Source organism: Haliotis rufescens, unplaced genomic scaffold (genome assembly GCF_023055435.1).
Source record: "Haliotis rufescens isolate VD_foot unplaced genomic scaffold, xgHalRufe1.0.p SCAF_7, whole genome shotgun sequence".
Taxonomy (NCBI): Eukaryota; Metazoa; Mollusca; class Gastropoda; order Lepetellida; family Haliotidae; genus Haliotis; species Haliotis rufescens.
The window spans coordinates 28,633,692-28,688,179 of record NW_025964361.1 but is presented as its reverse complement, the minus strand read 5'-3'; the positions used below and the strand labels follow the sequence as shown (position 1 = coordinate 28,688,179).

Genomic DNA, 54,488 nt, shown 5'->3' with positions numbered 1-54,488 from the left:
TGGTCCCCCACAACCTATGTTGGTCTCCTCATGGGAGTTCCGGGTTAGAACTGGTCCTCCGCAAACTATGCTGGTCGCAAGAGGCAACTTAATCAATGATGGCATCATCGTACTCCGATGGTGTAAATCGTTGCTTATTATAACAATCAATGGATTGTCTGGTCCAGATTTGACTAATTACAGGCCACCGTCTCCTGCTGTGATATTGCTGATAAACCTAAGCTGCATAAACACCATTCATATGGTATTTAAAGATGAATGTATGTTGTTTCTTAATGTTCTCTGTTGTTGTCCATCATGATGTGAAGGTGATAATAAAATCCAGTGCTTTTGCTCCAGGAATGACCATCTATAACCATGGTAACTACATCGTCCGTCTTGGTAACGTGGTCAGGTGGCTCGGAGAACAAGCAGAGGAATTGGGGGTGGAGATCTACCCAGGATATGCTGCCAGTGAGGTCAGGATACTAGCTTTCAGGGCCAGATTTACTACCCGAGTACCCAAAACTCTATTACCCGACCCATTGTAGCTGCAAGAGTTGGGTACAAAATGTTCAATTGGAAATTGTTTAACCAGAGCCCTGGCACAAAGTATTTAGTCACACATAAAGAAAGATCCAGTCAGGCATACACTGAAGTTGATGGAAAGTTATCTTTCTTCAAACATATAAAAGTCAGAAGGGATGGGTACATAGTCTGAAGGAAATGTACTCATCAGTGACTTGCAGTGTAACCATGGAGTTCTAGATAATCTTTGTCATTAAACTCTATGTCATGAGACTAACCACGGGTATGGGTAGTCCTGTGAGTACCCGGGTCCTACTCAGTACCCTCCCGACCTGAGTACCCAAGTTACGTCCCAGCCCGTCCAAGTCAGTAAACGGAAGGATAACCATGGTTTTCTTAATGCTATGAAGTTACCTCCCTTTAAATGAAGTTGACTGAGATAAAAATTTAACTACATTTAGAATATTTGTGAAGCCTTACTTTCTGGTAGGAAGTGAAGCTTGTTAGAAGGATGTGGTTGTCAGTAACTTTACTGTTGCTTTCATCATACCATGTACTTGCATGCAGGTGCTGTTTCACGAAGATGGCAGTGTGAAGGGTATCGCCACAAATGATGTCGGCATCTACAAGGACGGATCACCCAAAGTAAGGTGGATGGGCCATGCTTGTCTTTTTTGATGGTTTTAATCATCATGTGCTGATTATGATGTTGCCTGGCTTTACAATGATCATTGTCATTTAAAGGTTGTCATTGAGTGTTACCTAATGGCTTCCAAATCTCTGGTATCATGTGACTTTTTAATGTGAACATGGAATTGCATCACTCTGTACACAAAACTTTAATGTTGTAAAATTCAGATCGTACTGAGCATGGTAGCACATCTGAAACTAATTGTTAGTGTGAAGATCCAGGGTAGAATAGGTCTTCAGCAACCCATGCTTGCCGTAAAAGGTAACTATGCTAGTCGTAAGAGGCGACTTATGGAATCCGGGTTGTCTTGACTTGGTTGATGCATGTCATCGTATCCCGATTGCGTGGATCGATGCTCATGATGTCAATCACTGGATTGTTTTGTCCAGACTCGATTATTTACAGACCGCTGTCATATAGCTGGAATATTGCAGAGTGAGGCGTTAAGCAACAAACAAGCAAATGTTAGCATTTCCTGCCACACTATGAGTACGTCATTGTTGAACTTGCATGCAACCCATCCCCTCTTCTGCCTAGGAAACATTTGAACGAGGTATGGAGCTGCATGCGAAGGTGACCATGTTCGGGGAAGGTTGTCACGGACATCTTGCCAAGCAGCTGTACAAGCATTTTGATCTGCGGAAAGACTGTCAGCCTCAGACGTATGGTATCGGCCTAAAGGAATTGTGGGAAGTAGAGCCAGAGAAACATCGTCCTGGTCGGGTGGAACACACTGTGGGATGGCCATTCGTGAGTGATGTGGGCCGAGGGTCCAGGGATTAAATAACTTGAAGTCTTTACCAGTCTGTTCCAAAATCTTTTACGTCTACTAGCCTAAATTTGGCTGTAAGCATCATTTTCCATAGATTTGATTTCAAAGTTATTATTAGAATAAGCTTACTGGTCTATTCATAATTTTCAGATTCAGGGTTTGGACTAGTGGCTAAAGTTGCAGACTGCTTAATATAGCTTAACGCAGGACTAGACATGCTAAAGTGGTCAAGATGCTTTCAAGTTTTATTGTACTTTGCCTGTAGCAGCTTGTGTTTATCTACATTTATTCAATAAGCTAATGTGCCTTTGTTCAGGACAGACACACCTACGGAGGGACGTTCCTGTACCATCTGGGGGAGGGAGCACCGCAGGTTGTCGTGGGCATGGTGGTAAGTTTCTGCTGATGCATAGTTTATAACAAATATTACATACAACCTGTACAGGTGACCGCCTCCATGGTCTAGTGGTAGAGCGTCTACCGGAGAGCGGAAGGTCCAGGGTTCCGATCCCCGGCTGCATCATACCAAAAGACGCTAAAAGATGTTACTTGTTAGTGCCCTGTCTGGCGCTCAGCATTAAGGGGCTAAAAAAAGGGCTGGTCGGCTCGGAGTCAGTATTCTGTGTCTGAGTAGGGTATTCGTGTTACACTGCAGCATGGTATCTCAGTGGGCTAGCACTAAAGCAGCTACAATCACAATACAACACACACACACACACACCTGACCTGTATAGATAGAAAGATTGTCGACATTTCCCAGTCCTGTGTGCACTTACTCCTTCACCTATTGCAGTTTAATTTAACCAATCGATAAGCCAAGGTTGTGTTCCAGAGAGGCAGGCTAGCAAGTATTCTGACCAATAACACTAGTCTGAAGAAATGAGTTGCCATTTACTTCATGGTGAAAGTGGAAGTCCACAAGTATATGTCCCTAGTCCTTCCTGAGTATTACTTGTTTGTGACTCGTCGAGTTTTGAACCCTGATTGCACAAACGATTGTTTTGCGTGCAACGTGTGTAACATGTGCTTAAGCCTTCACATGCTTAACATAACATCATCTGGACAAAAGGCTGGCTTCTTTGCAGTTTCTCTGTGGTGTTGACATTTCATTAATATAATGTTTTCTGTCAGAGAGTAATATATAGAATAACCTACTTGAAATGGGGATTATGTGTCCCTAGTGAATGAATCATGGCATGCTGAAAGTGCCACACCAAATTCTTACACCATGCCTTCACTTGGGACAGGGGATCTGTTATTCCTTGTCGCTCGTTGGTTATTCTCTAAATGTGTTGAATGCAGAATTGGAAAACATGTAATGTTGTTTTGAAACTTCAACCAGACCAGAGCTAAATAAGATATATGAAATGAAAGTCATGTTGTCCTTGTCATTACCCTGATGTTAAAACCTAAACGTTGAGGGGTCCCGAGAATTCCAGAGGAGAGGACCTCAAGGACCCAAGGACCCCTTTATTTTGAATAGACCCGTGAAAATCCGGGGTATAATAGGTCTTCAGCAACCCATGCTTGCCGTAAAAGGTGACTATGCTTGTCGTAAGAGGTGACTGGTGGGATCGGGGTTGTCTTGACTTGGTTGATGCATGTCATCGTATCCCGATTGCGTGGATCGATGCTCATGATATCAATCACTGGATTGACTGATCCAGACTCGATTATTTACAGACCGCCGTCATATAGCTGGAATATTGCTGAGTGCGGCGTTAAACAACAAACCAACCAACCAACCAACCAATCATTTTGAATACTTATGTGTTCATTTTTAACTTATCCTGCATTACACATTGCACATCCCTCTTACTACCAAAGTCCTAACTGGAAATGAATGACGAGTTCAGTTCAGTTGAGATCACAACCAGCTCCTTGCCACCAAGAAAGATTCAGAGAAAGTATGCATGATTCACAACATGAGGGTGTTCAATCAGTGCTATGTAGCCTTCACCATGGTTCAGGCTGATCACGCTCTGCAGCTACATCTGTCCATCACTCCAGGCGACTATGTCATCTCCGGGGGCACGGGTGGCCCAGTCGTCTAAGGCGCTGCAATTCGCTGTTCAGAGTTGTGTCCCTTGGGCACGCCAGAAACCTATGATTGTGGGTTCGAATCACGGTTAGCCCCAATTATGTTTCTAGGTTTGTCAGCACCATACCCGTGCTCATGGGTTTCACCAAAGTGGTAAACGTCTGAGACCTGCATCACTTCGGACTTTCCTCCCACATTAAGCTGACATGCCGTGATATAACTGGAATAGTGTTAAAAGCGGCGTTAAAGCAAACTCACTCTCTCTCTCTATGTCATCTCCCTAGACATCCACCTACCTCCATGTCCTTTACACCAGGTGGTACCTGAGATTTGTTTTCAACAACCACCACTACCAGTGAGCTGTTCTCCCATTTGTCATTCCATGCCCCATGGTTGTTCACATAATGAAGATGATCGTCTCCTTCCTACACCTGAGGGGGATTTCATGATGCGCTGTTCCACCCACTGGATTGGTAACTCAACTCAGCGAAGTCGGAACTAACTTTGACCCAGCGCCTGACGTTCATATGAGGCTACTTCGATACCACCAGTGGCCTCTTGCGCCTCCCACCAGATGGATGGCCCTCAAACCGTTCATCAGTGGCAAGTGCTACTTGGCCACCTCTCAAGGGCACAGGACCTCACGGGCAGGGGGAGGCTCAACATCAGGCCATGTCAACTGTTTCTGGTGCCTCATCTAAGGAGCCAGCAAGATTGGACTTTGAGCATGTTGCAGACTGCCTTTGCCAATACCTTGACTGGTGGTTAATCACAACTCCTTAGACAGCGTCTCCTTGATGGAGTCAAAGCATCCCGTAAACTGTTCCTCAACGCCTCACTCCATGGAAGGGTTGCACCACTTCTTGGACCAGACAGCCTCAGGGATGTGGTCTCCAGAACAAAAACAGGGGCACATCAACAACTTGGAACTGGAAGCCTTTTCCCTGGCAGTACAGCTTTCGTCTCATCAATGATCAACGCCAAGCTGCTGATTGCCACAGACAACACAATGGTCATCTATGCCAAAAGCTATGTCTGGTTGTTCACATGTGCTAATGTTGCAGCTGTCCACTGCTGAGTGAGTAGCGGAGACTCACCATCTCAGCCCAGCCCAGCCCAACCTACAGGAACACTCTACGAGATGCCACGACATGTGACAGCTATCCTAGCACCGGACTGAAGGTAGGCATCACCACCTACCGTCGGATAAAGTGCAATATGTAATGCAGAATAAGTTAAGAATATTCCATAATCAGAGTATTATGTCTATTTGTCCCCAGCCGCGCGAATGCGCAAAGTGGGGGACATAGTATTCACGACCATCAGCCTGTACGTCCCACCTGTTTGTTGCCGCGATATCTCAAGAACTAAACACTGGATTGTCTTCATATTTGGAACTATGGTGTATATACAGACTCCGCAGACACAAGTTGGTTTTGGTGACCTTGACCCCATTTTCAAGGTCACAGCAGGCAAATCTGCTTTTGGAGTTTGAAAACGTTGTTGCCGCGATATCTCAAGAACTAATTGCTGGATTGTCTTCATATTTGGAACTATGGTGTATATACAGACTCCGCAGACACCAGTCGGTTTTGGTGACCTTGACCCCATTTTCAAGGTCACAGCAGGCAAATCTGCTTTTGGAGTCGGAAAACGGTGTTGCTGCGATATCTCAAGAACTAATCGCTGGATTGTCTTCATATTTGGAACTATGGTGTATATACAGACTCCGCAGACACCAGTCGGTTTTGGTGACCTTGACCCCATTTTCAAGGACACAGCAGGCAAATCTGCTTTTGGAGTTGGTAAACAGTGTTGCCGCGATATCTCAAGAACTAATCGCTGGATTGTCTTCATATTTGGAACTATGGTGTATATACAGGAGGGGGACATTTCGTCACTTTGTGACAAATACTTGTTTATATACTTATCCTGCATTACCCTGCGTGGCTGATGTCTTCCTACCCAATGTACCATCAGCCCCGAGGGATGTTTGAAAACAATAATGACATATAGGGGGCGACACCAGATATCACGAGGGTCATGCAGATCATGGTGTGGAAAAGAGTTGCTGAAGACGCTGACAGATTTTCATTCATTTCCAGTTCCAGACTTCGGTACTAAGATCAATGTGCAATATGTTATGCAAGAAAAGTATATACAATAAACATCATACTATGATTATGGAATAATTAAACGGAAGGTCAAATTTCAGGAAAAGTTATCAGTTCTGCTCATTACAGTCAGTATAGACTGCAGATGTGTAGATTCAGAAAACAGTACAAATTTGTTAAATAACTTTAATCACATAGTAATTTCATGCCAGGCCAGACCAATACAGGTTCATGTTTTTTTAGAACACAAAACTCAAGCAGGGAGTTACATAGTGGTATGACATTCCACAAGTATTGATCACAGTGATACAATAAGTAAAAAATATATTTATTCTTGCCTTAAATCTTTGCTTTTGTAACTGTAACGCCAAACAAACACTAGTTAGAAGTGAAAACGTAAATATTTTCATCCATTGTGGCATGATTTACACTCACTCAGCTACTTACCGGGGTAATTGAATATCATCAATGCAGTTGGTATAGAGTTACCTCCCTTCTAGTTCTACGCAGCCAGGCAGTATCCAATCATGACACGATTTAGTTTGTCAACTTGCACTATGGAGGACAATGGCAAGATGGTCCAGCTTAAAAGTCCAGCCAATTGTAAATCGTCAGTCTGGCAGGTATTTGGCCATCCTGTGCATGAAAAAAAAGGCTTACGCACCACAGATAAGAACACATGCAAGTATTGTGGTACATATCGGATCGTGAGCAAGGTATCTTGATACATATCGGATCGCACAGTTGATTTATCGCCTCCCCTAGAGTTACATTTGTTGTATTAATCGAGTTTAAAAATTCACTGTTGTTTTTCATCAGTCTGCAAAAATGATCTAAAGTGCATGGTAAAAGTGGTAGTCCACAAGAAAATGTCACTTCTCCTTTGTGAATGTTAGTCTTGTACTAGTGGACTTATGTTAATTTCATACCCTGCAGATCGGCCTGGACTATGAAAACCCATACCTGAGCCCGTTCCGGGAGTTCCAGAGGTTCAAACACCACCCAAGTATGGAGCCCTTGTTCAGGGGAGGCAAGAGGATCTGCTACGGCGCCAGGGCTCTCAATGAAGGAGGACTGCAGGTTCGAGATCAACTCCTTAGATCACCGTGTAGATAGACCGTGTAGACTGTTTCTTTGATGTTATACCCCGGTGCTAAGTTGGTGATACGAAAGATGGAGACACCACTTCTGAAATGAAATTTGGTGGCGAATGGGGACAGGGTGTTTATCATTGTTGAACTGATGATGTAATACACTGGAAAATCAAGGATGTATTTAATGCTGCACTCAGCAATATTTATTAATGTTCAGACAAGTCTAGAATGCAAATGTGTGATAGTTGCTACCTATTTTAATGCTGTATTTGGGCAGGTTTTATATTACACAGATGTATTACTTTATCTAGTCCCAAACTGGCTGTAATACTGTTAAGGTTACTTTAGGGGGCACGGTTGGCCCAGCCATCTAAGGCGCTGCGATTCGCTGTTCAGAGTTGCGTCCCTTGGGCACGCAAGAAACCTATGATTGCGGGTTCGAATCCCGGTTCGCCCCGATTATGTTTCTAGGTTTGTCAGCACCATACCCGTGCTGGTGGGTTTCACCGAAGTGGTAAACGTCTCGGAGACCTGCATCACTTCGGGCTTTCCTCCCACATTAAGCTGACATGCCGTGATATAACTGGAATACTGTTAAAAGCGACATTAAACCCAAGTCAGTCAGTCAGTTAAGGTTACTTTAAAATGGTAAGTCACTCACTGAAAACACCTGTGCAAACTTGTAATACTCACAGATGAGCCCAGGCTGCTGAAATACGACATGTTTAGCTTGGCCTTTAATGTTTTCATTTGGAACTGCCTGTTTATGTTTATTTTCAAGATACAAATATGAAAAATATAAGATTTGCTCATATTTGCTGATATTTGCTCATTTATACTGAGAGTTTATTAACCTTGACACTAATTGGCTGAAAGTTCACCAGATGCGACCCTTTGGAGGCCTTGTCAGATTATCACACAGTGGTATCATATCGGAGTGAAAGAGTAAATTTAGTCTAGTTATGCTTTCTTTAAGGGATCGATGTTAAAGATACAGCCTATGACACACGGTGTTGTTGTTACAGAGTGTGCCTAAGCTCACATTCCCTGGCGGCTGTTTGATGGGCTGCAGCCCTGGTTTCATGAACGTCCCGAAGATCAAGGGAACTCACAACGCCATGAAGAGTGGCATGTTGGCAGCTGAGTCGGTGTTCGACACCATGTTTGATGAGAATCTCAACTCACCCACTGTAGGTAGGTATCTCGTGGAGATGGAGCTGTGTGGGACAGAGAAGCTAGGTGCCCAGTGATGCTGAAGAAGTCACTGTTGTATAGGGTACTGCAGAAATGTACCCATTACATTATATACTGTACCCTGCTGAAATCGCACTACAGCCATGTACACAGTTGACAACTGCATGGTTCACAAGCAGCTGGGCTAGATGACTGTGTGTGAAACTCTGTTACCTCAGTACTTCTCAGAGGCCTAATGCATGATCCATAATGTATCCATGTTATAACAAACAACACTCTCAAAATACTTTTTGGGGAAACAATAAGCCTTTTTTTATAAGGATACAATTATTTTTAGTAGAAGGCAGCTATGCTTGTTGTACTTACAGGATCAGCTGGTCAGGCTCGCTGACATGGTTGCATGTCATTGTATCTGATTTGAGTGGAATGATGCTCATGATGTTAATCACTGGATTGTCTGGTCTTGATTATTTACAAACCACTGTCAGCTGGAATATTACTGAGTGCGGCGTTAAACAACAAACAAACAAATAAAATCTGACTAGCACAATTTCTTTGTGGTGCCAGTCCCTCTGACCAGCAGATGTAATACCCACCAGAAACATCTAGATTCTACACCATGATGTAACTGAAGAGCTTTTAGCCCTACTTACTGAAGTGTTGCTGTGACACTACCATTGTCAATCTACATCTGACATGTCTTTGGTTCGTGTTGGTGACAGGTCTAGATCCAAAGTGTTACGAGGAACGTATCCGGGACAGCTGGGTCTGGAAGGAGCTGAAGGCTGTCCGTAACGTCCGTCCGTCATTCAACACATCCCTAGGGCTATATGGAGGAATCCTGTATACTGGCCTCTTCCACTGGATGCTGAGGGGCAAGGAGCCCTGGACGCTGTCACACAAAGGTAGGGTGGGATGATCACACCCTTTTGTAAGACAACTTACATGTCAACTTATCATGTGTTTTGTTCACCTTGAATTTCAGGGAGTGTGTTCACCACACCCAGACACTGCTTGGCGTCCCCAACTTGGACATGATTCCAAATATTTCTATGATGTATTTAATACCCTATTTAGGTATTTCTGAATAGTATGGGTTACATCTGTCACCAGATCTGTGAAGATCCGGGTTAGAATAGGTCTTCAGCAACCCATGCTTGCCGTAAGAGGTGGCTGTGCTTGTCGTAAGAGGCGACTAACGGGATCAAATGGTCAGGCTCGCTGGCTTGGTTGATGCATGTCGTCGTATCCCAATTGCATGAATCCATGCTCTTGATGTCAATCAGTGGATTGTCTGGTCCAGATTTGATTATTTACAGACTGCCATATTATAGCTGGAATATTACTGTGTGGCGTTAGACAACAAACAAAACATCTGTCACCAACTGATTGTCAGATTGTACGAGCTGAATAGCCATTTACACCACTAGACAGAAGGTGGAGGCCTGTCCATGACAGTCAGCTCATGAGATACTGCACACCAGCTAGGGGCACATGGAACAGATTCATCATTACGGGTTCAGTGCAGAAACTTATTTGTGGCGGAACATGTTTGTGAGACAATATCAGATCTACCTTACTAACATCAGTGGGTTTTATATGGTAACTCTAAATGTCAACAGGGTCAATTATGTGACAAGCAGATGATGTCACATGTTTGGACGTTATGATGTCCGTGCAGACCATCTGACTTGTATGGGTTCGTACAAGAAGATGACTGGCCAGGCAGTTTACTGTGAGTAATCAGATGAAATGATCGCGTAATTTCCATTACAGGAGGGGACCACGATCAGCTGAAGCCTGCTGCTGAATCCACGCCCATCGACTACCCCAGACCTGATGGAGAAGTTAGCTTTGACCTGTTGACCTCAGTGGCCTTGACCGGCACAAACCATGACCATGACCAGCCTGCCCACCTCACACTCAGGGACGACTCGGTCCCAGTCAACCGAAATCTTGCCCTCTTTGATGGCCCGGAGCAGCGATTCTGTCCTGCAGGTAACACCTGTGTTTGCTACCTCACTGAGATCTACATTCAGGGGCTTTAGTTACCGTGGTCATGTTCCCAGGTTCCATTGTGAGCAAGTTGGGCAGATATTTTAGACTTGGTTCATTATATTTTGCGATATGTGGAGATATAAATGTAAATTCCTGTGTGCACAGTGTGTAAATCTGCAAAGTGTACACACTGTTTTTTTTACGTATACAGTAAATTATGTTTATAACAAACACCCTTATAACGAACTGACTTATATAGCATACTGTTTTGGTGTCCTGTCCATTTGCTCTTTATATGCTGTAATGTATGTATGCTTATTATGAACTACGGTTATTACAAAATAAAATTAGGGATCTCTTTGAGTTTGTTATAACCGTAGTTTACTGTATATCTCCATAAACGCAAAGACATATTCAATTCTTATAAATAATAACTTCAGAGATCGCATACTTAATCATTAAGCCCTGCCCATTCTATTGTCAGACAATCAAGAAACAGTGGTCTGATAGTGGACGTGGCCTTGTTTTTTTTAATCCAAGGGACTCACTAACTTCATAGGGGACAAATTATGAACACTTTGGATGCAGTGATGAAATTGTGAATGCATCTAATGGAATACTTTGAAACCCAGCATCGAGAATAGATATGTTACAGAGTTAAGACCCTTTCCTTAAGTTTTGGGACATGTCGGGAAATGGGACACAACCATCAACTGGGACGCGTTTTCTTGGAAACTGCTATGGCTACAAGGATAACAATTTGAATATATTGTTAAGGGGTAGATTGGTTGATCCTGTTAAAAAATATCACAAAAACAAATGATGTTTTGCAGAGTTATGGCCCCTGTTTCTAATTATTCCCTGCCAAATCACTACGATACATTTGCAAGGATTATAGGGGATATGGGGGATTTTGCCTTCTTGTGTATTATTATCAGGATTCAAAATTAATTTAAATTTTCTAGTCTGAGACAAGTAAATTTCAGGAGGGTCTAATGACATTTCCTTGTTGATGAGGTACATGTCGGCTCTGTAGCCATGGTAGCAGATCATTTATGCAACCTATTGAAAATATAAGATAGTTACTATACTAATAGTGGGATATTTATGGAACATCTTAACAAAGAAGTCTTTTCATTGTCTAATGAATTTATGTTTGTGCTTGATTGGTCTGAAGATGGACCCCCCAAACACGATTGTTGCACCAAAGGGTAGGTAGTTTCCTGAATAGAAAAGTACCCCAGGTACATTTCTCCAATACTCTGTAACAATGAACCCTTTGACTCGAGCGAGTTTGTGTAACTATAGTCAGAAACATGAGTTAAAACTTAGTCTCTTATCTCCAGGTGTGTACGAATATGTGGAGACAGAAGATGGCACCGGCAAAAGGCTCCAGATCAATGCTCAGAACTGCATCCACTGCAAGACTTGTGATATCAAGGACCCCTCCCAGAACATCAACTGGGTGTGTCCTCAGGGAGGGGAGGGGCCAGCGTACAACGGCATGTAGATGCCCCGACCCATGACCTTTGTGACACACAGTACACAGCTTCAAGTTAGGGATGTCGGCGGTGAGAAGACAGACTCTGTTTCAACTGGGCGTGTCATAATTCACCGATGATGATACGCCTTACGATTCAATACATGATGTGCCTACCATGATGTAATTCAGATTCAGATTGATTTAAAAAGAAATAATGACAAGTTTTACAATAACCGTTATCAGGAAACCGCACTAAATTTGATTTAATATACTGTGAGAACTAGCCCAGATAAACCTATTGTGGAAGTTAAGTACACAAACTGGTTGACAGGAACCACCTAATATGAGCCTGGCTGTATTGAACATTGGGAATTTTTATGCAAAAACTGTGAGGTAGGCATGTCATGACACCCCTAGGTAACATGAAGCTGATGAATGATCTCAGGGACTAGGGCTGGGACAAGTCCAAATTTACTACACGGGTACCCACCCAACTATTACCCGACCCTATCCAGGTACCTGCTGTTGGTCTCAAGAGAGAGGTACAAATGTCCGATTGGGGATAGTTTGACCATAGCCCTGGCAAAATGTATTTAGATACTCAAATAAAATGATCTGGTCATGCATACACTGAAGTTGACTGAAGTTTTATCTCTATTCAAACTTATAAAGTCAGAAGAAATGTGTGCACAGTCAGAAAGAAATGCGAACATTAGTCACTTATAGTGCAACCATGGAAGTTCTAGATAATTTTTGCTATTAAACAATATATCACGTGACTAACCACGGGTCCGGGTAGTACCGTGGGTGCCCGGGTCCTACTCAGGAACCACCCGACCCGAGTACCCGAGTTACCCGTCCCAGCCCTATCAGGGACACATCTCACCCAATCTGTTCCACCGATGCTGGAAGTTACAAACATGTGACCTATTACCACTTGTTTGTTTGGAATTCTGTAGACATGGGGACATATATTTCTATACTTCTTTAGGGCGGTGGGGTAGCCTAGTGGTTAAGTGTTGGCTCGTATCGCCGAAGACCTGGGCTCCATTCCCCACTTGGGTACAATGTGTGAGGCCCATTTTCCGATGTCTCTCGCCGTGATATTGCTGGAATATTTCCAAAAAATGCGTAAAACCATACTCACTCACGCTCACTATATTTCTTTAAACAGCAAAAATACTTTCTTTATCAGGGTTAGGGTCAAGACATGACAATCTACTGACCATTTGGGCCTGCTGTTGTTGAAAATATCTGAGTACCATTTCACAAAGCTGTTGTGGTGATATGACTTGTGGACCTTGAAACCTGCTCCAAAAGGACTTGAATCAAAGAACTCCTCAAGCTTTAGATGGTAGTATTAAGGTATTAAGTATTAAGGATCCTGTGACGTGCATGTATATTTCGATTTAAGCCCATCAGGTCACTGCCATTTTTGTATCATTTTTGCTTGAAATGGGAATAGGGCCAGCTGTTGAATCGGACCCATCTCAAAGTCAGATCGGACAAAAACACCTCAGTTACTCACTGCTGGATGTACCCCTCTGTCACACTCTGCAATGGTAGAAGAACATTAGGAGTATGGATCAATGTGGTAATTTCTTTGTGTTTTCATGTAGGCTGAGGGAGTGAAGTGAAACATTTGATCTTTTGGATGTGTTTATTTGGTGAGCCAGAGTTTGTTCTGTGTGATTTCAATGCAGAAATGGACCACATGTTGTCTATACTGATTGATATATTCAACTGAAAATGTTCATTGTTTTGTTTGCGTTTATTATGTATATTATCATGCAATATATTTATTTGTAAACAAGGTCGTGTTAAGTCATTTTTGAACATGTCTGGGTTGTAGCATCATGAGGATATGTGTGAGGGTGGAGATATAAACCCTACAATGTTATTGTAACATCCAAAGACTCTTTAAGGCTTTGGTCTAAAGAGTCTTGTGTTTGATTGTAGGTTATCAGCTAAAAGGACAATGAGGCAGGACTCTGGAATATGTATTGTATTGTATTCTTCTACCTGCAAACTTATATGTTCAGCCCCCTAAAATTGTGCTAACATTATGTCAAAATAGAAGCGTGCAATATGGTTACATACTCACTTGCACAATTGCTAATGCAACTGCAATAATCACTTGTAAATAAGGAAGTAAAACCTTTAAAAGAATCCCAATTTTGAACACAAATAACAATTTTTTCCAATTTGCCTGCCAAAGACACTTAGTTTGGATCCTAGATTAATTCCTGGATACTCACCCACTCACTCACCCACTCACCCACTCGCCGTCCTGTGACCATCCAGCATATATCAAGTTTGTGGTAGAGATATTTAGAGAACTGATTCTCAACCATGGCGTTGATGTGATTCTGCTGGGGCCAGAAAGATCCATCGACTCCCACATATATCATGTTAAAGGATAAGAGCTAGAAAAGTTTCTCTTTGATGCAGAAATTACCATGACTGTCTTGTGTTTTCTGTATTACCTGTATCCAGAAAGCGTCAATGAAGAAAACCTTGTTTTAATACAGGCTATGAACAACTAGAACAACAAACAAAGAACTGAAGATGTTTGTTGAACAAGATCTGCCAAATTGAAGCTGAATGTTTGAAGTATGTATTTAAGTACTTTCAGAAATACCAGCTTTTAACTGCTTTTTGCCGGTTAAGAAAGGATAGAATTTTTCACAGAGTGTTGCTATTGTAATATCGAGTAACTAATGATCTACTAATGATCTACATACCTTGGCTTTCATACCAACATGTCTGTGGTGTGATAAATTAAACGAAGAAGGTAGGGGTCATCTCAAAACAAAACTGGGACATAAAGGGATGTTAGACAGCTCTGATACTGGGATGATTAGGTGTACAGTGTACAAGCTTTATAAGCAGAAGGTACCCCGACTTGTAGTAAAATTCAAAAGGAAATTAAAGACAGTTAATGTTTCCTGGACTAAACTGATTATTGCTCTCCACGAGATGGGATTTCGATACACAGCACGTGTCGAGGACACAGAAGTTTTCAGGGGAAAATAATCCATGTTGTCCAATAGGTCACATTATCTCCGCACCATTCATAACTATGGCAGTCAGGGCATTCAGAATCATTTACCTTGATGACACCTGGGTGAATAAGAGGTACTTACTACATTTGGCTATTGTGAGATGAAGAAAAGCACCCATGGTACCATCAGGTAAAGGGGGGCACGGGTGGCAGAGTCGTCTTAGGCGCCTCAATTTGCTGTGCAGAGTTGCGTCCCTTGGGCACACCAGAAACCTATGATTGTGGGTTTGAATCCCGGTTCGCCCCGATTATGTTTCTAGGTTTGTCAGCACCATACCCGTACTCCTGGGTTTCACCGAAGTGGTAAACGTGTGAGACCTGCATCACTTTGGGCTTTCCTCCCACATTAAGCTGATATGCCGTGATATAACTGGAATACTGTTAAAAGCTGCGTTAAACCCAACTCACCCACCCACCATCAGGTAAAGGTAATCATGTCATTGTTTTGTATACCAGAACCTGTGATCTGTGGCTTATTGATGACTAGTTTTTGTGGTGAAAAGAAAACTGGTGATTATCATAAGGAAATGAATTGTGATGTGTTCATAGACTGGTTGGAACGTCAGCTACTAGCCAATCTAAACAACCCCAGTGTCATTGTTATGGATAACGCCAGTTATAACGTCTAGGAACCAGATACTGTCGCGCCAACCGTGAGTCGTCTGAAGGTGACCATGCAGGAATATATCATCTTGCAATGTCGACATCAGACCACTGAAATGAAACAACTCATGGCGATAATTTGCCTGAATAAGAAACCAGTAAAGTACAGGACAGATGTCCTTGCGGCACAACACGGTCACATGGCATTGTAACAGCAATATTTTGAGACCACCCCATAAGTCAGGGGATATGAGTACCTGTGAGAATGTACAGGCGGTGTGAGGTTATCACCTCGGGACAGGTGTTAGGTAATTACCTCTTACATGAATGACAACACACAAATATTTTCTAAGTTTATCATAATTTTTCCTGTAAAGGTGCCCTTAATGCTAATCACAGTGTCAGTTAGGATAGGCCAGATTAGGTAGATTTGTTTTTTTTTGATGTATGCTATTTTCATAGTCCTATGATTCATATTTATTAAAAGTGTCAGTTAGGATAGGCCAGATTAGGTAGATTTGGGTTATTTTGATGTTTGCTATTTTCATAGTCCTATGATTCATATTTATTAAAAGTGTCAGTTAGGATAGGCCAGATTAGGTAGATTTGGGTTATTTTGATGTATGCTATTTTCTTAGTCCTATGATTCATATTTATTAAATGAAGCCAGAAAAGCATTTTTCTAGCAATTCTGACAGTACTTTAAGAATGAGTCGGTGCTTATTGCAGGAGTGAACACTGGCACGTAGTCAAATCAAATATGGATATGGATAAAGTGTCCATAAATATTGATAAATGTTGACGGGTTTACTTATACATGATAAGGGCTTGGTTTGTGTCTACCACTGCAGGAATAGTCTCCATGGTAACTGCTTTGCCATTACAATATTGATGTTACAGGTAGTGTTCATCTTTCAAGCACACTAAACTTGTCTTGATTTATACGTTAAGCATCATCTCTATGCCAGATCGAACCATTACAAACATAGTCGCAGATTACCATCCCTCCTGAGGTGACTTCTTTGTTGAGGTCAGAAAATGTGTGAATGTTCTAAATAATAAACACTTTGTTGTTTCATCCCCTTTCTTCCCTGCTATTTCACTATTTTCTATTGTTCTAGGCTGATTGTTGCGTGTTGACAGCCGTGCTAAATCTACACTGTATTATAGAAGTCAATAGGGCTTTCACTTACTGTGTCAACATTGTTGTATCCAAATTGATAGCAATTCTTTCTATATTTTATTCCACTTTTGGATACAACTTTATGTTTAAGAAAGAAGTATCGTACCGTTATGGGTGGGCCAGTCATCAAAGGCGCCGAAAAATGCTGTGCAGTGAGTAGTGTTCCTCAGGCCAGAGACCATAAAATAGATATCCCTATTTTATGGTCTCTGCTTTGGCATTATGGGAAATATAATTTTCAATGCTAGAGAATATTCCAACAAAACAGGTTCCATTGGGCTTAAAAGGCAACATAATAGTTAAAATTATATGCATGGAGCACAGAGACCCATGATCTTCGGTTCAAATCCTGGTTTGCCCATATTGTTTGTTTGTCAGCCACACCATTCTTAGCTTCAACAAAGTGGTACACATCTTACACCTGCATCACTTTCGTGGCTTTCAGCGACGTATTGCAATAGGATCAAGGACTATTTGCTTTAAGGGTAATGCTATTTTTCAGGGCATTATCATTTGCAGAAGGCCGAGGTCTTCCATTAACTGCCTGACGAAGGAGGCCAGTTGAAAAGACAAAGGGCTTCTGTAAATGATAATGCCCTGAAAAATAGTGTTACCGTTATTATAGCTAAAATGGATAGAATTTGTTGTCAAATAAAAATAAACAATATCTGTTTTGAACCTTTACTGCAATCAACACACAACGAATGTCACTGACCCACTTATACAAATATGGAAACATCATATCTAACAAACCAGATGCCGTCACCATTGAACATCAATATGTCAGCCAACAACGGGCAGGATAATGGCCCGTCGTCATGCAATATGAGGGCATTATCAAGTTACAGTGGCAACATGCGGGCGGTTTAAATGATAATCCTATCCATTTCAGCTATAAAACATGATAGACATAAAATATGTTGTTGAGTGCTCATAACACAGAAGTCCTATACAAGAAACAATGTTTCCAGCCGACCTCCTTAAAATTTGCAAGTCAGAAATAACAGTGTTGTAAACGAACACAAGCCTGCTGGCTCAGGTATACTTGTTAATGACAGGAATCCAGATGGGAGGTAGAACTCCAGGCATGGAAGTGGGGTCTCCCCCAATATGTTGTCACTGTTCAGTCCAGTTTCAGGTTATGTTGCATCCATGAATAAACATCAAGTGTCAGTAAGTTGCTTGACAACAACACCCACACACTGCATGGAAACAAGTTCTTCTCATTAGGAACCAACTTCATAGTCAGTGTGTGCTGAGGGGGCGCTGGGGTAGCCTAGTGGTTAAAGTGTTCACTAATCATGCCCAAGACCCGGGTTTGATTCCCCACGTAGTACAATTTGTGGAGCCCATTTCTGGTGTGATATTGCTGGAATATTGCTAATGCATAAAACAGTACTCACTCAGTGTGTGCTGACAAAATATACCAGTACAAGGTATTCTAAGCAGTTGCTACATGTTAATGACTCAAGTTTTCACTGTTTCTGACAGACATTTCCTTTTTTCTTTAGTAATATGTTAAGTTATGCAGACTTTAGTTTTCTGAATGGATAACTACATCTCTTCAAGCAAAGTGTTTTTGTCTAACAAATAAATGCTCAGTTTGACAGAAGAGCATGGTAACTATCATTGTCTTCTCTTTCAAGTCTTAACAATTACTTATGTATGGCCTACATTTTACCCTTCAACTGATGTGAAATGTATAGATTCTGCAGTCCACATTCTTCCATCTGCCTGATGCAACCTGTCCCAGAATATGCCCATGGCCTGTCACTCATTCTGTCACATCCAGTTACTCTGAGGCACAGCAAGCACCTTGTATTATGACCTTCCAACATGGATCAGTGGGTACTGGTGGTTTATGATGAACCCAAGGTTGTGGTACTGGGACAGCTTTATTCATCTTGATTTACAACTCTTTTTGATTAGCACAGGTGTGACAGTGAGACTTGTCTTTGTTGGTTGTGAGGTATTCATCAAATGTAAGACTGATATTTATCTTTAGCATCATTAACACAAGTTATTTTTTTAAAGTCTTTAATTTACTTGATTGTTGGTAGATATAACTTGTGTATGAACAGCCTGACTGCCATTTTGCTGAATTTGTTTCTTCTGAGTTTTATCACAGTTTTGGTGTATGTATACTCTGCAAAAAAGAAATGCGAAAGTAATTTTAGATGTAAATTTTATGTGTCATCTAGATAATCAACAGATGGTAATTGATTGCACACACCATTGTCATTGACGTGGGTTCACATGGTACAAGGGGGCACGGGTGGCCCAGTCGTCTAAGGCGCCGCGATTCGTCGTGCAGAGTTGCGTCCCCTGGACATTCCCGGTTCACCCCGATTATGTTTCTAGGTTTGTCAGCACCATATCCGTGCTCGTGGGTTTCACCGAAGTGGTAAACGTCCGAGACCTGCATCACTTCGGGCTTTCCTCCCACATTAAGCTGATACGCCGTGATATAACTGGAATACTGTTAAAAGCTGCGTTGAACCAGACTCAGTCACTCACTCACACATGGTACAATAGATGTTCAAGGTGAAGGTCATCTGTTCTCAATATCCTGTGTGGCCACCATTAGAGTCCCAAACTGACTGACATCGTGGCCCCAAGGAAGCAATCAGATCCCAGATTGTGGCCTGGGGAATGTTCACCCACTCAGCCTGCAGTGCTTGTTCCAATCAGATCCCAGATTGTGGCCTGGGGAATGTTCACCCACTCAGCCTGCAGTGCTTGTTCCAAATGTCGGAGGTTCTGTGGTCGTTGCTGACATGTTCGCAGTCGTTGATCCAGTGCACCCCACACATGTTCGATTGGGTTTTAATATGGAGACATGGAGGGCCAAGACAGGTCCTGGATGTCGTGATTCCGAAAAAAAGGCTGTTGGCAGCTTGCCGTGTGAGGTCGGGCGTGGTCTTGTTGGAAAATGACGTTCGCTCGTTGCATAATAGGAAGGACGTGTGACCGTAGAGTCTCATCCGTGTAACTCTGTACCGTTAAATAGCCCCGAAACTTGCACCAAGTCTGTTCTATCAGTGTATGAGATGGCTGCCCACATCAGCACACTACCACCGCCGTATCTGTCCACATCCTGTATGCAGTTTCGTGCATAACGTTCCCCACAACGCCTGTAAACACGACCATCCACGTCATCAACCATCTACCATCCACGCGGCGAAGCATAAAACGTGACTCCTCACTAAACCAAGCCTGTCTCCATTGCAGTTGTGGCCATATTCTGTGACCTTGACGTCGCGGTCGACGATGCAGATCAGTCAAATTGACACACCGAACTGGTCGTCTTGCGCGAATACTTTCAGCACGTAAACAGCTCCTCACTGTGTGGGCTGATATCCTACGCAATCCTGGTATTGGTGTAGTTGTAGAGGTGGCCGATGTGGTTCTTTCACGAAAATGACGTAGTCGTCGTAATCTGTCTTGTGCTCTAATAGTGCTACATGGTCGACCGGATCTGGAAAGGTCCCGTATTGTCCCGCGTGTCTGATAACGGTTCCACAGTCTTGTAATGGTGCTTGGTGCAAAGTGGAAAAACCAGAGATGATTCTCCTGTTTGCAGGCGGCTGGAGGCGTTGTTGCTTTGGGCTTCCGTCAGTCATGGCATGTTTTCGCTGTTCACTTGTTGTAAGATTGTGATGACATGCAAATGAAAACCCAACAAGTGATGTTGCAAGTGCATGTCATGTTGGTGTGTTACGGTGCCAGGCTCTCATGTGGTTGTGTTTTTGCGATTTTTCCATCTTTTCTCCAAATGTCTGTAGTACTTCATTATTTCCACGCAAATCAATCCTAATCCATGCAGAAATGTCCAATTCATCTTTGGTATTACTTTTTTATGGATGACGGCAACACTCTGTCATGGTATCCCAATAGCGTGGATCGATTCTCATGATGTTATTCACTGGATTGTCTGGTCCAGACTCGATTATTTACAGACCGCCGTCATATAGCGGGAATACTGCTGTGTGCTACGTTAAACAACAAACAAACAAATACTACTTTTGCGTTTATTGTTTTTGCATAGTATAGATGTTCAGTAGGCTTTTGACGGCTAATTAATCTTAGTGGGCGCGTGAGTTGGGTTTAACGCCATTTTGCAATTAATCTAGGAGCACTGAACAATGAAGTCGAATAAAGCACAACCGTCACGAAAATGTTTTTGGTGTTAACATATGAACTTAAATATGATGGGCCCTTGCTGGAGGCACACTAGCCCAGTCGCCTTAGTGCCGCAATTCACTTTACATAGTGACCCGTGAAGATCCGGGGTAGAATAGATCTTCAGCAACCCATGCTTGCCGTAAAAGGTGACTATGCTTGTCGTAAAAGGCGACTAACGGGATCCGGTGGTCAGGCTCGCTGACATGGTTGATACATGTCATCGATCCCAATTGCGCGGATCGATGCTCATGATGTCAATCACTGGATTGTCTGGTCCAGACTCGATTATTTACAGACCGCCGTCATATAGCTGGACTATTGCTGAGTGCGGCGTTAAACAACAAACAAACAAACACTTTACATAGTTGCATCCCTTGGGCATTGCAGGGTCCTGAAATTGTTCGGCTCACTTTTGTTGAAATTCTAATTGAATAGAGACATTTTCTTGGTTCCCTTTGCAACATGTTTAGTGGCATGTTTGATTTTTAAAGAAATATTTCTTTTTGTTTTCATTTCCCATGACAGTGCATCTATGTGATCTTTAGCTACAAGTCAAGACCAAAGTCGTTTATAGGGAGCAGCACAGATATATGGTGACAACAGCTGGGCCTTGTTGCTTTGGCTGGCAAGGTGGAAATCAACGGGGTTGGCATATTAGAACGTGTGTTAACTATCTGTTTTGGTCCAAACCTAGTCCTGCACCATGACCGTGGAATATATTTATTTTATGAAAAAAGAAAATCTAGGAATGCATACAAAAGCAAGTCTAGCCAGCTCAAGCTAGCTCTATTCCACAGCATAGGGATTTTTTTTATTTTTAGAGTCAAGGAGGATATTGTATAATATAAGATTTCAGAGACTAAATGTTAGTCTAGTCCAAATCCTCAGATTGCTCGTAACAATAATTTTCTGAAAACTGATGGTGTTAACCTTGTTGGTGTAATTATTTTTACCATGACTCATCTGTTACTAAAATGGTCCATCATCGCAAATCATTTTTGAAACAGATTCCGACTTTTTGCGCACACCATGTCATTCATACTGTCAGTTTACAGGGGAACCGAGCCATCCCTGGGTCCGTCTCTTCATAATACTAATATGCCATTTACATTGCACATATTTCCTCGCCACTCCGGGTCATGCCCAAAGCGCTATTATTACCCCGGTCACTGGATTAGTGTGCACTCAAGAATCATTCTCAGCTCCCTAGGGAGTATACAACCCCAGCTGCCTGTTAGGCGCTAGAAGATTAACAACCACTTTACCATCTCATCCTACCGGGTACCCACTCACTGCTCGGTGAACAGAGGCACATTTCGAACAAAGTCACTTGCCCAAGGAGACGCCACGTGTGTTACATGTGTTTCAGTGTGGGGCGGGAGTGAAGCCCTTGAAACCTTCAGAAGCCAGGCTGCCGAAACGCCCACCCAGTGACCGACGTTGCTTAACTTCACCTGATTTTTGACCTGTGCGCTGTGCACAGGACCACGTGCCACCACATTCCACTTACGTGCAGGGGTTTTGCCAAAACAGATCTGGTACACTTAATAAAAATTAAGATCCTTCACTACCCAGTCAGTTAACAAATTTTTTTGAGAAACCAGAATATTGTTTTATAACTGGCTTTATTATTGCAACAAAAAAAACGTAGAATAAAACTGTGTGTTGTATGCTTGCTGTATTTGAAAAAAACACTCAAGTTTTACCGTATTTGAAATAACTACATTTGTGATTGAACCTTCAGGTTAAGAAACATATTTCATTAACAGGATCACACTTTATAAGCAGAAGTGACATTGTAGGTTAGGCACCCATGTATGTCTCCTATTTTATATCAGTCATACATTGTGAACTTTCCAAACACGCTGAAAAGTTGATGGATTCGTGATAGAGTGTTAATGCATTGCAGCTGACAGGACTCTTGACTGATTCCTGTGACGATCGGGGCAAGAATTGGGCTTTACCAACCCATGCTTGTCGCAAGAGGCGTCTAAAGGGATCTGGTAGTAAGGCTTACTGACTTGGTTGATGCATGTCATCGTATCCCAATTGTGTAGATCAATGATCATGATGTCAATCGCTTGATTGTCTGGTCAAGACTCGATTATTTACAGACCGCAGTCATATAGCTGGAATATTGCTGAGTGCAGCAATGACAAGACAATGATAGGTCTGTTTATACTTGTTTACACTTGGTTCCTGCTTCTAGCAAAAAGCACAGGTTGGGTGAGGGCTGTATGGGGGCCACAAGGTCTACGTTATTTAAGAAATAAGCAAAATAAGGAGACATTCTTTAGAAGGTTATACCAGATGTGTTCATTGCAATGAGAACTAGACTTTTATCATATCAACATGTTTGTGTTTGACTTCTCACAACACAAAATCAAAATGTATGTGTTAGGTTAAAATGTGGCGAAAAGGATGATACCAGAGGTTTTCATGTCTTGGCCTGAGCTCATTATTTTGCATTTAGGTAAGGACAACAACACAGACATATGGTAAACCATTCAACTTGGCTCACAGTAGTATTTCTTTGTGTTTCTCTTTAGTCTTTAGTCTTTTCCGCTCATTTCCATAGTTATGTGGGGCGGTCGGGTAGCCTAGTGGTTAAAGCGTTCGCTCGTCACGCCGAAGACCCGGCTTCGATTCCCGACATGGGTACAATGTGTGAAGCCCATTTCTGGTGTCCCCCGCCGTGATATTGCTGGAATATTGCTAAAAGCGGCTCAAAACCATACTCACTCACTCACTCACCATTGTTATGTACCCAGTCGTCTAAGGCGCCGCGATTCGCTGTGCAGAGTTGCGTCCTTTGGGCACGCCAGAAACCCATGATTGTGGGTTCGAATCCCGGTTCGCCCCAATTATGTTTCTAGGTTTGTCAGCACCATACCCATGCTCGTGGGTTTCACCGAAGTGGTCAACGTCTTAGACCTGCATCACTTCGGGCTTTCCTAGCACATTGGATGATAGAGTGAGTGAGTGAGTATGGTTTAACACCGCTTTTAGCAATATTCAAGCAATATCACGGCGGGGGACGACGGATGATAGAGTGAGTGAGTGAGTGAGTGAGTGAGTATGGTTTAACACCGCTTTTAGCAATATTCCAGCAATATCACGGCGGGGGACGACGGATGATAGAGTGAGTGAGTGAGTGAGTGAGTGAGTATGGTTTAACACCGCTTTTAGCAATATTCCAGCAATATCACGGTGGGGGACGACGGATGATAGAGTGAGTGAGTGAGTGAGTATGGTTTAACACCGCTTTTAGCAATATTCAAGCAATATCACGGCGGGGGACGACGGATGATAGAGTGAGTGAGTGAGTGAGTGAGTGAGTGAGTATGGTTTAACACCGCTTTTAGCAATATTCCAGCAATCTCACGGCGGGGGACGACGGATGATAGAGTGAGTGAGTGAGTATGGTTTAACACCGCTTTTAGCAATATTCCAGCAATATCACGGCGGGGGACGACGGATGATAGAGTGAGTGAGTGAGCATGGTTTAACACCGCTTTTAGCAATATTCCAGCAATATCACGGCGGGGGACGACGGGTGATAGAGTGAGTGAGTGAGTGAGTATGGTTTAACACCGCTTTTAGCAATATTCAAGCAATATCACGGCGGGGGACGACGGATGATAGAGTGAGAGTGAGTGAGTATGGTTTAACACCGCTTTTAGCAATATTCCAGCAATATCACGGCGGGGGACGACGGATGATGGAGAAACCAGGAGATGAATATTGTAATTGCCCTTTGAGTTTCCCGGATGAGTGGTCTATCCGCACCTGCAGCTGTCTTGCAGCTGTCTTGCAGATGCACATATCAAATACGCTGAAATCGACCAGCACGTGCAAACTGCAAGCATGCAACTTTGGCGAGGAGAGTGCGTCAGATGAGAGTTTTGATGAAAATATTAATGATGAAGACGATTGTCACTTGTTAGGATTAAGTAAGTTGGGTTTAACGCTACGTTAAACAGTATTCCAGTTATGTCACGGCACGACGACTTGTGTTGGGGACCCGTGAAGATTCCGGGGTAGAATAGGTCTTCAGCAACCCATACTTGCCGTAAAAGGTGACTTTGCTTGTCGTAAAAGGCGACTAACGGGATCGGGTGGTCAGGCTCGCTGACTTGGTTGATACATGTCATCGATCCCAATTGCGTGGATCGATGCTCATGATGTCAATCACTGGATTGTCTGGTCCAGACTCGATTATTTTACAGACCGCCGTCATATAGCTGGAATATTGCTGAGTGCGGCGTTAAACAACAAACCAACCAACCAACTTGTGTTGGGGAAATCCCGAAGTGATGCAGGTCGCATGCGTTTACTATTTGGTTAAACAAAAGAGCACGGGTATGGTACTCACAAACCTCGAAACAAAATCGGGGCGAATCGTAGATTCATCCGACTATCGTAGGTTTCAGACTATCGTGAATGACATTGCGAATTGCGGCGCCTTTGAAGACTAGGCCAACAAATTAAAAATGAGTTCAAAATGCGTTATGCCAATTGCACACTTTACCACAGTAACACAGTATTTCGCTTATATAATGACATATCGTGAACTATGCTTTCTATTACTGGAGTGTTGACACAGGTTCACGTCACGCGTTCGAAGGGAACCCTGCGCTCTACGAATAATCTTAGAATAAACGTCAGGTTAATTCGACGCAATGAACCGAACGAAGGGAAATGGGGGTGAGACATATATAGAGTGTTCATGTCATACTATGTTTACGACACGGGTGTCTAAACAGAGAATCTCACCCGAGTGTCTTTTGATATCAAATATATCAACACGAGTCGATAAAAGTGGGAAAACTCCGAGGCTTGCCGAGGATTTTTTCCACTTTTATCAACGAGTGTTGATATATTTGATATCAAAAGACATGAGGGTGAGATTTTATTTATCATCCAACATCATTCTTCCAACTTTTTCAGTTTGTAGACAGTAATTAGCAGTGTCTTAAGTGTAAAAAAGTACTGCTAACAGCTTTAGTAGCAGAGCCATTAGTGATGTCATATGATTGTGACGTCATGGTAACCAATGATGTCACAATGGTCTGCAATGCATTGTGATGCAATTTCATTGCAGAGATATCTACAGTGTAGATATCGCTTGATCTCACCCAAGCGATATCTCCTGTGGGAACCAGTTTTGGATGATAAATTCCGGTATTTCCCGAACGACGGCGAGGGAATTACCGGTATTTAGGCACGAGTGTATTTATTACCGAAAGAAGATGTCCACATACAGAGATGGAATTAGTGTTCACCTACAAGGACAGAAAGTCAAAAGACACTCGGATGAGATTCTCTATTTATCAAATGACGTCAACAATCTTCAGCTATGACGTCGTTTCTAGTGTGACGTCATTCCGACCTCAAGTCACAATAAGATTCGAATGACGTCAACAATGCCGTCCGGACGGAAACAATACACTGTTGTCTCGTGACGTTATATGACCCTAGAGCGCATATGATTTTTATGAACCTCGACACGTTTGCTCTCGTAGGTAATAAGAAACAATATTGGGAAAAAACTTGGTATGCAAAACAACGCCAGCCCAGATAAACGCCGGGTCGGAGCACCTTCCGAAATAAACGACGTATACACCACATTATTTCATGGTAATCTTGGCTATGTTTCTCCTCAACCCATTCTTTTCACCAAATAATTTATTTGGTATGGAAATCAAGTACACATTTCATGCACTAGTTCATTAAAGTTGCCCGGTCTGAGAATATACGGGTGTTGCTTAACTAATTTCCATGTGTATATATTCTGTACCATGTTCATTATTCAGCCTTGCTTGACAACGGTATATGGATCTTTACAGAAACGTCGCGAATTCTGTAAAATAAAGAAGTTGTTATCCATAAATTGCGTGTACTGCGATATGTTTAGTTATACAACATTCCGGGAACGTTAATCACCCACTATTTCCTCAATAGTTACTGAAGCGCACGTACATTTTCTTACAAGCGGTGGCTGCGAAGAAAATGTCTCCCTGGTGTGATTGTGTCAAATATCTTATATATATATATAATGCTGGAATTCAAGCCGTATTTCAAATTATGATTGATATATTTAATAAATAGAATCCATGTATACAACACATTTCGCATTAAACCACAAGGTAAAAATACACTTTGAACAAATTGATAATGCATGTATGTCCTATTCAATTTACCCATAAGTCCCATATTCCAACAATCTCATACAAATCAAATCTTAGATCTCACTATCGCTGAAGCTTTGTTTAGCGATAGCGAGAACTAAGATCTGATTTTAATGAGATTGCATATTCCACAATTACATTGCATTACACTACACTTACAAAATGTGACTGGTACGAGTTTTAAGGTATATCAAACTTTGGGGGGGGGGGGGGGGGGGGGGGTAGTGAGTTGTTCCCGCATGATGTAGCTGGGCAACGCAGATAAAGGCGAAAAAACGGGAAGGATGTGACAATCGGTATTGGGAGAAAAGGTACAAATAATCGACGTGTTGATTGTGAGAATATGCGGGAAATACCCACCTGCGCATGAAATGGACTTGTCCGACATCGGATTCTATTGAGGGAATCATCATTATTAAAATACGGCTACATATTTTTAAAGCTTGTACATTTAATCATCATCCTTTAAGAGGCTATACATAATGTTGATATCTCATTTAGGAAACAAACGACTCATGCTCGTTGTTTATTTCTTAAAAAACCTAGGTAGATTAAACATAAGTAAACCCCTGTACACTGAATGCCATTGAAGTGTAGGTTTCACTTGACAACACAAATGCTCACGTCAGGTTTCTGATCTGAACTGTCAGAGTTCCGTATTTAAGTGGGCCTGTGTAGGACTCGTTCATGTGAATACCGTATTCGACGTAATAAGCGCCCCGCTCTAATAAGCGCCAACGGCGTTATTTGCTAATATATTGGCTAGTGAACAATCCCAATTAGCACCCCTTCCGATTGATCAATGTACACAGGACTTATTTATTCGTGTATAATACGTATAGTATATGCATTCTTAATTATGGGAAATTAAATTCTGGGAAAAAAATATCTGTCGTATATAAACATTTCAGGCTGTCAGCATAAACCACGAAATGTACGATCTTTCAACTCGGTTGTTTTTCACCAAAATAATATTCTAATAAGAACCCCCTATTTCTAACTTTGAGAGCGCCTTGGGCGCTTATTATGTCGATTACGGTAATGAAAACTCATGTTTAAAATGTATCTTGAATATGGTTTTACGCCACTTTTAGCAATATTATAGCTAGGGCTGGGGCGAGTCCACATTTACTACCCGGGTACCCACCCCTCTATTATCCGACCCGACGTGGGTACCCACAGTAGGTCTCAAAAGATTTCTCAAAATTTCCGATTGGGAATTTTTTTTTACCATAGCCCTGGCAAAACGTATTAAGATACATGTTTTTAACAATCTGGTCATGCATACACTGAAGTTGACTTAAGTTATATCTTTATTCAACCATATGAAAAGTCAGAAGGAATGGGTGCAAAGTCAGAAAGAAATGCGAACATAAGTGACTTGTAGTGTAATCATAGAGTTTTAGATAATTTTTGTCATTAAACAATATATCACGTGACTAACCACGGGTCCCACTCAGTACCCACCCCAGTCCTAATTCTAGCAATAGTACGGTGGGGGATACCATAAACTGGCTTCACACATTGTAAGGAATCGAAACCGGGCGTTCGGCGTGACAAGCGAACACTTTATCCACTAGGCCACCCTACCGCCCACATATGATGGAGATCGCCGAGGGTCATGGCCACTGTCCCATGGAAAAACAAAGACACTCAATTTCTGAGCAATATACTCTCTGCGTTTCCATTTCTTTAATTCACTCACTCTTTGTATTTTGTCACAAACAGCAGAGGTGCACAATGACACTTTTTTTTAAAGAAAAGAAAAGAAAAGAATACTATAAGACATTTATTTAACTGGTTATGTTAAAAAGCATTCATCTAGCACCCGTATGGTAACTTACAAACTTCACCCTTCCTTAACCAAACAGCTGTGCCCGGGCTTGACAACAAGGCATTATAGATCTACATGAAACAACATATCCTTTTGAAATCGACCGACGCAAAAAAAAAAAAAAAAAAAAAAAAAAAATCAAATTAAAATCAGTTTATTAAAATCAACAATAAGTATTGTACAGGACATGATAGATATGGGGAAAATTTCCCGTAATGGCAAATTAATATAATGTAGATCTGGGTATAAAAATGTAGAATTTTTGCAGGATTAAACACACACGGGTAATTCCTATTTTACCAAGAAGGATATATTGTGTTCCTCGATGGAGCATATCAATTACATTTGAATAAAATTGCAATTTAGAATTAATTGTCTCATGAAACACATACACATAATATCCCTCTCGCTGTGATCATGAATAGTTTCTGTAACGCCCCCAGCAAGTCTATATTCTTTATTACCCTCGGAGGGAGTATTTCTTGCTGTACGGTGTCCGAATGCGACATATCGCTGGTATACCGCTCTTCGGGCACATCAGCATATTATATGGAACTCAGACGATTTATTTCAAATATCAAAACATAGAAAGAGCTTCCATTGAATTGAAAGCGCTCGTTTCAACGATATTCTATCAGTTAGCACTCGGAACCATAGATCCCTCAATCAGGCAAGTGCACGCGAGACCTTGACCTTTATGAAACACGTCAGAATTTAAACAAATATGGCGGACTCAGGAAATTCGGAAGCGGGAAGCGGATTTTTATCCAAATTTTTGTCTGAATTATTTGGAAGTCCGTTGAATCTGGCTTTAGTAGGCGTTTGTTCATTTCTTGTTTACAAAATTTGGTCAAGCAGAAGGAAGCATGACCCACCGACGCCTCGGGAACCTGAACTTCCACCCCTGAAAAAGCAAGATTTCACACACGAGCAGTTGCGAGAATATGATGGAAAAGCAAAGGATGGACGTATCCTGATCGCTGTTAATTGCAAAGTGTTTGATGTCACTCGAGGAAAACGATTTTATGGCCCAGGTACAGTATAATATTATTGCAAAATATCATTGTTACCCTTCGCCATCTCTTACATTGTTTGTTTGACACTTGTAGATCATTGTGCTATTTATCAGCACGTACAATGATTGAGGCGTAGAAAAAATATTACGCCAGACGGATTATAGTGAGATATATTAATTTACTGATGTTATTCTTGATATCATTGATTTTTCGGAAATATTAATGATCACGGAGATGTTAATAACAGATTCACCTTTCGAAATAATTACATGATGTCCTAAATCATAGTAATCATTCTAACATGGTAATGACAAACATGCTAGTGGATGCAAGAGTCTTTTTTATGGCTCCAATTATGGCTCCACATCTGTAAAACCTTTCAGATGTTGTGATGGGAGTTGCAATGTTCTCAAACTGACTTCTAGCAAGTCATAGCATTTTTTAAATATATTTGTCAGTGACTTGCAACTTAGAGAGGTAAAATGTCTCTCAAAAAGAGCTCCATACACAGCGATAACCATGCCCCCTAATCCGTAGTCTAAGACTAGTACAAATATAGAGAGACATGTTAAAATATAGAGGGACCATTTGTTTCCTCCCAAGTCTATTTATTTTACATCATGTACATGTCTCAATAGTCTGAAATTAGCTGTGGGACTAGTTTGATATGAACAAGGGGTCTACCCATGCATATGCATGTTACATGAAGGTGTCCATGTGCAATGTTCGAAACTATGCATGAAAGTCAATGGGTCATTGCGCCAATGTTAAGTATTAAAAATTTAGGGGGACCCGGAATCCTAATGTTATATGACAAGGTTTCACATTTTCTGGGACACTGACTGATCCATAGGGGCTTGTGATCCACATATTAGCAGCAAGATATATATACGGTCACTAACAGGGTCATAGTGCTATATGCTATGATACTGTTAGTGACCATATATATCTTGCTGCTAATCTTTGTAATTTGGTAATGATATAAAGAGAATGTCCTTTCAAAAATTGATAAAATCCGGAAAACGTCCAGCAAAATCACTGTAGGACCCCAGGATGCCCCTCACACTGATATGTGGGGGAAATCTGTTATCCAAGTTAAATGCTGGTTTCATTCAGCAAACTATGTTGACAAAACTGGTTTTGATTGAAGTGAAACAATATTGTTGAGGCTACCATTTGACCCTCTCGTTAAAAAAACAAAATAGAACCAAGAATGAAATTATGTTGTGAGTGCCGTGCTCAACTGACGGATGATTTGTATTTACACAAGTGCCATAGAAGAGAGATTCACGGGTGTTCAAAATCAAAGGACCCGGAGACGCACAACTCTTCTGCTAAGAAAACTAAGAACACAACCAAGCTGACCGTCCCCTCCCCTGTAACACTGAAGCTACCTCCAGAACCTGCCCTGCCTGCACTATCGGTGGCCTATGACCGTGTCTCAGATAGTTTTCTTACTGACAAAGTTTTTACTCGGCTGGATCAACAGTCCATCCCTAAAGCGGCCGGGTCCATGTCTACCTTGGAACCGCCAGCTACATTGGACGTTCGCATGGTGTTTTCTTCCGTCGAATTGTCCCGGAAGAGCCTCTTCATCCAGCTTTCTACGGTGGCCACAATGGAAGTTTCGCTTACTGTGATCTCATTTTGGCTTCCCTCAATCATCCTACAGCCTACACTTTAGTTGGATTGTCTCCTCCTGTCACATCCAATCCTCACGAGGCTCAAGCTGTCGCCTCTACCATATCCTTGCACAGCAACTGCACCCTCTCCGCCATTATTGAAGGGTGCGGAAGTCAGATACGGTCTTCGCTTTCCACTATCTCTGTGACACCGCTGCTTTTGGCATGTGCTGTCTGGTATTGGTTCGAAGATCCGCTTGTGGATATTGTCCATCGATCCTCTTCTCGTCTTAGCATGCTTCAATCCCTTGGGTGGTTTCATAGCTTTGATGATGCGTCAACAGAGATATCAAGCAGGTGCACCCTATTGTCTGGATCAATTATAAGTCATATAATTGTTCTTCGCAGCTATGCGGTCATTCATGTAATTTAGAAATATATTTATTTCCAACAAGAAGGAATGGTATGGGAATGGGGGTGGAAGTTGGAAGTTGGGGGGGGGGGGGGGGTGTCTGTCAAAGCCTATTTAAACACCTTTTCCTACAAAAGTACAAGGTCATGTAACAATTAATAAGAGCCAAATGTACGTAAGATAATAAATTTAGATAACTGATACTACTGTTTGCAAGTATCACAAATCACAAATATACATGTCATACATTAATAATAAATAAATACACACATACATATACCAACACATAACCAAACCAGTGCATCCATGCACATACACTTATGCCAGGGCTAGAACTAAACTCTAAAACTTTACTAGCCCTGGTAAAGATTAAATGCCCTCAGTGTTAAAACAATGGCAAATTTGAACTAGCCTGAAGGAATTTGTAATCCTGGGCTAGTGTTAAGTTCCAACCCTGTGGACATACTTATAAATATACATACATACACATGCGCATATACATAGTATTACACAATACACATGTCAATATATACAGACAGACAGACACGCTTGTAGACATATACCTCAATGTACCAGATTTTAATGCGTACATAAAAGTATTATTATTGTAAAGTAGACACATATTTAATTTTTGAACAGATTGTACAATAGCAAATTTGATAACAGTATATGCTTTTGCATTTCCATTTTATACTGAATCCAAGTTATATCCTTTTATGTAGTAGTACATATAATTATGAACAGGGTTTGACAAATGTCTTATCTACACACTATCCCACTGGTCCAGTAAGAAATTTAAACTACTGGCCCAGATATTAAGTTACAAGTCTAACAGAAATTCAGCAATTTAAGAGAGCAAACACTTGTCAATATAGTTAAAGTCATTTTATTCATATCAACCATAAAACAAATTTTAACACTTGTCTTCACGTGTTGACATAACTCAGTAAATCTCTGCTCTACAAACTAGAAAGTTAACCAGGTGAACTGTCGCGGGTATTGACAGTAATATAATATAGCTACTTTAATTCAGTTATATACTATTTGAAGGCTTATTTACAAAATTCATTCAGTCACGGACAATAATTAAATAATTTGAAAACAAAGGTGGCGGGGGATATAGAAACAGGCTTCGTCCGTACGTCACGTCCGTCATGAAACTCTGCAGGTCTGTCAAGGATATGCTGAACTGATGCCTTTTGCTATTTAGAAATTTTAGATTTTTTTTTTTTTACGTTTCCATGGCCACAAGATAGACTTAGGTTCTGTGAGGGTAGGGTTCGTTTCCGGAGAATAACTCATAAACTGTTCAATATTTTTTCATCAAACTTTGCAGGTCTGTCAGGTACATGCTTAACTGGTGCCTTTTGCTATTTAGAAATTTAGGAATTTTTATTTTTTACGTTTCCATGACAACAAGATGGACTTAGGTTCTGTGAGGGTTAGGGTTTGTTTAGATTTAATTATGTCATAAATTCTGTAACAGGGGCGAACTTTAGCATGTTTAGTGGCAAACTCTTGTTTTCATTTGCTGCCGTAGTCTTCTCGATCTTTCTGAGCCACAGATCTTATATGATCAAACCAAACAGACTTTTGTCTTTGTCTTCATACACTCGATATGTGCTTGACGGCAAATGTGTCCGATGGTGGTTTCAAAAAATATTTTTTCTATATATTTATCGACTTTTTCAAGTTTTATAAATGAAACATTTCTAGAGATAAATGGACGAAGATCGAAATGGTAACATATTTGACCCATGAACACATCGTTTATTGGGCGTAATTGCGACTTGAAATTGGGGTAATTTGTAAATAATTATATAAGGACTGTGTCGAGTTACTCAAAGTGACTCGCGTGTAACACTTCCAGTTACTCCCTGTTCAAGATGGCCGCCAAACCGTTATCTCATGTATTTCATGAGAAAAGTTGACGTATGGCTTTTGTTGACTGAATAAAAGATTGAGTGAGTTTTAACCTGACTTAAAGCAATTGGTACACCGTATTATTTCAATAGCCAGCTGGTCCAGTATAGATATACAATTACTGGCCCAGATCAAGTTTCACTAGCATTTGTCTAGTTGGCTGGCGTATTTGATGAAGATTGCAATAGTTAGTACATGAAAAGGAGTAAATGTCGGGTCCTCAACATGGTGACCGTCTCTGTGGTCTAGTGGTAGAGCGTCCGCCTGGAGAGTGGAAGGTCAGGGGTTCGATCCCCAGCCGCGTCATATCAAAAGACGTTAAAAGATGGTACCTGTTGTTACCTTGTCTGACGCTCGGCATTAAAGGGCTAAACCAAGGACTGGTCGTCTGGGAGTCGGTATACTGTGTCCGAGTGAAGTATTCATGTCAAACTGCGGCATGGTATCTCAGTTGGCTAGCACTATAAGTTGGCATCAGTCCGGACTAGTACAAGCATCCACACACACACTATAAATTGGCATCAGTCCGGACTAGTACAAGCATCCACACACACATTATAAAATCGGCATCAGTCCGGACTAGTACAAGCAGACACACACATATGTATGCACGTCGCTATATAAGTGCAATAATCTTGGACGGGACGTTAAACCTCATTTCAGTTTTCACCTCACCTCCTCAAAATGGTATCCACAACAGCATGTAGGAGACTGAGGGATATGTCTTTGATATATGTGTGTATTTAAATGACTGCATCCAAACCTGAGGCGCAAGTGGCTAATTTGCACAGAAAAGTGTACCGTAGTCCAATGTTCTAAGATGTTCAGGTGTGATACTTTCAGTGAAATCGTATACAGTATTTATTTTACTGAATCTTAATCATTCCACATTTGCACTGTATCAGGTAAAAATGATTTATAGTAGTTAACTGTGAGGAACAAGATTACATAGATATTTAGGGGCCAACTTGTTTACCATTTTGTAAAATTTTAATTGTTTGGATTGCCGTCTTTTGGATTGTAAACTTTGATTCAGAGTATAGAGACTTGTGATTGGTACCACGAACAGCTCTGCATATTGTTCTCAAAGTAACAATATCATACATGAAAACATGTTACGCATGTTATGCCCGATTTCATGCTGTTATTTCCAACTAACGTATTGGGATCATGTCACCTGTCATGGTCTATATTCCCACTTACGAGTTATTGTCTTTACGACACTAGGCAGTGTTATAGATTATTTTATTTATCTCACTGTTAAGCACCAGCTTCTTTGTGTATGTCTATGGTTGTAGCCTGTTACAGACAAAGGTATCTGCATCCAACGGTGGGATAAATGCATAGTGTGAGATAAGTTTAAGAATTGGAAATTTTACAATACCGTATTCGACGTAATAAGCGCCCCACTCTAATAAGCGCCTGCGGCGGTATTTGCTAATTATATTGGGTAGTGAACAATTTCAATTAGCACCCCTTCTGATTGATCAATGTAAGACTTATTTATTCGTGTATAATACGCATTCGTGTGTTATATGCATCCTTAATTATGGGCAATTAAATCCTGGAAAAATATATCTGTCGTATATAAACATTTCAGGCTGTCAGCATAAACAACGAAATTTACGATCTTTCAACTCTGTTTTTTTTTCACCAAAATATTATTTTAATAAGAGCCCCCTATTTCTAATTTTGAGAGCTCCCTGGGCGTTTATTACGTTGAATACGGTAAGTTTATTTATATATATTTATCCCCTCCCACACGCTATATCCCCCCCGGACCATCTCGCATCACTGCTCCTCTAGCAGCCTGTTAGCTCTAAGAAAGAGAATGATGTGGCAGGGGTAATCACGTGATCAGGTCGTGTAGGTGCCTATGCACTGGAATTTACCGGTAGTGTGTGACCTATTTTGGTGGTGACCTTGGTGATGCTCGGATGTGTTTAGGTGATTAGTTTTTTTAGAAGCTGGAACTTTTTTCAAGCATGTTTCCTCATTGGATCGAAAGAAGAAGGAAGAAATGCGTAGTGTGAGATAGTATCAGTATATATGTAATAATTAAATAAACACTTTATTGTAAAATTTCCAAGTTCTTTTTGATGCGGTTATTTCATTGCACACCTGCACTTTGCCATCCTTATCTTTAACTCAAAACGTTCTCTCTTGTGACTATGATATTATCAGCATTAAACATAGAAACGTCCTGTGATGATAGCATATGAGGGAAGCATGCAATGAACTGATAATCATCATGATCATCCGTACGGTCTCCGTATTATTATACTTATTAAACTTCATCTAAATAATAGCGATTTTGATAAATTTAATGCACAAAAACATGTTTGGAAGTGACAAGGGAAGGCACTCCTCTCACAATTTGTCATGACTCGTGAGCTTTGTTCCTTTTGTTCCAGGTTGGGTATAGATACACATGGTGAATGATTTATCCACATCAGTATCCATGCAAGTTTCACTGTCCCTTTCCTTAACATTCCTAATGATGTCACTATATTTGATCACAATATTCAGTTTGTCGTGCCCTGAGCATGCTGGGAATGTTAAATGTTCATGTTAGTCATCAGTGTGTCCATTGGTAGCTGTATCTTCACTCTCTTTACCAAAGCTTTCTAATTCAGTCAGGCAATTCATAATCATGATGACAAATTACATCTCCAACAAAAAAGCCTAAACTATAAATTGTCTTGAGGTCTGCCACATCATGTACAGAGACATGGCAACAGGCCCTTGTTGTTTCACAAAGCAACCGTTCTCTCTAGCAATACCTCTGATGATAAAGGGGTATGTACGTGATATAGTGCCATAGGTACATGGTCAGAACATCTTCATTGAAAATAAACAGTCAAGTCTCGTTAATCCGACAATGGGCTTTATCCGACACAAATGATGGGAACCGATTAAATCAGTGCTATTTAGACCTGTTTATCCGACAGTCTCATGCTCCAACTCCGACACACCTAATTTCCAACAATTTGCTGAAATCACTCATTAATCAGACTTGTTAATCCGACACAGTGATCAGCGTACTACATGGTCATCTGCCCGCGAGTACACAGCCCCGAGTTTTGATGCGAGATGTGTTGGCGAGTAGCTGCATATTTCAACTGCTGCAGCGATAAACTTGCTTAACAATAAACAATTACTGCTTTAGATAAACAAAACAGAATTCATCACATGCCTAGATTACCTCAATCTCATTAAAATGGGATACAAGTTCTCACTTCCGCTGAGGACATCCCATTACAGGTCATGTCAGAACGACCTTTCGCAAACTTTGACCAACCAATGAAATTACTAACAGGAAGTCGACATTAGCCACTAAGAAAGCAGCTTTCTTAAGCATTGCAGCACTAGTTTCAAATTGGCGACTTCCATTCCAGACTATTCTTTAAAAAGTATTTTGAATCAGTCCTACAGTTCGTAACAGTAGTTTTGTGTTAAACTTTAGAGGTTGCATGATTAGAAAACATATTCCACTAACAATGTAACTCAACAAAATGAATATTTCCTTTTTCCCTTTTTTATTACAACATGTTTGAATCATTATCTATCGTGTAGTTGTCCAATTTTCGATCACGAACGTTGATAATACCTAATTTCATTTATCCGACATACTTGTTAATCCGACATAATCATATGCAACCAACAATGTCAGACTAACGGGACTTGTATAAACCTCGATTCAAGTCCTATCTATCCTCAAGGACCCAAGGATCATGTAACAGTAACTATCATTATCATGAAGTCATGGGGCAGGTCAGGTAGCCTTGTGGTTAAAGCGTTCGATCGTCACGCCGAAGACCTGGGTTTGATTCCTGACATGGGTACAATGTGTGAAGCCCATTTCTGGTGTCCCCCAGCGTGATATTGCTGGAATATTGTTAAAAGCGGCGTAAAATCATACTCACTCACTCGTCATGAAGTCATGACTGTTTCATTGAAATAATGCTTATGTAGCAACTTTTGATGGATGAGTTAACTGCAACTGTAGGCATATTTATCATCAACTTATCAAAACTGATGCATATGTTAATAAGATCACTGGTTTAATTAACCAAGCTCGAATTGTGACAGGTTTCACGGTTGCAGCAATTATGCATACCACCTTGGCTGTGTCATCAGAGTCTTGCTTGCTTCATTTTAAAATTGTCGCAGAGCTCTAGATAAGCTTTTGGTTATTTGGGTATTTTACCCAAGGATTTGATTTTGATTGGCCACCACAATTTTTAGAGGGTATTCAAATTTTTTTTACCCACTTGTTTCTTGGCTTTTGGGTATTTGAACTTTAATCCTGTTTCATAATAATCCCTGAAAATCATTTAAAACTATGTGAATCGTAGTATCCCGCCTGCGTCTGTGTGCAATTCCCTCTTTGGGAAGCCATTTTTGTTTGCAAAACCTAGCATTGGAAGAAAGGAGGTTTTTTTCAATCACCAAGCAGCAACTGTTAAGATACAACATGTACATAAACTTTTCAATTGGTATCTGCCAGTATGTTTGTCGCAGAATCTTTTCCAAATGTAACTGTCGGTAAGTGAATTTTGCAATTGGCTGATACTCAATCCTTTTATCAAACAGTAGTAATATATGCAATCGTTTTATCTACTAGTTATAATATGCGCTTTAATTATATTTCAATAGGGTATTTATAGTTTTTGTTGCGTATTCAATGCGCTAGGATTTGATTTGTCTGCATATTTCAAGTTTATTTAATGCATATTTTACGCAAATATGCAGCTTATATCGAGCTCTGATTGTGCAATCTGTGAAGTAGTGCAAAGTTCAGTTTGACTGTTAATGGCAGTATAGCATGTTATTATCATGTTCTGAAAGGAGTTGTGTTGTTTTCAGGAGGTCCCTATGGAATCTTTGCGGGCCGTGATGCATCTCGGGCCCTAGCAACATTTTCCCTAGGAGAGGAGGCACTTAGGGACGACTACGATGATCTCAGCGATCTCAACAGCATGCAGATGGACTCAGTCCGTGAATGGGAGATGCAGTTTACAGGTACAGCATCACATTGTCATGGCAATTATTATTCAGCAATTTAAAAAAAATCGTTGTGACCCTTATGCTTATTTGTTATTGTGTCTTGTCACCATGATTATGATGAAGAAAGATGATGTGATCAAGGTTGAATTTTTTTTTTTTTCAATATTATTGAAATAGTTTATCAACAATGATCAATTCAATTCTTCCATTCTCAGAAACTAATCATCTTCAAGCTGGTAGGAATTTAATTACAATTTCTGTTTTTGTTATCATGGAAATGTGATATGACGATGCATTGATGTCATTGTGAATTGCAATAAATATGATCCTGGATGTTTCTAGACCTGCTCAGAGGCCGATATTCAAATCTGCAGCACTTGTTTGTGTCACTATATAGCTGAAATAATGCTGATGCAACGTTAAATTTTGACTCACTCACTCATACACTCATATCTGCAGCAAATCAGTAAATATTCTCCAAATTCAAATTGAAAATTTCCCAATTCATATAATATGGTTATAATGTGCTATGGTGTGATGGCTTGATTCAGATGGCTTGATTCAGTGACTTGTGCCGGGTTCGATTCCCGACATGGGTACAATGTTTGAGGCCCTTTTCTAGTGTCCCCTGCTGCGATATTGCTGGAATATTGCTAAAAGCGACGTAATACCAAACTCACTCACTCACTCATGACTTGTATTTCACTGATAATAGGATAAAAAAGAGAAAGGGATTTTCAGTTTAATTGACATTATTGCACCAAATGCAAAGATAATATTAAAAGTTAAAATATCTCTGAAATGAAGAAAAAAAAACATTAATGAAGTACCAATTTTGAACAAAATAATATTTTTTTCTGATATGGTAAAAATATAAGTGAGAGCTGTAAGAATATAGAATACTAAAATGTTCAGCATCATTTTGAATTGAGATTTGCTCTTAGCAATAAAATTACTAATTCTAATGTTTTACATGTTTAAGATTGTTACTTTTCTATTTTCTGAGAAAACACAAAGTCAAGGAATGTGAAACATTGTCATGATGTGTTACAACACAATGGGATTGAGATTTGTTCAAAACATAACAAATTATTGCTTTTACATGTTCAAGCAAACTGAAATAAGATAACATAACAAGATAAAAAGAAACACAAACCTTTTGTTTGTCATATTAAATTAACAATGATTTATTTCCCTAAAATTCAAAATTGTTTATCAAAAAAGCATATTTAAAACAATATAAACATTATTGGTTCAATTCATTCCCTGTTTCACATCTTACACCACGGGGTTGTCTAGTGGTTAAAGTGTTTGCTTGTCACGCAAATGACTCGGGTTCGATTCCCCACATAGGTACAATGTGTGAAGCCCATTTCTTTTGTCCCCTGCCGTGATGTTGCTGGAATATTGCTTAACGCACATACAACCATACTCACTCACTCACTTTAACAATTATGTTATTACCTCCCTGACATATTGGATTGATAAGCATGGTAGCACAGTAGCCTACTCAGGACGGAGCTAGGTCATGCTGCTTTCTGCTTGTGATGAACCAACACGTAGGCACGGTCTTCTTCTAACAAATGACTGCCTCCGTGGTCTAGAGGTAGAGCGTTTGCCCCGAGAGCGGAAGGTCCAGGGTTCGACCCCTGGCCGCATCATACCAAAAGACATTAAAAGATGGTACCTGTTGTTTCCCTGTCTGGCGCTAGGCATTAAGGGGCTAAAACAAGGACTGGTCGGCTCAGAGTCAGTATACTGTATCTGAGTGGGGTATTCATTTAAACTGCATCATGGTATCTCAGTGGGCTAGCACTATAAATTGGCATCAGTCCGGACTCGTACAAGCAGACACACACGCACGTGCATGCACGTCGCTCTATAAGTGTAATAATCTTGAACGTGACGTTAAACCCAATTTCACCTCACCTCACCTTCTAACAAATGTCACCCAGTTCAGTGTTTAAATAGAACTAAGTCTGAGCAACTAACAACCTCTCAGGAATTTTAAGAACCAGTAAACCAAGTATAACATGTTTATCAGTTGTTTTAAAAAAATAGAAATTCATGTACTTTTTATTCAATTACCCATATACCATTACTCATAAATTCCATAAGCTTGTTTCAGAAAACTATCACAAACAGACCACGGCAGCCAATGTGGAATAAAAATGTGCAGAAAGGATAACATGGCTGGATTGTTCTTGACAGAAATGAAAACTATTTATGCAGAGAATTAATATATTGGTCAGATATAAATCATAACACACCAGTTATGACAATGGGGTTAAGTTGTTTTTGCATGAGAAAGAAAATCAAATTATTCAGAATATCTCAATTTCAAATTTGTCAAGTTCAAAGTTTGTGAAGAATGTACAGAATATGGTTGACAAGCATATATACAGGTATGAGACAGTGTAGATTGGGATGTAGCAAATGTTATTTTGGGGATTTCACTTACTTAGTACCGTACAGATTTTAATACTTATTTAGGTATGTAATCTAGGGCTGCAACGAATATATACCATGAGGCGAATACGATTCGTATCATGAATATAGGGTAACAAATAAGAATATTAATTCTCGAATACAATAACAAGTCAGCAGTTGATGTATTACTTGTTATATTCAGCGAAACAATAACAACATAAATTATTTAACATGGTTTGTTAATTATTGATATATTCAATATTTATATACTTCACTTTATATGCAGGTACTAGTATCTGCTCAAATGGGACAATGACCAGGGACCACAATTCTGTCAAAGTAAATATTTTAAGAGCATTGTCTTTGAAGAAATCTATGCATATATGTTCTCATTGATCTTTTTAGGTACAGAGTATGTAAATGCACATGATTGCATATTCATAAATATTCGATTCTAGTGGCCATGAATAACAAATTCAATACATAAATGGATACGGTTCGATTCACCGAATAGGCGAGTGAATTGTAACAGCCCTAATGTAATCTAAACTACCAGTTGTTGAATTTTCATTTCGTGGAAGCCTCGGTGGCTTAGTGGGTCAGATCACTGACTTCGTGTGCTGGCGATGAGGTGCCTCACTCTGGCAGTGTGTGTTCGAATCCTGGACGGGACTCAACTACAAAATGTATTAGAATCTGTACTTTACTAAGAAAGTGTTATCCCAAATATAACATTTATTACATGTGACCACTTTGTAAATAGCACTTTGGCTTCCTGATTGTGATGTAGTTACACTGGAGTGGTGAAGCCTGTGTACACATAAGGGGTGATATAAGGGAAACATCTTAACAGGTGAAGCCAGTGGTAGAAACAAAAGGATTATGAATCTATGATAGATTGGGGTCTTTGATGAATTGATGGTACACAGGTAGTCTGTAATAGCCTTGATCAAGGTTGATTGATGGTTAGAGCCTTTTGATGTTGGAGTTTTCTGAGGTAAAAGTCTTTGAGGCTGGTTGTAGGGGCCTTGATTTCGTCCCACTGGATGCTGTGGCTGGGGTATCATGGGTATGGTCTGATAGAGCTGACTTTCTGTCAACTTTGGAGACTGAGCTTTGATGTTCTTTGATTTGGGTTTCGAGGGGCCACAATTACACGGAATGTGGTACACTGCTCCTGATGGTTCTTGCTGTTGGCTGGATGGTGGTTTTCCTGTGGTATTATTGGTGTTCTGAATGCTGTTACTTCTCTTGAAGATGACATCAATGTTGGGCCTGTTTCTTTAGAGTCTCTGGATTTTGTGGCTTACACTTCCAACTTAGGGAGGCTGATCACAAAGGGTACAGATCCTTGACGGAGATTTCTAGGTTTTCCTGGTTATGCTCTGTATTGTCTTATATATCAGGGACCTGTTGTCTTTCATGCTTAATTTGAAAGATGGCAAAACCTTTTATATGACTGCATAGTCAAAGCAAATGTGCCTCTCTCTATTCACCTGCCCTGATTGTGCTATTGTTGAATAGTATTGAAAAGTTTTATTGCAAAATATCTATCCTACCATCGAGCATGAACAGAATGATGTTAGTGGTTTCATCAATGTTAATTGTAATGTGATCAGTCACATCTACACTGTTCATGTTAACCGGTAATTACCAGTTTTTTACCAGTAAAATTAGGCTTGGACCGGTATTTCATGTGACTGCCAGTCCCTGTGGACAGGCAAATAACGTACCTTATAAATCTTTGTTGTTGAACAAAACATCGGTGATATTCATATAAGTACTTTTTTCGAACAAAGTCAACTTGTCTGTTACCATCAGGGTTTCCCCTTGTCTATTTCTAGGTTAAATATCCATTTGTAGTGACATCTGTCTCGAAATATTAAAAAACAAAGAGAAAATTGTGACTGAAGTTTTTGTGATTGCCGTATAGATCTAACTAAGTTATTTCAGAGATGACATCTTTGCACTGAACGTGAAGTTGAAGGAATTAAAACCAAATAATTTGCATATGTTTCTTTATTTGTTGAAAGTTGAGACTGGCCAAAATTAGGGGTGACTTGTAATTTTTAGAGTTGCCAGTCCACAAGGACTGGCAGTTTCAAAAGCCAGTGGGAACATTGATCTAGTATCAGGCTGGCTTGATCAAAGGAATCTGATTGCACCAGGTACATGTTGAGACATGAAGAGTTATTTCACCAGACAAAACCAAGTTGCTCCCTGGTCCCATTACTGTATCAAAGTTGAAACATACATGCATAAGGTAGTCTGAACAAGTAAAATCGCCAATCGTTGATGAATGAATTACAAGTAACCCAGAGATTAGTGATGTTGTATGGTAAATAAAGCTTACCGCTATTGAGTGTGTTCAAGATCAATGTTACGTGGACAAGTAAGGGTTAGTCAGACACAGTATAGAAGTTTTGTACATGCACAGGTGCATGTAGACGTTAATATTAGGTTGCATTTTTCAATAATACAGTAAACTATGTTTATAATGAACACGCTTATAACGAACTGACGGATATAACAAACTTATTTTTTAGTCCCGGCCATTTGATGTATATATGCTGAATATATGCTTATAACGAACTACGGTTATAACGAACTAAAATTAGTGGTCCCTTTGAGTTCGTTATAACCGTAGTTTACTGTAGGTTGTCCTGGTGTATTTTTTGTATATCTAAATCCCACTCTGAATATGCTAACAGATGATACATTTCAATCAATCGAGAATCACATGATACTGTCATAGTTAATTGTAGCACTGTCAAAGAAATTGTTTTCCCCATAAAGCTATGAAATGAAGGTGCAAATAATTTGGAATAATGTGGCTATTTTCAATAAAGAACAATTACAGTTCAGCATGGCTGGGTAACTGATGTATTGTAATATATTGCCTTTTGACATGTTCGACAAGCTGTTGCTTCATCAGAATCACCTCCATGCTCTCCGGGACATGACTGTTAATAATAAAGTGGGGCGTCAGGTGTCCTGATGTGTTATATTTATCAAGTCACGGGCCTGTTCATTAATTTGATGTCCCATTGCGCAGTCTGCGACTTTAGCCACTCGTCTGAAGCCCAAGACTAGTAAAATTCTGTTCGGTCTAGTAAGCGTTGCTTGTAATATCCATATGACACTAAACTCTACAGGAAATGATTTCTAGTTCAAATGCTAGTTCTAATGTACATCTCTTAATGTGCTGCTCATGACATCGATACAAAAGCAGGGTTTATCTAGACCTACTCCGAGGCCGATATTTGGGCTAAGTCTTCAGCAATTGGCAGTAAAAATTCCCAAATGTGAAGTTCCTATTTCATGTAAATATTGTTATAACTGATGCTTGTATTCCACTGATTGATAACAGAATTAAAAAGGAAGAAACATAATGCTACAATACAATGTTAAAATACCTCTAAAAATACAGAAATATGAACTTTAAAAAAATCCCAATTTTGAACAAAATATATATTTTTTCCCAAGTTGCCTACCAAGGGCACATCTTAGATTAATCCCTGACATGTCTATGTAAGCAAGACACAGAGGTTGCGCATTATTCACAGCAGTATTTAAGTATACATCTGTAAACTAATATGGTTACAGTCTACATGGGGTTAGTATGCAGTGTTGCTATGCTGCTGTGTTTTTTAATGTCTCGTGATATTTATATATCGTTTGATAAAAGGGTGATATATTTAGCATATTTTATGCAAATATGCAACTTATTAGAGCTATGACTTATGGCATATTTCTTACCAAATGCAGATGTCAAAATATGTTTAAATGCCACTAGTCTAGATTTCAGGATTCTATGAAGTATTCCCCCTTTAGTATATATCCAGCTTTCCTTAAACTCGAAAACTGACAACACAGCCTAAGTTGATGTAATAGGGTTCTGTGTGTTGTCCCTTTGTTATGCTGTGAGTGTGTATGCATATGTTGTGCAAATGACTGCACACTGCAACTGGTACACTTATTTCACTCAATGGTGTTCAGTGTGTATATGGTGTAGGAAAATGGAGTTATTTGGTATTCTAATTCCTGTCCTAGTTCACTGACTGAACATGCTGAATGTCAGGCAGTCATGCTGTGTTGCAACAAGGCCTTTTTGGTTTTCAATGGTTTGTGGATTTTTCTCTCGAGCAAAATGAAAATAAAATTAGACCCTTCTTTTTTTCGTTTGTTCATTTTTGTTAAAAAATAGGGTTGGCACATTTTATAGTGTACACATTGCTTAGCATACTGATGCGTCCCTCTAAGTTCGTTTTTTTTACCTGGGAGCCAAGTATTGGAAACATGACAACAGGTCCGTGAAACGGACATTACTATTTCTGCATATTGCACACTAGTTATGTTTCATCTAGTTACCGGTAGTTAGATAATGTTATTTTAGAACCAAAGTCATTTCCACAATTTCTAGATGTTCCACTTGGCCAAGGTACCACTCTTTGCTGTACAGCGTTGAGCCTTAGGAGTGCCAGAAAGATATGATTGTGTCTTTAAATCAAATATCTGCCATGATTATGTTACTAAGTTGGTCAGCAGCACCAAACCCATGTTTATGTGGTTAAGTGGTAAAAATCTAAGACCTGTTTAACCATGATTACTTCAGGCTTGCTCGCACCCACGCACGCACGAAAGAACGAATGAACTTACAAACCTTAGGATGAATGGCATGTATTTAACATAAAAATAAAAGACTTACCGTATTTGACGTAATAAGCGCCCCGCTCTAATAAGCGCCCACGGCGATATTTTGCAATATATTGGCTAGTGAACAATCCCAATTAGCACCCTTCCAACTGATCAATGTACACAATTCGTGTACATTTATTCGTGTATAATACGCACTCATGTGTTATATGCACCCTTAATTACGGGCAATTAAATTCTGGAAAAATATATCTGTCGTGTATAATACGCACAAACTTTTCTTTTGTATCATTTCAGGCTGTCAGCAGAAACCATAAAATTTAAGATCTTTCGACTCTTTCACCAAAATTATATTCTAATAAGAGCCCCCTATTTCTTATTTTTAGAGTGCCCTGGGCGCTTATTACGTCGAATATGGTATTAAGACTTGACTTTAAAACGCTATAGCAGAAGATCTCAAGGATCCAAGACACCTTAACTTTGAAATTTTCACATTGAACAAATATCTCTTTGACGTATCAAACATTCGTCTGTTTCAGAAAAGTATGTGTATATTGGTAAGCTCTTGAAGCCTGGGGAACTGCCCACCGAGTACACAGACACGGAGGACGAGGTCAACGAGGACAGTAAAGACAAGAAGGAGAAGAAGACGGACTGATTGTGTGTGTTCCTGACAAGTTGGATGCTGCCATCAAAATATAGGGTCTCTGCCTGTCATGGCGGCAGCAGCATCAACTGACTGAATGAATGACTGACCAACCCGGCCTCTGCCTACACCGGACTCTCCATCCCGGCACTCACGGAAGGATCTACTTGTTAGGGTTGGAACGATTCGTGAAGGTGCATTGCGATATTTAGTGCCACGATAAGGTTGTGTATATCTGTACAAAGTACAACATACAAGTATTATGCTTATAGAGTCAGGTGAACTGGTATGCAATAATGAAAATGAATAAATATATTGTTTTTCAGAGTATTGAACCTGTTATCTCAATGGGGGCTGAGGGGCAGTGGGTAGTCTTGTGGTTAAAGTGTGTTTTGGTCTCGCTGTAGCTCAGGGTTTGATTCCCCACATTGGTACAACGTGTCTAGCCTAATTCTGGTGTCCCCCGCCATGTTGGTGCTGGAATATTGCTAAAAGAAGAGCTTAACCATAAACACTTACTCGGGATGAGGCTCTTGTCAATCAGAGTCTTGGCAAGTTTTGTCCAGTGATTCAAAACCCACCTTGTGTGTAGAACCAAATTGAGTTGAGTTCTGTTTGTATCGTAGCATGGATCGTATCATGACCTTTTACTTTTTGTATCGTGACCTTATCAAGTATTGTATCGCCACTAAGTTGGTTTCATTGCAATCTTGTTAAAATCAGATCTTTTAGTCTTCAATAACTCTCTCAATAACGATTTGACTAACCCTCCATAAGTGCAAAGAGGTCATGCTAGGTGGATTTAATCAGCTAATCAGAATAGAGGCTTCTGAATTCTCGGAATGAGTGAGAGAGCATTCAGAATGACTAATGTTAATTTTGTATCTCCAGAAAGAATGCTGAAGATATTTCAATATTTCTCCCTGCTCAGAGAGGTATTGAATCGTGTATAAGATCTGATTTTAATGAGGTTGTGAATCGTTCCAGCCCACGTTCAAGTTGGTGTTGATTTTGTCTAGAAGTGTTAGTTTGTGTAATAGCAAGAGTTTTTGCAAACATGATGCATACAATGTCAGTTGGAACCTCTCTGTGTGTTTGTCTTTGCTAGTACAGACAGGAGACAGTCCTGCCGAGCCGTTTGTTGTGTGGGCTGCCTTATCAAATAAGGTGCCCAGCAACTGGAGTATGTTCATATTTTGGCAGTTCAGTTTCCCTGTAAGTATATTTTTAATATTTAAGAAGGTAGGATGATTGGTCATTTTAAATGGATCTGTTTTGTAGGATATCATGATCATAATTTGGACTTCACATTATGACACAGTAATAATATATCAGTCTGACGCAAGATAATATTTTTGATCTTACATGTTACTGTGGCTCAGGTTTCCCTTTGTGCTAAAAACACCTGCAAGAACTCTTTCTTCCTTTAGTCAACTCGTGAAAACTCTGCAGGTCTCAACCAATTTCAGTTTGTTGACTGAATCATTTGTTTTTGGCCTTACCTGCTTAACATTAAACCTTAAGAATTGCTGTGATCACAGCAATTGGGGACAGAAAACGGTTCACATGTGATGGATGAATCCATTGCCATTGAACAAGGGACAGAGGTGGATGTGATGTGGTGTTCATGTAGAAGTATTTGTAAATGCAAACTGATATATGGATACCTGTCACCCCTTCTGCTGTTTTCAATAATCGCAGGTTTGTAATAAGTTTTTCAATTGACTAAAACAAGTCTAAGCATCTTTTTTGTCATTACTACTTTTTGTAACCTTTCACCTTTCAAGAATTTGGACGAAAGGATGGTTATCCTTTTTGTGTGTACCTAGCAGTGTTTGAAATTAAGAATGAAAGGAAAGGTTCTTGTCATTACCCTGATGTTACAAATCAAACTGTTAGAGGGTTCCCAGATTAGAGTGTAGTAGCAGTGAACTGTACGGAGCCCCTTCTATTTCTAACGGTCTTGTGAAAACGACATTCATTGTGTTTAAAGGGGTGACAGACAAGGGCATCATTCCCAATAATGATCTGGAGCTAAGACTTTTGTAAGTCAAAACTGAGCCCACAATAAATTTAGATTTTCATCTTCATTTCTCATATGTGAGACAGGAGGCTTTTTGTTTTACATTATTCATTTTTAATCAAATTATTCAAGCTATCTCTATTAACTGTCGGGATGTGATTCACATCTCATTAATGTTTGATAGGACTATGTATATGGTGTATTTCATCAAGTAACGTAGGAAAGTAACATTGCGATTTTCTTTACTTGTACTTAGGACATTTTCATGAGAAGATGAAGGCTGTGTCTCGCAAGTGACTCATGTTACTAAACCCAGGTTAGAAACTAGCACTGGTCCTGTAGTCCTTGCCAAATTTCCCAATAGTTAAGGTATCATAAGGACTAGTAGAAATGTTCAATTTTTAAGGGTTTTGCTATACGTTCTCATTATAAGGTTTAGCGCGCTAAAAATGTTAGTTTCTAACACTGCTTACCTGTCTTAAAGGTTGCAGACAAATGTTTATATGTACATGCTGGAGAAGATAAAATATTGTTTTTCTTAGATTTACTGGGACCAAAACTTCTTCCCTTGCCTATGTTTGTCACATTCATTTTCTCTCTTTTTCTTCTTGTCTTTACTTAGAAGTTTGAAGCAATTGTAAAAAAACTAATATCACCCTTTTGGTAGAGGGAATTCAACAAATAGAACCTCTACTATGATTGGTTTGTTCTCTGAGATGAACCAATCAAATATTTGCTTATGTTAACACGACACGGAATGAAATCAGTTAAGATTTAAAAAGCTAAAAAAACCTTTTTAATACAGTAAATCTATACTGACATTACATAAATGCAGTACCAGCCACACTATGTCAGACCCTGGATGCTGGGTGTTCAGTAGAGAGGTGGGATGAAAATCTAATTATTTATTATGGCTTAAAGTATACAAGTTACAATCCTCTTAACGTTAAGATGTGTGGAACGGGGCCCAATTCTGTTTTTCTTTTCCATTCCTTTTCTGTTTATTATTTATAAGGTGCTTTTTGCAATTAGGACTGTAAACAATATTCTGACGCAAACAATATTTTTGTCATGGAGTGATTGTTGTATATATAGACATGTCCACATTATTGTACATTGTACAGCATAGTACAATAACGGTTAATTGTTGGTGAATCGCCTGTTATATTGACATAATGCACTTGCCGTTTGACAGAGTCAAGAAGTGTAATCAGCTTGCTATACAGGACGTGTTTTGTGTTGATGCTATCGTTCGACTCAATACATGATGGCTGACAATTAGTTGTGTGTCAGTATTGTTGATATATTAAATATTGATTGGCACATATGTCATTTAATATGTCATTTACATGTAGATTTAGTCCATGAATAATTGAATAAGAGTTTGAATCAATGCCTTGCAAAAGATCGTGTTCCCATGGAAACAGCAACCTGGTTTTATGTAAACTATATAGTGGTTGTGAAAAGACACACAGTCATGGATTTACATGAACAAATGGATCATTGTTTAACTATCTTAGGCCACTTTTGGAATAATAAGTTACGATAATGTTAGTTTTCCTCAAAAAGTAGTTCTGGTGGATACACTGCTTGAGCTGTGGGTTATTGTCAAACTCTTGGTGTCTGCTCTTGATGCAGCTTGAAGTAGGGAGGAGAATCTAAGACCAATTGTTGTATTATACAGGGTATATCATGATAATATTCCTGATAAAGTTTGGTGATGATGCTAAAAGGTCCAAAGACAAACAATTGTTGATGTCTTTGGTTACTTTATTTACCCAAGGTTCTATACCACTGCTAAGGATGTTATTACAAGGATCGGGTTAGCTCCGTTTTCAGGTTTGAGTCTCTCTATTGAGTGGAGGTGGGTTTTGGTGTAGCATCCAAACATTTAAAAAGTGAAACTCTGTTTATCCAGATACTTTTAATGGTATCTGAATCTTGAAACCAAATCTCTGGATTAACAAGCCAATTTGTGATAAAATATTCACCTGCCAATGATTGACCTTATAGGGAGGATTCTGGATTCTGAATGGGTCATACTGCAATTATTAATTTATGTGCTTAAAATTATATGAAGGATAACCAGGGCTCCTTTCCACAAGACGATCATAGTGCTAGGACTGTTGTTAAGTCTATGTTAAAGTATAGGAGTTATGATCATCTTAGTGCTGCGATGACCTTAAGCCTATATTAAGGTATTGGAGTTACGATCATCTTAGTGCTACAACGATCCTAAGCCTATGTTAAGGTATGGGAGTTACGATCATCTTAGTGCTATGATGACCTTAAGCCTATGTTAAGGTATGGGAGTTACGATCATCTTAGTGCTACGATGATCCTAAGCCTATGTTAAGGTATGGGAGTTACGATCATCTTAGTGCTACAACGATCCTAAGCCTATGTTAAGGTATGGGAGTTACGATCATCTTAGTGCTACGATGACCTTAAGCCTATGTTAAGGTATGGAGTTATGATCATCTTAGCACTACAATCGCTTTGTGGAACGGGCCCAGGACACAAGAAATTATTCCTGATTAATGCTTAGTTTTAAAACAGTTGGACCTGTCTTGACTGATAACATGATAACACTCCTATTTGTAGTCGACATGATTCAGCTGTTCTTTCAGACTTGTAGATACAAAATCAACATGTATTTTTTTAGTGGAGTATATTTAGTCAGCGATATATTTGATTCTTGAGATAATCATCCTTATTGCATCACATCATCTTCATCAACAGCAAGGCTGACACTTTGTAGTAGTATGTGAGACTGTCTTGAAAAAGTGCAGTATTATGTGGTCACATGGCAAAGTATGCACTGATCGAGGGAGACCGATCTAGATCATTTTAATACTTTGTAATACTTCACTTGTTTGTCATCGCCAGTACTTTGCGGGTTTGTGTACCCTGTTCCTCCATCCTTCATGAACATGTACGACAGCTCTGTGATGTCCTCCTGCAATGGCCTGGTTCAAGTGAAAAGGGACCCATCGAGAACTCAGACAATGTTATGCGGTATACTCGCTACGATTAAACAACAAACCAACAATGACCTGGTTCCAGGGACAGTACCCAGAGAGTTCTCAGACCAATGTGTGTTCAGTTTCCATCTCCGAACTTGCAAGTTTCTTGCACGAAAATTGACTTCCATGAGTTAAAAGCGGCTCAGTTCATTACGTTGCTGAAATAGACAATCATCACTACATCTCCTATGGGTGTTTTCGTGGGTGATGGAGGATTGGACCGGTTGTGTGTGCTAACCCATGAAGTAGTGATATGTATACTAATCAGTGAAGTATTGATAATGCTTGTTTGCCTCATAGCCTCATTTATTTTGTAGCCTTGTATGAATGACAACCCATAGGACCCCGCTACTTAGGGAGCATCTGTGTAACCCGTTGGTTGGGCTTGGTTTTTGGTGTGCTGGAATTTTTAGAAAAGAAGTGTAATATACCGGAACAAAATAGTTGAAAAATATATATAATTGTTCTCCAACAAAAGAAATCTCACCACCCCACTCATCCCTACCATGGTGAGTGGTGACCAAAGCCTCTAAACTGCTTTTTGGGTCAAGTCTTTGAATGGCATTTAGAAGAGATACACTAAGGAAGAGAATTTATGGATGTCAACTTCTTTTTTGAGTACCAACGTTTCGGAGTATATACTTACTTGTTCCTTTACCTGATGAAGGAGTAAGTATATACTCCGAAACGTTGTGTTCCTCAATATAAAGGAGATGTCATTCATAAATTCTCTTCCTTAATTTTTGTGTGCTTCTAAAGAACATTTAGGTTGAAATGTGTGAAATCTTTTCAACAGCAGTATGGCTGCATTGTGTACACATTACTGAAGAGGCGTTCGAATGTTTTGTATTGAATGCAAGTGTTTTTGGTTTTTTAAAAAAGTCTTCCAGAGATTAGCCTATTACTATAAATAAAGGATTGGGATGGTACTTTCTGAGATTTGAATATTTAGCAAAGTTGAAATTGTGGGTTTTCAGAGCACAACTATAAATAGGCTTTAAATATTGAGGACTGTTTTGAAAAGGCATTGAAAATGGATATGGTTCTTTGAATTTACCTTCCAATTCCTCAAGTTAATAGCCTAAAAATAAATTTACCTTTGCATAGCTTGAAATAAACAAATTGTTGAGATCTGTTAGCTAAAGAAAAGAATGTGTATCTGTATTAACAAGCAAGTGTAATGATATTAGTTTCTGGGGTGGGGGAAAGCCTTGAAAAATCCTTGAAGTTTGTGATCTTCTATATTAATCCTGTTATTAATTATGCTGTAAGGGCTCAGAGGGCAGTACCTATTTGTGCTGGCATTTGATTGGATGTTTAAATTGATGCAGCATCTGACTGGGTCAGTAAGTTTCACCATAGTACTTGAAAGCTGTTGATGGTACAATTTATCATACTTACATTGCTACTTTGTTGGAAGACTAACAGGGACATCATAGCTCTGACTTCTAAACTTCCATGGCAATTGAGAGAACTCACTACACACTGGGAATAACTGCTTTTCTCGCAATATGTAACCATTATTAATATGATCAGTAATTTCTTGGAACGTTATTAATATGTAGTACATTTTATCCAAAGGGAACCAACCATTCTGAGAAACGAAGGTGCAGACAGACAGATAGTTTATAAAACTCTCATTTTATGATTTAGACCATCAGAAATTGTACTATTTGTGTTGTTTGACTAGATGTGTTATTATAAGTTTCTTGACAAACCAGCTCAAGCAGAACACATCAGTTGAAAACATCTACAACTGACCTCATTTCACAAAGGTGTGTTTGAATTGTACATTGTTTTAGTTATGAAGCAAGGCATCATCACTGAACACTTGTTGTAATATTTGTTTCACTAGAAGTGTTATGAAGCCCGATGACGAGCAGGATGGATGAAATTGTATGGATGACGTTGTATAGCTTTGCTAAACAGATTCCATGTAGTGCATCAGGCACATTGGTTATGTCTTCTTTCTAGTCTCAGCCAAACTTTCATCCCCATTGAGTGTACATTATGTATCATACGTCCAGTATACCATATGTACCACAGTGTGTATTACTGTAAATATTGTATGATTTGCTTCATTCTTGAGGATATATTTTCATGATAAACTAATTGATATCATGGTAAACCTGTTTTTGTTTTCATTGGTTGTGAACGTTTTGTTAAAAAGTTGCCTGAATTCGATGTGCGAGTTGTGTCTCTACGGTGTGCCAGAAACCAAGGATCACTGGTTCGAATCTCAGGTTCACCCTGAATATGTTCAAGGTCACCTGGTGGTTTCACCAAAGTGGTAACTATGTAAGACCTGCATTTCTGGTCTATCCTTCTACATGAACTGGACAGGCAGTAACTGAAATACTGTTCTAACAGCTTTGAACCAGACATGCTACTCACTGATGCTTGTAGCGACTGAGGGTAGACTAGATCCATAGATCGGCTGCTCAGGCTCCGTGACCTAATTGTGTCAGTGTGTCATCGTATCTCACTGCCGTAGGACTTTGCTCTCAATATCAGTCCCAGGTTTGAATGACTTTACAGCCTGTTGTCTTATACCTTGCATTTTGCTGAGGGCAGCATTAAATATAGTCTCAAACAAATCTTTTTCCAGTCATCTAGTCCTCATTCTCTCGAAGTTGAACGTTCCTTTGTGACCAACTTATTTGTGATTTGAAAAAGATGTCTCTCTCTTATTCAGACATCAACTCTGTTATGAACAGCTTCTCAAGCACTCAGTGAGGTGATGCACCAATCAACCAAGTCACTGAGCGTG

The 54,488-nt window shown here is 40.0% G+C and overlaps 2 protein-coding genes across 3 annotated transcripts in view; both read left to right on the top strand.

Moving 5' to 3' along the window:
- Positions 1 to 13,707, top strand: part of LOC124146972 (electron transfer flavoprotein-ubiquinone oxidoreductase, mitochondrial-like) — a 20,324-nt gene extending 6,617 nt beyond the window's left edge. The window contains exons 6-14 of the mRNA XM_046517558.2: positions 340 to 458; positions 1,075 to 1,152; positions 1,736 to 1,948; positions 2,287 to 2,361; positions 7,062 to 7,205; positions 8,245 to 8,413; positions 9,136 to 9,318; positions 10,190 to 10,411; positions 11,758 to 13,707. Of these exons, the coding sequence (XP_046373514.2) occupies positions 340 to 458; positions 1,075 to 1,152; positions 1,736 to 1,948; positions 2,287 to 2,361; positions 7,062 to 7,205; positions 8,245 to 8,413; positions 9,136 to 9,318; positions 10,190 to 10,411; positions 11,758 to 11,921 (1,367 nt within the window). The 3' untranslated portion in view covers positions 11,922 to 13,707. The remainder of the gene's footprint in view (positions 1 to 339; positions 459 to 1,074; positions 1,153 to 1,735; positions 1,949 to 2,286; positions 2,362 to 7,061; positions 7,206 to 8,244; positions 8,414 to 9,135; positions 9,319 to 10,189; positions 10,412 to 11,757) is intronic.
- Positions 13,708 to 29,419: 15,712 nt separating this feature from the next.
- On the top strand, positions 29,420 to 53,846 carry LOC124146971 (membrane-associated progesterone receptor component 1-like). 2 transcript variants are annotated; one of them, XR_007218919.1, is made up of 4 exons: positions 29,420 to 29,988; positions 38,797 to 38,952; positions 46,563 to 50,996; positions 51,103 to 53,846. XR_007218919.1 is itself a non-coding variant. In XM_046517557.2 (3 exons), the coding sequence occupies exons 1-3, from the start codon at positions 29,679 to 29,681 to the stop codon at positions 46,679 to 46,681; spliced, it is 585 nt and encodes a 194-aa protein (XP_046373513.1). In that variant the 5' UTR covers positions 29,420 to 29,678; the 3' UTR covers positions 46,682 to 51,014. The 2 variants fall into 2 exon arrangements, 1 of the variants encoding a protein (XP_046373513.1); XM_046517557.2 differs by lacking the exon at positions 51,103 to 53,846 and having other exon boundaries at positions 46,563 to 51,014.
- Positions 53,847 to 54,488: the final 642 nt, after the last annotated feature.

Bases quoted from the DNA above. Each gene is read 5' to 3' on its own strand.
- LOC124146971 (XM_046517557.2), top strand. From the start codon at position 29,679: ATGGCGGACTCAGGAAATTCGGAAGCGGGAAGCGGATTTTTATCCAAA. The intron at 29,989-38,796 runs GTACAGTATAAT...TGTTGTTTTCAG, and splicing joins AAAACGATTTTATGGCCCAG to GAGGTCCCTATGGAATCTTT. The intron at 38,953-46,562 runs GTACAGCATCAC...CGTCTGTTTCAG, and splicing joins ATGGGAGATGCAGTTTACAG to AAAAGTATGTGTATATTGGT.